Below are 72,089 nucleotides of genomic sequence, written 5' to 3'. Positions count from 1 at the left end.
GAAGAGGCGATAATGTGTTTCAGCCTGAGGCTGCCTCGTCATCGTTCAGGTTTTTCCCGGGTTCTGAGAGCCTATGGAAGCCGTAGGAAGTGTCACGTTACAGCTAAGATCCTTACTCTTCAATAAACAGAGGCAAGAAGAACGACTCCTTGTCAGACAGGCCACTTCCTGCATGAAACCTTGTCAGGTTTTTGCCTGCCATAGGAGTTCTGTTATACTCACAGACACCATTCAAACAGTTTTAGAAACTTTAGGGTGTTTTCTATCCAAAGCCAATAATTATATGCATATTCTAGTTACTGGGCAGGAGTAGTAACCAGATTAAATCGGGTACGTTTTTTATCCGGCCGTGTAAATACTGCCCCCTAGCCCTAACAGCTTAAAGTGGCGTTATTTAAAGTGGCTAGTGATACCTTTATTAAGTACATTTATTTAACCTCTCTTGGGTAGAGGGCAGTATTTTCACGGCCGGATGAAAAAATGGTCCACCACCCAAAGGACATCCAGCCAACTTGACACAACTGTGGGAAGCATTGAAGTCAACATGAGCCAGCATCCCTGTGGAATGCTTTCGACACCTTGTAGAGTCCATGATCTGATGAATTGAGGCTGTTCTGAGGGCAAAAGCGGGTGCATCTCAATGTTAGGAAGGTGTTCTTAATGTTTTGTACACTCAGTGTACATCAAGTAGACAGAAACTAAAGAAGTCATATTTCCCCACACATAAATATGCACGTTTTATCTCAGTTAGTCTCTTTCATAAAAACACTAAGGCAGGGTGCCAGCCTGGTTTGTGGTGGTGGCAGGGTACGGACAGAATAGGCTTTATTTGCGATTACAATTCAATTAATTTTAATCTCTTAATATGGAAATGCATTCCGATGCCCACAAGCGATGCAAAGCATCCACAAGTATTTATTGGAGCAAATTCACTCTGACTAGTCAGTGTGTGGTTGGTTTCCATGCTGTATAACAGGGTCTGAACCCAGATGACCTGCTCTTGGTAGCCCAGGGACTGCCAGCCAAACGATTAACACTGCACTTGTACCCCACAACGCGTCAGCAGAGAGTAACTCACCCTGCTGTCTGGACCCAGATCGAACACCAATGCCCCCAGGAGCCTCGACGTTCCACACACACACACACACACACACACACACACACACACACACACACACACACACACACACACACATCTAAGTGATGACGAGATCTCTCTGTTCTTGTTTTAAGTTTGTGACTGCGTGTACACAACATGGCAAGAGAGTAAAGAGCTCAACATTGGCTAATTTAGGCAGTCATTTAATTAGTTTGATTTAATTTGATTTCTTTCAATTGGCTGCTGCGCCCTTGGGCAGATAACTGCAGAAGTGAGAATTTGGAAGGTCAGCCAGCCAGTTCAGTTTATTATTCCACATTACTGTGCTGCATGTCCTGCAGCCTTGGGCTGGCTGTTTGCTGGTGGACAGTGGACTGTGTTGTTGCTAGAGCAGGCCTGACAGGACGAGAGGGGGAGACCAACAGGCAGACACCCCTAGCAATGGCAATGCAAACAAACCTTGGTGCAAGGAAATATGGTAACAGGCTAAATACGGACTAAGAATACTTTTAGGTTGTAAGTAACTGAAGAAAGGAAGTCAGATGAAAGAAAAGAGGGCTAGGGGAAAACAAGATAAGACACACCATATGTCATCGACGTCCTGTGGTTTGAAGTCTATTTCCCCCCTCTGTGTCTACAGATCTAAATGATATTAATGACCATGCATATGAACGCAAATGAATCCATGTGTGAAACATTATTTTTGACATATTTTACGCACTACTTACAAAGCCTCCAGGGCTATGATTTAACATTCAGTCTGTGCTTGGCTGAGAATCATCGAGTCCACATTTTCGGCAGTGCTGTTTAATCCATAGCTGATATTTCTCTAATGTTTATGCTCAAACAGTGAAATAGAGGGGGTATAGAGTACGATTCATCATCAGCCACCAGGGACACTGAGACAACCATTTGGTAACACTTTTGAGAAGATTTTTTAAGTATTGTTTTTGATTGAATATGTTTGATTTAAATACATACTTGGACTTTTGTTGTTGTATTATCATACCTACAGGTCACTGAACCTGCACAATTATCTGAGTTATTACCCATTACTGTTGGCTAAGCACCAACTAGGCGTTTAATAGAAAGCTGATGTCTATATGAGATACAAGCTTCTTTACGAGACCACACTGTATAATATCTCCAGAGTATTCTGACTATCCTCTAGAAAATAATAATAAAATAACATTTCCTTATGACGTGTGTACTCAGAATACCTCCCCATCCCTCAGTGGTATGGTTTGAGGAACAATAGGAGCATCTACAGTTCAGCATCTTGATTGGTCACTCTGTGATTACTCTGAGAGGCTGCCTCAGTATCAAAAGTGTGATGGACTGCAGCCCACTTTGGTGCAATCTCGGCTTGACATCAAAGGAGGCTGGTGAGGGGAGGACGGATCATAATAATGGACGGAATGGAGTGAATTGAATGGTATCAAACTCATGGAAAACCAGGTGTTTGATGTGTTTGATACCATCCCATTTATTCCGTTTCAGCCATTACCATGAGCCTGTCCTCCCCATTTAAAGTGCCACCAGCCACCACTGATTGATACACAAGGAACAGCTAACAGAACATCTGAATAGAGAACACATCCCACCATCGGTCACAGCCAGGAAGAGTAGGTCTTCATGTTTTACTTACGTGATAATGCCCGAGAAGCCGGTGTTTGGAAGATCTTTTGGCACGGGTGTTGTTAGGCCCAAACGTGCCAATATATCCTTCAAACACCAGCTTCGAGGGCGTTATCAATTTTATACAACGGGTTACCAACATATTCAAATAATGATTGACATATTTTCATTTAAAACGTTGTTTTGATTAATTTATTCATACTATTTCATCCTTCCACAAGATATAGTCCTGACACGTTCAGTCTTTTTGTTCTGTATCTATGGACGCGACCCAGTCATTTGTTCTAAATGTTCCATTGCCATACTGGCTGGCAACACTCTTATCCCTTGCTTACTAGCTAGCCAGCTATGACTAACTTACAGTGAATCAAACAATTCAGCCAGAATAACAGCAACGTTTCTGCATTTTCATTTGTTTAAGCTGTTTTCTAGTGACATTTATTGGATACATCCATAACAATGAGATAAATGGGGGCCTCCCGAGTGACGCAGCGGTCACCACAGACCCAGGTTTGATTCCAGACTGTGTTACAGCCGGCCGTGACCGGGAGACCCATTAGGCGGCGCACAACTGGCCCAGCATTGTCTGGGTTAGGGCAGGGTTTGGCCGGCTGGGATTTCCTTGTGCCATTGGGCTCTAGCGACTCCTTGTGGCGGGTCATGCGCCTGCAACCTGACTCTGGTGACCAGCTGGACGGCGTTTCCGCCGACACATTGGTGCAGCTGACTTCCGGGTTAAGCGAGCAGTGTGTCAAGAAGCAGTGCGGCTTGGCAGGATCGTGTTTCAGAGGACGCATGGCTCTCGACCTTTGCCTCTCCCAAGTCCGTAGGGGAGTTGCAGCGATGGGACAAGACTGTAACTACCAATTGGATATTGGCTGCTTTGAGGAGGGAGTCGAGAATGTGCCTTGTGCAGGCACAGACAATAGAGCCCATGTTAGTTTGAATCTTCAGTGTGAAAATTCTCTACATGAGAGGCCATTTCATTTGTGCATGTCATCATTGATTGCAGTCTGTTGTATTGACAGTGGAATATAACCGTTTATCAGTCGGTCCTGCATGTCCTAATACAGACTACCACTGAGACCACCACATTGTCTTTACAAATGCTCACCAGTAGATGGTTCTTGCCTATATGAACCTGACCTTAGCAATATGAGACCAACATTGCATCTGGGCTTGGCTTCAAATTGTCAGACTCGGCAAGTGTGGACTGCTTGGAGAGTCTGGGTTGCACAGTGCATCGGAAGGCATAGTTTTGGGAATGCATATAGGCTCCGGGGTAGTCTCCAAGTATAACATCTGACAGGGTAGAACTGCTTGGCTTAGTTTGATTTGTCACAAAATGAACTATTGTTTAAAAGGAAGCACAGTCAGGTAAACTGAGTGCCTAAACTGTGGTGTGCTGTCACAGTCTCATGTTCAGTAGGCTATTATACTTCTGGCCAGCCTGTATGTGTGTGTAAATACCATTAGTAACTATTAAAAAACAAACGATCCCCTACCATTGTAAGTTACTAAATTCATTAAAGCATGTTGGATGAATGATTAAATAATAAATAATGTAGATAGTATAACAAAAATGTACTTGTAAAAATGACTCACTACAAAAATGAACCTATGGAAAATAATTTAACCCGTCGATAAAGGCCACTTAAACAGGCAGCTGAATCAACCAATCAGCAGTGCCTGTAAAATGAATCCCTCACATTCTGTGCCTTACCAGAGTGGTTCCCAACTCCAGTCCTCATGTTGTCCCAACAGCACACATTTTTGTTATAGCCCTGGACAAAAAACACCTGATTCAACTCATTGGAGAGACTGGTGATTAGTTGACAAGTTGAATCAGGTGTGCTTGTCCGGGGCTACTGTAACGACTGCCATGAGTGAGAGTGGACCAAAGCGCAGCGGAGTTAGTGTTCGTCATATTTAATTGAGGAAGAACACTATACAAACAAAACAAGAAAAAAACCGACAGCCAAACAGTCCTGTCAGGTGAAACACAATGACAGAAACAATTACCCACAAAACCCCAACGGAAAAACATGCACTTATGTGTGACTCCCAATCAACCACAACGGACTTCAGCTGTGCCCGATTGGGAGCCACACACGGCCCAAAACAAAGAAATACAAAAACATAGACAAAGAACACCCAATGTAACACCCTGGCCTAACCAAAATAAAGAACAAAAAACCCCTCTCTATGGCCAGGGCGTCACAGTACCCCCCCCCCCCCCCCCCCCCAAGGTGCGGGACGTGGCTGGGTGGGCGTTCTTACGGCGGCGGCTCAGGTGCGGGACGTGGCCTCTGCCCCACCCTTGGCGTTGCCCTCTTAGGTGGCACACCTGGTCGGCAATGGCTGCGCCTGGCTGGCGGGCGCCGATGACTGTGCCCGGCTGGCTGACGACCCTTGCTGCGCCCGGCTGGCGGGCGGTGATGGCTGCGCCCGGCTGGCAGGCCACTCTGGCAGATCCGGCACGGCGGGCCACTCTGGCAGATCCGGCACGGCGGGCCACTTTGGCAGATCCGGCACGGCGGGCCACTCTGGCAGATCCGGCACGGCGGGACACTCTGGCAGCTCCAAACAGGCGGGCCACTCTGGCAGCTCCGAACAGGCGGGCCACTCTGGCAGCTCCGGACAGGCGGGCCGCTGTGGCAGCTCCTGACTGGCGGGCGGCTCTGGCAGCTCCTGACTGGCGGGCCGCTGTGGCAGCTCCTGACTGGCTGGCGGCTCTGGCAGCTCCTGACTGGCGGGCGGCTCTGGCAGCTCCTGACTGGCGGGCGGCTCTGGCAGCTCCTGACTGGCGGGCGGCTCTGGCAGCTCCTGACTGGCGGGCGGCTCTGGCGGCTCCGGACTGGCGATGTTAGGCTGACGCACTAGATGCCTGATGCGTGGGGCTGGTACAGGATGTGCCAGTCTGGGCACACGCACCTTAGGGCTAGTGCGGGGAGTGGGAACAGGCCGAGTCAGACTGGGCTGACGCACCTCAGGGCTAGTGCGGGTAGCTGGCCTGGGGCTCCATCCTCGCCCCGCCAAACTGCCCTTGTGCCCCCCCAAAAAAGATTCTTGGGGCTGCCTCTCGGGTTCCCTTACCAGCCGTGTTCCCCGGTCCTCGCCAGATATCCTCCGCTGCTTGGTCCTGGTATGGTGGGTAATTCTGTTACGACTGCCATGAGAGAGAGTGGACCAAATGCAGCGGAGTTAGTGTTCGTCATATTTAATTAAGGAAGAACACTATACAAACAAAACAAGAAAAAAACCGACAGCCAAACAGTCCTGTCAGGTGAAACACAATGACAGAAACAATTACCCACAAAACCCCAACGGAAAAACATGCACTTATGTGTGACCCCCAATCAACCACAACGAACTTCAGCTGTGCCTGATTGGGAGCCACACACGGCCCAAAACAAAGAAATACAAAAACATAGAAAAATAACATAGAACGCCCACCCAATGTAACACCCTGGCCTAACCAAAATAAAGAACAAAAAACCCCTCTCTATGGCCAGGGCGTTACAGCTACAATAAAAATGTGAACTGTTGGGGGTACTTGAGGACTGGAGTTTGGAACCAATGCCTTACCATTGCAGAGAGGAGATTCAGGAATATTTAGAGGACAAATGGAATTAAATAATAAAAAATATATATTGCAAAGAGTAGAACCACTGCCTTACCATGCCAAGCCTAACCCTCAGTAAAGGACAGTGCAGGGCTGGCTGGAGGACTTTCCCCGTGCAGGCAGGCAGCCGTGCAGGCAGGCAGCCGTGCAGGCAGGCAGCCGTGCAGGCAGACTGTCAACAGGGCAGCTGTCTCTGTCTCTTCACACTGGCCACAGGCAGAGGCGAGACTACTGGGATTAGATGCAAGTCGCCAGCCTGACACATAAAAACACACAGATGCTCTTCCAGACCCCTTACCCTCACTGCTGTTTACAGAATGCATTGCAGAGGGGGAGGGCGAGAGAGTAGATAGACATTATGAATCTGATATGTAGGGAATGAGACAGTGGGAGAGACAGGAAGAAGGGTTTCTTTTATAGGTAGGGCAAGAGTGTGTTTGTGTGTGCATGAGTATCAGGGTGTTTGTATGAGTGAGATAGGAGACTCAGAGTGTGAGTAAGTGTGGAACACAGTATATATATATATATATATATATATATATATATAGAGAGAGAGAGAGAGAGAGAGAGAGAGAGAGAGAGAGAGAGAGAGAGAGAGAGAGAGAGAGAGAGAGAGAGAGAGAGAGAGAGAGAGAGAGAGTAGAGACACAGATTCCCTGGAGCTGAATGGAAGGCCAAGTAAGCTGCGTGGGAGTAGGGGGTGTCACAGAGTGCTATTTAATTGCCCTCTCCAATTAAGACACCTCTATTAAAAGCAATAATGTGACCTGAAAAAGGAGAGCAGAGTGGTGACTCACAGCTGACTTTAGCTGTCTGTGCCAAGGCCAGAGCCAGCGTGACAGACAGGACAGTGAAACAGCCAATCAAGCTGAAATCCTCTCTGTGTTTACACAACCGTTTTTAGGTTTCATCAGTCTACTCAAATATTCCCCACAGAGGTTTATTCCACAGCCACCCTGACAGTATTTTTGCATTGTCTTTCGGTCAGAGAGTGAATGTGACTCAATGACAAGGCTACTCTTACCTCACACTAAGATATTCAGAGGTAATCGATTAGGGCTTTGTTCAAGAGCGCAATGATGATATCCTGCTTGCATAAGTAGTTTTGCAGAGTACCCACTGGGCACAGACATTTAGTTTTGATTTACATTTGGTTGAGTTGTCAACTAAAGTGAATTCAACGTGAAATCAACAAAACGTGTCACCATGTCATTGGATTTAGGTTAAAGGTTGGGTGAGAAAAGACAAAATTCCCTTATTTTGATAAATTTTTTCAAATCAGTTTTCCATGTAGATTTTTTGCAGAGTGGGTAGATGTTGTTCCTGAATGAACTCCAGTATGACCGCTAGAAAACTAAAGTTAATGATCTTGTTGCTTCATGTTATGATCTTTATTTCAAGCATCTGCCATATAGACCTCATAGAGATACATCCAAGTGACTGGAGTGAGCAGCTTGCCAATGATCTTGAATAATATTACAAACAGTTCAAAGTAAACTTCCTGTATGTTATGATATCAAATTGAGGTTAAATGTCAATGCAAGCTGGTTATGAGGACTCGTGCATTGCTCATCCCAGAGCTGGTTCTGTGGAAAGATAGTGCTGTATCTTGCTGTGGGAACTGGGTGTGTGCTTAGAATGCAGGCCTGGACCTCTTCTTCCCACCAAATACCACTGGAGCTACTTAATCACCAGGAACTCACACCCTAAACTGTAACAATAATTCATCTCACATCGATTGCTCGTCATCTGGCTCTCCAAGTTTTTACTGCCAAATGAATTATTGGGAACTGTTTATGCAAATACAGCTAAATGTTCTCACAGAATACCAATTAGACCCATAACCATAGAATTGTATTTTAACATAACGAACATGAAAAATTGAAGAGACTCCTTTTTTTACTGAACCGTGTGTAACAACAAACTCTGTGGGATTGTCTTTCCCTCTCTCTCTCTCTCTCTGTGTGTGTGTGTGTGTGTGTGTGTGTGTGTGTGTGTGTGTGTGTGTGTGTGTGTGTGTGTGTGTGTGTGTGGGTGGGTGTACATGTGCATGTGCATGTTTGTGTGTAGTAGGGCTTAAACATTTCATTCCTGGATCCAGGTAAATCCATGCACAGAATGACTGATGATCAATCGAGGTTAAACATAGAGTGCTATTCCCCAATCCCCCTGCCTGGCCCAGAGGGAGACAGGTGGGTCTGCTGGTTCTGATGCAGCTGGGTGCTCCAACTGGTTGTGATGTGGAACAGTGGCTGATTGAGAGTTAGCCAGTCTTACCTTGATTAATTTATGGAACACATACCTAAACAAAAGTGAGACAGCCTTGAATCCAAATAACTACTCAGGTGAATCGATTATGGACGAAGCTGCAAAGAAAAACATTAATCTCGGTAACAAGGATAAAGTGTGGAGACCTGAAAAACACTTTCCCTATGCCATTTTACAGATAAGGACAACCAAAGTCGTCAAAATGGCTGCACTATGGAAGCTATAAACCTCTAAACCTTATCAAACAACAGAGCGGGCCAGTGGACTTGTGTAAATGGTGTGAAATGGCTAGCTAGTTAGCAACGAGTGCTAATAGTGGTTGAATCAGTGATGTCACTCACTCTGAGACCTTTAAGTAGTTGTTTTCCTTGCTCTGCAAGGGCTGAGGCTTTTGCAGAGCAATAGGTAATGGTGCTTTATGGGAGGCAGTTGTTGATGTGTTCAGAGGGTCCCTGGTCAAACACAGGTTGGTGTGAGGAGAGGGACAGAAGCAACACCGTTACATTAATGCTATTGACCCAGATCATTCAGTTGGGCTCTGCCCAGCTGCTGGGGTTGCTGCGTAGAAGGAGGAGGTCAAAGGGGGGTGAGTGTAACCGGTGTGAATTGGTGACATCACTCGCTCTGAGAGCTTGAAGTAGTTGTTTCCCTTGCTCTGCAAGGGCTGTGGCTTTTGTGGAGCAATAGGTAATGATGCTTCATGAGAGGCAGTTGTTGATGTGTTCAGAGGGTCCCTGGTTCGAGCCCAGGTTTGGGCAAGGAGAGGGACGGAAGCAATACTGTTACACTTGTTCAACCCAGCCAGTGAATAGAATCGATGCATCCCTTGCTTAAAACAAAAGCATAAAGCCTAAACATTGTTACTGGACAATAGGAGACTAATTGTAAACCCCTCCGAGACAGGAATCATAAACCATACCACTCCATGCTGTACAGACAGGACCCACTCATTTCTGTTGGTGGGTGATCTGCTAGTGCAGTGAGGCAGTCAGTGGCGGACTTACCATTAGGGAACTAAGGGATGGATCGAAATTTACATAACGGGTACCTGTAGGAAAAACGCGAAGATGAGAAGGAGTCCTGGAGATCAACTTTGATTGCTTGCTACTACTATAATTGATTTGATGAAAAACAATATGTTTCTTGCCCATGATGTATTTATCAGCGTTATTGACCTCACAATAAGCCAGATTCGAGTAACTTACATTGTGGTGCTGAAACTTGAAGCAGCAGTTGCAGAGCAATCAATCCAAAATGGACAGCTCATGGTGCTGAAAGTAGGCAAATTCGAGAAGGCATAAATCCTTTTAACCATCTTCATTTTAATTAGATTTTACTAACAACAAGAAAGCTTTGTGTTGGAGCCTATTTCTTCCTATTTAAGAAATAAGAGGTAGGCCTACCTGTTTGACAGATGACATTAGGCTATAGGCAGCTTTTAGGTAAACACTTGTGACCTTCTGTCATTGTGTTAAGCCACGAAAGAAGAATAGTCAGCAGTTAAAGCTTAAAAGTTTCTGGGGTGGAAAGGTAGGCCTACTCTGTCTGGGGTGGAAAGGTAGGCCTAACTTTTGAAAGTATCATGCTCAGATTCCTTAATTATTTGCAAGCAGGGACAGTTTCTTTGCGAACAAGACAAACTCATTTGGCATTGGAGAAATATGATAAAATGAACACATGAACTCTCTGTCCATTCTTAGCCGTCATTTCTGTAATATGTGTGATATTACAAAATACGTAAAAGTATGTAGAAATACATGAAATCTATATAAAAGGCTATTTTTTCTCGGACCTGCAAATACAATTTTACTATAAAGGACATCTTTCCACCACATACAGTGTCACCAACAAAGCACACCCACACCTCCTCCTCCATGATTCATGGTGGGAATCACACATGCAGAGATAATCCGTTTACCTACCCGGCGTCTCACAAAGACACGCGGTTAGAACCAAAATCTCAAATTTGGACTCAAAAGGACAGATTTCCAACGGTCTAATGTCCATTGCTTGTGTTTCTTGGCCCAAGCAAGTCTCTTCTTCTTGTTGGTGTCCTTTAGTAATGGTTTCTTTGCATAAATTCGACCATGAAGGCCTGATTCACACAGTCTCCTCTGAACAGTTGATGTTGAGATGTGTCTGTTACTTGAACTCTTTGAAGCATTTTTTTGGGCTGCAATTTCTGAGGTTGGTAATTCTAATGAACTTATCCTTTGCAGCAGAGGTAACTCTGGGTCTTCCATTCCTGTGGCGGTCCTCATTGGAGCCAGTTTCATCATAGCGCTTGATGGTTTTTGCGACTGCACTGAAGAAACTTTCAAAGTTCTTGACATTTTCCATATTGACTGACCTTCATGTCTTAAAGTAATGATGGACTGTCGTTTCTCTTTGCTTATTTGAGCTGTTCTTGCCATAATATGGACTTGGTCTTTTACCAAATAGGGCCATCTTCTGTATACCCCCTTACCTTGTCACAACACAACTGATTTGCTCAAACTCATTAAGAAGGAAAGAAATTCCACAATTGAACTTTTAAGAAGGCACATCTGTTAATTGAAATGCATTCCAGGTGACTACCTCATGAAGCTGGTTGAGAGAATGCCAAGACCCACCACTGCGACCTGTACGCTCTCGTTGGCTGGCCCTCGCTTCATACTCGTCGCTAAACCCACTGGCTCCAGGTCATCTACAAGACCCTGCTAGGTAAAGTCCTCCCTTATCTCAGCTCGCTTGTCACCATAGCAGCACCCACCTGTAGCACGTGCTCCAGCAGGTATATCTCACTGGTCACCCCCAAAGCCAATTCCTCCTTTGGCCGCCTCTCCTTCCAGTTCTCTGCTGCCAATGACTGGAACGAACTTCAAAAATCTCTGAAACTGGAAACACTTATCTCCCTCACTAGCTTTAAGCACCAGCTGTCAGAGCAGCTCACAGATTACTGCACCTGTACATAGCCCATCTATAATTTAGCCCAAACAACTACCTCTTCCCCTACTGTATTTATTTATTTATTTTTCTCCTTTGCACCCCATTATTTCTATTTCTACTTTGCACTTTCTTCCACTGCAAATCTACCATTCCAGTGTTTTACTTGCTATATTGTATGTACTTCGCCACCATGGCATTTTTTACTCCATGTGTAACTCTGTGTTGTTGTATGTGTCAAACTGCTTTGCTTTATCTTGGCCAGGTCACAATTGTAAATGAGAACTTGTTCCCAACTTGCCTACCTGGTTAAATAAAGGTGAAAAAAAAGAAAAAAAAGGTGTCATCAAGGCAAAGGGTGGCTATTTGAAGAATCTCAAATCAAAAATATATTTTGATTTAACACTTTTTTTTGTTACTAGTAACCACTTTTTTTGGTTACTAAATTATTCCATATGTGTTATTTCATAGTTTTGATGTCTTCACTATTATTCTACAATGTAGAACATAGTTAAAAAAATAACAACAAAAACTTTTTTATATTTTTATATTAATACTTTTTTGATTGGGATTTTTCAGCTGTACTGCAGCACTCTCAGAACCCCTACTTCCTACAGCTATGTTGGTCAGAGCAAAGCTGTCTTCCCACATATTAAGGCTAAATGTGTTGCTATAACACATTTCCTATACAACTTGAAGTGCCATTAACATCGGATGACATTAGTTGCTTTGCATTTCATGAAAACACCTGGGTAGCTTTGATGTGTCGTCTACACTGTGCTGTGGCAACAGAAGTGGTATTGGTTTGTTTAATCTAACAATCAGCTGAGGTGACAATAACTTGATAATGCCGTCTATACGTGCGACTATAATGCGTGTTTTAGCTCTGAGTAGTGATTTGAGATAGTGCCGACGGCATTCCTATTGGTTTAATGGAAACGTGATGACATGTAAGATTTACTCGCGTAGTATAAAACCTCCCCTCTATAACGGAACCAAGGCATCGTGGACAGGACTTCGTACCAGTGACAACTGTACATCAACTGTATATCAAATACTGGAATCATCCTAGCTGCCACACTACAACACTTAGGAATCATGAGTGAGGTAGGTGTACCTGCTTTATTTCAATTAGCTCTATCATAATAGCGTAGGCTAATAAACGAATCTATGGATAGTCTGCTGCTGCTAATTTCAGTATTCAAACGGAGGGCAAACAAATCCTGTCAAAGTGGGATACAGCGTGAAATAAAATAAATTGTTTGTAGTTTCTGCTATGGCAACGATAGTAATCGTTTCGCTAGAATATAAGCAAGTGTCAATGAAGTCCAGCCGATCTAAAATGATTTATTATCCAACTCCCGGTAAACCAACCCAAAACGGTCCGCTCTGAACCACCACTGGTAATTTTTGTCCTTATGTGGAATTTTTTGTTCAGTTTGTTTATACAATGATGCATGCTTTGGAAATATAGCTTTGGAAATGTAGCCTGCGTGCTTATCTTTGTAGGGTAGACACCTTAAAGTAAACACAATTCCAGACCTGGTGTCATAGACTAGACGTAACATAGTAAACGTAAATCCAGGATGAGCAAAATAGTATGATACAGTATATCACATTTGTTACAGTTACCTAAGACAGAAGGTTACTTTTACCTCTTAAGGATCTGCCCCTTTTTTTCAATTTTTGCCTAAAATGACATACCCAAATCTAACTGCCTGTAGCTCAGGACCTGAAGCAAGGATATCCATATTCAAGGTACCATTTGAAAGGAAACACTTTGAAGTTTGTGGAAATGTGAAAGGAATGTAGGAGAATATAACACAAGGAATCTAGTAAAAGATAATACAAAGAAAAAAAACAACCGTTCTTTTGTATTTTTTTGTACCATTTTTGAAATGCAAGAGAAAGGCCATAATGTATTATTTTCAGACCAGGTGCAGTTTAGATTTTGGCCACTAGATAGCAGCAGTGTATGTGCAAAGTTTTTGACTGATCCAATGAACCATTGTATTTCTGTTCAAAATGTTGTATCAAGACTGCCCAAATGTGCCTAATTTGTTTTATTAATAACTTTTCATTTTCAAAATTGTGCACTCTCCTAAAACAATAGCATGGTATTCTTTCACTGTAATAGCTACTGTAAATTGGACAGTGCAGTTAGATTAATAAGAATTTAAGCCTTCTGCCAATATCAGATATGTTTATGTCCTCGGAAATTTTGTTGTTGCTTACAACCTCATGCTAATCGCATTAGCCTACGTTAGCTCAATCGTCCCGTGGAAAGGACACCGATCCTGAATAAGTTTTTAAGGCAAAAATTAAAGAAGTGTGGTTGGTCAAGGTGGACAGGTAGGCATATAACACAATTTATTTTTATATCATGTTGAAATCACATTAGTTGACAACTCAACCAAATGTAAATCAAATTATACATTGAACTGACGTCTGAGCCCAGTGGGATATCATACAAATTGTAATTCGTAACAAATAATACGAAATGGATGAGACATCCACAAATTAATGCATACCATACAAAACCTAACATAGCATACTAAATGGAGGGAAACAGATTTACTTTTTACTATGTTACGTCTACCCTTGAGTCCAGGTTGCAGCCCAGCAGCAGCAGCAGCTCCACATTTGTTTTCTGGTGCATTGTGATTTTAATGTATTGTTAGAAGAGAAAACCATAAATCATCTGACTAACTCTATACTTAAGTGAGGACATACTAGGATTATGAACTGTGTCAATTAGCCCAATGACAAGAGGAAACATGAATTTACGTGGTTACATAATAACTGAAGACTTTTGTTGAATGGTTACAGTTTCATATGGCCTCTAATCTGGCAGAAATCACAGAAGAACAAACCAGCATTCCGCTCCAGGCGTTCCACACGCAAAATACAAATATTCCGGGAAATCGGAAGCAGGTTGTCTAATGGCCGCTGTTGCTGTAAAGAGCCATATATAGTCATTTACATTTACGTCATTTAGCAGACGCTCTTATCCAGAGCGACTTGCAGATTGGTGCATTCACCTTATGATATCCAGTGGAACAACCACTTTACAATAGTACATCTATATCTTTAAAACATTTTTTTGGGGGGGGTTAGAAGGATTACTTTATCCTATCCCAGGTATTCCTTAAAGAGGTGGGGTTTCAGGTGTCTCCGGAAGGTGGTGATTGATTCCGCTGTCCTGGCGTCGTGAGGGAGCTTGTTGGGGTGCCAGAGCAGCGAACAGTTTTGACTGGGCTGAGCGGGAACTATGCTTCCGCAGAGGTAGGGGGGCTAGTCAAAATGTTTTATGCAGTCTTTATTTAACGGTTGTTGTCATACTGTAAAGGCCTACTCGATCATGTAGTCTTCTCATTTAATATTTGCATTTGAGGTATTCAGAACTACTTAGAGAGAGAGCGAGGCCTACATAAGGGAATATTCTACCTGTGTGAGAATCCTTTGATAAACAAGATTGTTGAGCTATGACATGGAAATGAATGCTTAATCCAGCATGAATAGTATATGTGTTAGTTGAAGCGGGAGTGATATTGACCTAGACACAAAGTCTGCCAATCAACCGAATGCATCAGTCAGTTCAGTTAAGCCATAAAAACCATGTCTATAACCATCATGTCTCAGCTGAAGGCAATTGGTCTCTGTGCTTATTACACTGCTAGAGAAAAACAGAACAAGCCATCCCAGAATCCAGTATATGCAAACACTGCACTGAGCGCTGGAAAAGAACACATCCTACAGTCACTGAATAATTCAAGGCATACCGCTGACCCATTGAAATAACACATTCTGTTCTGTCATTGCAGAGCAGGGGGAAATGGAAATAAGTGAGGCCCCAATCTGGGACCTTATCACTGTCTCGTTCCCTCAGAACAATGGGCCAATCTTAGAAACAATTGAGCTGCATTTTTTTGGGTCGCTTGCCCGGTGTATAGGCTAGTACAGTTGGCCTCGCGCAACACAATTGCTTTCTGTCAATGGAATCCAGCAGCAGTTGGCCGAGAGAGACAGAGAAGAAGAGACAGACAGAGAAGAAGAGACAGACAGAGAAGAAGAGACAGACAGGGAGAGAGAGACAGACAGGGAGAGAGAGACAGACAGGGAGAGAGAGAGACAGACAGACTGGCTGGCCGCGGCAGTGGCAGATGAGGCTAGTCTTCTTAGCTCTACAGCAGCCCCCCACCCCTCCCTCTCAACAGCTGCCCCCTCCTCTCTCTACAGCTGCCCCCTCTCTCTCCTGGTACACACTCTGCCTGGATAGGTGGTCCAATGGAGAGGCTCGGTCAGTGGCTGCCTCAGTGTGTGGGTGAGGGAAGCCTTCCCAGGCAACCCTACCCAGTGGGATCCCGAGTGGCGCTGCGGTCTAAGACACTGCATCTCAGTGCTCGAAGCATCACTACACTACCTTGGTTCCATCCCGGGCTGTATCACAACCAGCCTTGATTCGATGTCCCATAGGACGGTGCACAATTGGCCCAGCGTCGTCCGGGTTAGGGGAGGGTTTGGCCGGGGTAGGCCGTCATTGTAAAATAAGAATTAGTTCTTAACTGACTTGCCTAGTTAAATAAAAAAAATTGAAATAAAACACATTGAGTAAAAAACACATAACACACCTGGGTTTTGGATTGGCTTTCTAGTTGTGTTAGCTACCGGTCTTTAGTGCAACATTAAGTCGACATCAACCAAAATGTAATTGTGATGACAATTATGAAAGACATGAATTGCACTTTTGAATTCCGTAAAGTCAGTGTGGAAGAGGTGAAAAAAATGATTGTTGTCTATCAACAATGATAAGCCACTGGGGTCTGACAATCTGGATGGAAAATTACTGAGGATAATAGCAGACGATATTGCCACTCCTTTTTGCCACATCTTCATTTTAAGCCTACTAGAGAGCGTGTGTTCTCAGGACTGGATGGAAGCTAAAGTCATTCCGCTACCCAAGAATAGTAAAGCCCCCTTTACTGGCTCAAATAGCCAACCAATCAGCCTGTTACCAACCCTTAGTAAACTTCTGGAAAAAATGGTGTTTGACCATATACAATGCTATTTCACAGTAAACTAATTGACAACAGAATTTCAGTGTGCTTATAGGGAAGGACACTCAACAAGCACAGCACTTACACAAATGACTGATGATTGGCTGAGAGAAATTGATGATCAAGTGATTGTGGGGGCTGTCTTGTTAGACGTCAGTGCAACTTTTGACATTATCGATCATAGTCTGCTGCTGGAAAAACGTATGTGTTATGGCTTTACACCCCCTGCTATTTGATTTTATTTTATTTGGATCTCTTTTAGTCCCCATTTGGACTAATCTTCCAAGAGTCCTTAAATATTAAAATACAATTTATATACGAACACATTTTCACATATAACACACTATTACAAACATACATAATATACTAACGTAATAAAAATAAATAATCAATCTAAAAAATATGAATTCTTCATCTACTGTAATCCCACAACATTTCTGTGTATTATATTTAAATTGTTTTAAAATAATGTTTAAATGTATATATTGATATATTGCTATGATGTGGATAAAGAGTTACTTGTCTAACAGAACACAGAGGGTGTTATTTAATGGAAGCCTCTCAAATATAATCCAGTTATAATCAGGAATTCCTCAGGGTAGCTGTTTAGGCCCCTTGCTTTTTTCAATTTTTACTAACGACATGCCACTGACTTTGAGTAAAGCCAGAGTGTCTCTGTATGCGGATGACTCAACACTATACACGTCAGCTACTCCAGCGACTGAAATGACTGCAACACTCAACAAAGAGCTGCAGTTAGTTTCAGAGTGGGTAGCAAGGAATAAGTTAGCCTTAAATATTTCTAAAACTAAAAGCATTGTATTTGGAACAAAACACTCACTAAACCCTAAACCTCAACTAAATCTTGTTAAAAATAATGTGGAAATTGAGCAGGTTGAGATGACTAAACTGCTTGAAGTAACCCTAGATTGTAAACTGTCATGGTCAAAACATATTGATGCAGTAGTAGCTAAGATGGGGAGAAGTCTGTCTATAAGAAGGCAGAGCATCGCTTTATTAACAACACTATCAACAAGGCAGGTCCTACATACAGGCCCTAGATTTGTCGCACCTTGACTACTGTTCAGTCGTGTAGTCAGGTACCACAAAAAAGGACTCAGGAAAATTGCAATTGGCTCAGAACAGGGCAGCACGGCTGGCCCTTGGATGTACACAGAGAACTAATATTAATAATATGCATGTCAATCTCTCCTGGCTGAAAGTGGAGGAGAGATTGACGTCATCACTACTTTTATTTATGAGAGGTATTGACATGTTGAATGCACCGAGCTGTCTGTCTAAACTACTGGCACATAGCTCGGACACCTATGCATACCCCACAGGACATGCCACAAGTGGTCTCTTCACAGTCCCCAAGTCCAGAACAGACTATGGGAGGCACACAGTACTACATAGAGCCATGACTACATGGAACTCTATTCCACATCAAGTAACTGACGCAAGAAGTAAAATTAGATTTGTAAAACAGATTTTTTTAAACGCTTTATGCAACACGGGGACTGTGTATCAACACACATATTGGCACAGATACACACACACACACACACACACACACACACACACACACACAATAACATACGCACTATACATACACATGGATTTAGTACTGTAGATATGTGGTGGAGTAGGGACCTGAGGGCACACAGTGTGTTGTGAAATCTATGAATGTATTGTAATGTTTTAAAAATTGTATAAACTGCCTTAATTTTGTTGGACCCCAGAAAGAGTAGCTAATGGGGATCCATAATAAATACAAAATACACTGAGGTATGAGATCATACTGTACATCACAGAGCACACATCTGACAATGATTCTCCCTCCTCATGGTTTATATAGGTTTCTATGGTACTGCATGAACACAGGATCTTATAAATAAGATCACTCTACCCCTACCTATATGTACATATCTACCTCAATTATCTTGTACCCCTGCACATCGACTCAGTACTGGTACGCCGTGTATATAGCCAAGTTATTGTTACTCATTGTGTATTTGTTCCGTGTGTTATTATTGAAAAAATATATCTTTACATTGTTGGGAAGGGCCTGGAAGTAAGCATTTCAATGTTAGTCTACACCTGTTGTTTACGAAGCAAGTGACAAATAAAATGTGATTCAATAAGATATTACAAAGTGGGATCTTGCAGCACATAAGACATTTGCTAGCTTCCCATCTCCATGATGGATTTATATGCCCATAAAGAATCAAGGCCAAGGCTTTAGAGGGGCTCTGTGAATAAATAATTAAATGGAAATCAATGCCAATAATCCCCACTAGCTCACCTCCCACCCCACCACTCATTTACTTTCACACAAAGTTTCTACCTATGGGGCTATAAATAGGCCAAAATATACTCACCAGTTTGTGCCCAGTATGAAGACACTGGAATAGAATGACGATGTGTTCAAACAATGTGCAGGTAACCAGTCAAGATGGGGCCCAGTATTGGGTTACTACTGGGTTATATAATCAGACTATGCATGTGTAGAGCAGAAAAGAGGTGGTGCGCACAGTGTATGGGGGAGGGTGGGAGATAATCAGAGAAAGAATCACATGCAATCATAAACCAGCCACACACCCTGGTCCCAGTCTCAGCCAGAGCCTGAAGAATTGCTTGGTCTCAGTGTCTTTTAAACACATCGCAACCGTCCACGCTGCAGTCTCCTGGCTGGGGGCTTTAGGAGCCATCTGTGGTCTTGAAAAGCAGCTGGGTAATTTCTTAAGTATATGCCTGTGTATTATTTGTAACTGCATCTGTACATGCATTAAGGCCTTGTGTCAGGCCTCTGGCGATAGCATTAGAACCCGGGCCCTAAATCCACATTATCTCCACATTTAGAGACAAGCGACCGTCCCTCTGTCAACAGGCTAGATTGGAATGCTCTCCACAAATACTCAGATATTAAGCAGACTTGTTCAGTATTTTTTTGTTGCATGCAGGATTATGTAAATCCGCTCGGGTGGAGATTTGGTTCTGTCTGTGGTGCTGTGTATCTATCCCGTCCTGTCACATTCAGATTTAGACAGGTCAGGCTCATTCAACAGCCATGATATCTGTCGTGTTGATGAGACACTCACTTGTTTAATTTCACAGCCTCTTCGCAATGGAAACAAATCACAACACTGTTTGTTCTATTGCCTTCAAATTTATTTTGGGGTAAAAATAAGCATTTTAGTACGTTTTAGTACGAACGTGATGCTATGTCATTATGAATCACGATGTGATAAAACGCTGCCTCCACAGTGAAGGTGCAGTGTGGTTAAGAAAATGGGTAGATGATCCAGAATGTTCTATCCCTGTAGAGACTTGGGGGACCCAACCAACAGACACTTAACGTGCTGTAAATAAACCTTACCAATGTCTCTGAGTTAGTCGTCGATTGTGATCGGGCAGGCAGATAGATAAAGTAGATGAAGAGAGATGGGAAGGGAGGCAGATAGATTGGTAGATATATAGACAGAAAGAGCAGCACAGCTAGTGTCGCCTCCAGGCTTAAAAACAGGGTGCAGTCAGCCTTGTTTGATTAGCTTTGAGAGCATGGTCCAGTGGTTTGGTGTTTTCCATGTGAGTTGTCAGTGTAGGTTAAGATGACAAGTACTGAAGTATGCCATTCATATGGGTGTGTGTACAGTAGATGCAGAATAATGAAATGGTTCATTGATTTAAAAACCATCAATCATGCATGCTATGATCAACTAACAGTGGTATACATATAACTTGATTTTGACATATTTTATTACATTGCTATGATATAGAAACTTAAACAATTTCATACCATCCTCTATTTGAAAATAGTATTATTTAAATCTTAACCTACTGATGCTCTCTCTAAGTAATGGCAATGCATCAGACAAAGAGTCCAATATGGAACTGCATCCAACAATTTAACATCATGGAACTGCATGGTGGCTTTGGTGCCTACTTAGCAAAGCCCTCTGTTTCATCATCAGATGTGGACCACCAGGCCCTCTCTTCACTCTAGCCTTTCTACATCAATGGAAAAGGAGAATGAGAGAAGGTTGCTACCAATTAGTGTAAAAAGGTCAGTGTAGCAGAGGCAAGGGAGGTAGGGATGAGTAGTGTCTCTTTGTGTCCTTTTTATCCTTGTTTCTACTGATGAAAGTCAGAAAGGGTGAATTAAATTCAGCTCAGAAGTGCCTGTTCGACAGATTTAGACACCAATTCAGTCAATGGAAGTCTGAGGAAATTAGCCAAAGTACATTTTTTGTTGTTTTTGACCTGAAAAATATTTTTTTGTTAATCTGTTAGTGGAAATGTCATATTAATTGGTATAATCTCTTCTGAATGACAGTACATCGATATTTTTTGTTTTAATCATAGGTTTCCCTCAAATTGAAATTGGTCACAGTCCTCAGATCAGTCCAATATGTTGTCCTTATGTAATACTCCACAAAACATGCAACATTACGCAGTGCTCATTGTGAATCACGATGCCACACTCTGACCCTAATCGTCCCTCACAATGAGCAGAGATTATGCTAAAATGATCTGTAATCCAGCTAAATTGTCTGATCTAGGGTCTGATCCCTGTCTGCTGTGCACTCCCCATAACCTGGTCCACAACATAGGGCTAACATCAGAGGTGTGGGATGGGGACAGACACCAGGAGAAGGAGAGGAGGCAGATTTAATTTCTAGCAATTATTAAAGGTTACTTCAAGTTTCACTCCGTTGATCTATGTGCATGCATGCAGGTCGGTGGAGTGGGATTTTTGTAGTATAGAACACCTTTTGGTAAAATTATATCGTCGCCGGTCCAACACCCATTGTCAAGGAGGCAATAGCACACAGCCATTCAATCTCCATCGACAAACATTGGCAGTAGAATGGCCTCACTGAAGAGTTCAGTGACTTTCAACATGGCACCGTCATAGGGTGCCACCTTTCCAACAAGTCAGTTTGTCAAATGTCCATGGCCGAGCAGCTGCAAGCAAGATCAACATGTGCAATGCCAAGCGTTGACTGGAGTTGTGTAAAGCTCGCCGCCATTGGACTCTGGAGCAGTGGAAATGATGGACGAAATGGGTTTGGCAGATGTCAGGAGAATGCTACCTGCCTGAATGCATAGTGCCAACTGTAAAGTTTGGTGGAGGAGGAATTATGGTCTGGGGCTGTTTTTCATGGTTCGGGCTAGGCCCCTTACTTCCAGTGAAGGGAAATTTTAAGGCTACAGCATACAATGACTTTCTAGACAATTCTGTGCTTCCAACTTTATGGCAACAGTTTGGGGAAGGCCCTTTCCTGTTTCAGCATGACAATGCCCCCGTGCATAAAGCGAGGTCCATACAGAAATGGTTTGTAGAGATTGGTGTGGAAGAATTTGACTGGCCTACACAGAGCCCTGACCTCAACCCCATCAAACACCTTTGGGATGAATTGGAACACCGACTGCGAGCCAGGCCTAATCGCCCAACATCAGTGCCCGACCTCACTAATGCTCTTGTGGCTGAATGGAAGTAGCAATGTTCCAACTAGAGGTCGACCGATTAATCGGAATGGCCGATTAATTAGGGCCGATTTCACGTTTTCATAACAATCGGTAAACGGTATTTTTGGACACCGATATGCCGAATTATTATTATTATTATTATTTTTATTTTATTGATTTATATATATATATATATATTTTTTTTTACACCTTTATTTAACTAGGCAAGTCAGTTAAGAACACATTCTTATTTTCAATGACGGCCTAGGAACAGTGGGTTAAGTGCCTTGTTCAGGGGCAGAACGACAGATTTTTACCTTGTCAGCTCGGGGATTCAATCTTGCAATCTTACGGTTAACTAGTCCAACGCTCTAACCACCTGCTTTACATTGCACTCCACGAAGAGCCTGCCTGTTACGCGACTGCAGTAAGAAGCCAAGGTAAGTTGCTAGCTAGCATTAAACTTATCTTAGAAAAAACAATCAATCAATCAATCATAATCACTAGTTAACTACACATGGTTGATGATATTACTAGTTTATCTAGCCTGTCCTGCGTTGCATATAATCGATGCGGTGTGCATTCGCGAAAAAGGACTGTCATTGCTCCAACGTGTACCTAACCATAAACATCAATGTCTTTCTTAAAATCAATACACAAGTGTATATATTTTTAAACCTGCATATTTAGTTAATATTGCCTGCTAACATGGATTTCTTTTAACACGGGAAAATGTGTCACTTTTTGCAACAGAGTCAGGGTATATGCAGTTTGAAGACTATTTCTTCCTAACAAAGACAGCCAACTTCGCCAAACGAGGGATGATTTAACCTCTCTTGGGGAGGTGGGACGCTAGCGTTTTAAACATACACGTCTCCTTAACGTAACCACATTGTCCCATTTCAAAAAGGCTTTACGGCGAAAGCATAAAGTTAGATTATGTTAGGACAGTTCCAACACAAGATAAACCACACAGCCATTTTCATAGCAAGGACAGGCATCACAAAAAACAGAAAACCAGCTAAAATTATGCACTAACCTTTGACGATCTTCATCAGATGACACTCCTAGTACATCATGTTACACAATACATGCATTTTTTGTTCGATCAAGTTGATATTTATATCCAAAAACAGCATTTTACATTGGCCCCTGATGTTCAGAAAATATTTTGCCTCCAATACTGCCGGTGAATCAGCACTACAATTTACAAAATTACTCATCATAAACGTTGATAAAATGTTAAACTGTTATTCAAAGAATTATAGATGAACATCTCCTTTATGCAACCGCTGTGACAGATTTCAAAAAAGCTTCACGGGGAAAGCACACTTTGCAATAATCTGAGTACTGCGCTCAGAAAAAGACATCAAGCATTACAGATACACGCCATTTTGGAGTCATCTAAAATCATAACTAGCATTCGAAATATTCACTTACCTTTGATGATCTTCATCAGAAGGCACTTCCAGGTATCCCAGGTCCACAATACATTTTGTTTTGTTCGATAAAGTCCATCATTTATGTCCAAATACCTCCTTGTTGTTTGCGGGTTCAGTAAGCTACTCCAAGTGTAGGAAGCGCGGCCAAAATGTCACGACGTAAAGTCCAAAAAAGTTATATTTTCGTTCGTTCAAACATGTCAAACGTTGTATAGCATCAATCTTTAGGGCCTTTTTAACTTAGAACTTCAATAATATTCCAACCGGACGATTCCAATGTCTTGAAAAACGTTTTGGAACACAGCTACCCCTCATGTGAAAGTGCGCCAATGAACTCATGTGCTTTCCTGAGTCAGCAACTTCCAACTTCCTTTGTTCGCTCTCTGTTCACCATAGACACCTCAAACAACTTTCTAAAGACTGTTGACATCTAGTGGAAGCCTTAGGAAGTGCAAAATGAACCCTAAGTCACTGTGTGTTAGATAGGCAATGACTTGAAAAGACTACAAGAACCAGATTTCCCACTTCCTGGTTGGATTTTTCTCAGGTTTGTGCCTGCCATATGAGTTCTGTTATACTCACAGACATCATTCAAACAGTTTTAGAAACTTCCGAGTGTTTTCTATCCAAATCTACTAATAATATGCATATTCTAGTTCCTGGGCCCGAGTAGTAAGCCGTTTAATTTGGGTACGTTTTTCATCCGGCCGTGAAAATACTGCCCCCTACCCAAGAGAGGTTAACAAAAGCGCATTTGCGAAAAAAGCACAATCGTTGCACGACTGTACCTAACCATAACAATACACAGAAGTATATATTTTTAAACCTGCATATTTAGCTAACAGAAATCCAGGTTAGCAGGCAATATTAACCAGGTGAAATTGTGTCACTTCTCTTGCGTTCATTGCAAGCAGAGTCAGGGTATATGCAACAGTTTGGGCTGCCTGGCTCGTTGCGAACTAATTTGCCAGAATTTTACGTAATTATGACATAACATTGAAGGTTGTGCAATGTAACAGGAATATTTAGACTTAGGGATGCCACCCGTTAGATAAAATATGGAACGGTTCTGTATTTCACTGAAAGAAAAAACGTTTTGTTTTCGAGATGATAGTTTCCGGATTCGACCATATTAATGACCAAAGGCTCGTATTTCTGTGTGTTATTATGTTATAATTAAGTCTATGATTTGATAGAGCAGTCTGACTGAGTGGTGGTAGGCACCAGCAGGCTCGTAAGCATTCATTCAAACAGCACTTTAGTGCGTTTTGCCAGTTGCTCTTCGCAATGCTTCAAGCATTGCGCTGTTTATGACTTCAAGCCTACAACTCCCAAGATTAGGCTGGTGTAACCGATGTGAAATGGCTAGCTAGTTAACGGGGTGTGCGCTAATAGCGTTTCAAACGTCACTCGCTCTGAGACTTGGAGTAGTTGTTCCCCTTGCTCTGCATATGTTCTCATGTTCTGAGCAAGGCACTTAAACGTTAGCTTTCTTACATGGCACATATTGCACTTTTACTTTCTTCTCCAACACTTTGTTTTTGCATTATTTAAACCAAAATTCATTATTTATTTGAGGCTAAATTGATTTTATTGATGTATTATATTAAGTTAAAATAAGTGTTCATTCAGTATTGTTGTAATTGCCATTATTAAAAAACAATAATAATCGGCCGATTAATCGGCAACGGCTTTATTTGGTCCTCCAATAATCGGTATCGGCGTTGAAAAATCATAATCAGTCGACCTCTACTCAGGACATTTGTTTTAGTCTCATTCAGCATTAATCTCAATAAAGTAACATAAATACGACGCATGTATAACAACGCCTAAACATCTAATACCCCATTGTTTTTATGACGCTTTCGTAACACATTCCACGTGATGCCAAAGGATTACACTTACTGTATAATAACCAGCTACATATAGCCATGTCCTCGAGCTAGGACTGAGGGACAGGATTGACTGTATGGATCAACTTCTCATTATGATTACTCATCCGAATAGAAATAGAGTGTAGACAACAGCCGTCATGTCTTCTGGGCCTGTATTCATTAAACATCTTAGAGTAGGAGTGCTGATCCAGGATCAGGTCCATTCATTAGAATCTAAAAGGCAAAACTGATACAACTGTAAATCAGCGCTCCTACTCTGAGACGCTTGTATATACAGATGTGCTGCTGAAAGATGTCGTGCACTTTGTTGGATGTGTGCTGAGAGAGAGAGCCCTGGAGTCTGTCTAATGCATGTTAATGTTTTATGAGGAAACCATGCTGTTGTATCATTAGTTTTGCTCCGGTTATTCCAGCAGGGAGAAAAACTGCTACTTCCTGTCTGTCTGATAATGAGTACTGTAGTTAGTACAACACATAGAGGTCAGTGAGGGTAGGAAGGCTCTGTTAACACATCATGGAGTGGCAGCCAGGGCAGATTGGATGTCAATGGAAGTACCTGACTTGGAATGAGTGGCCCACTAGAAGCACAGCACTCACATGTCACTAGGTCCCTCTTCTATAATTAGAGATTCATGTCTTGCTGGATTGTCTGTCTCTACATAAAGATTTTCCGTCTTGCAATGTTTACCATGGCAACGCATGGATTGATAATTACCTTTTATACAAAGAAAGTAATACAGAATCTGAACTTTCCAGAAAGTATGGACGGAATGACAAACATAAAGAACTTACATTATACTCAGACAGTATCTGGAATTATGATGCTCATACCTAAGTCTGAAGCCTTGTTATTGTCATTGCAAAATTCCACTCTCCTTTGTTACATCAGTCAGTGTGCAGACTGAATGAACATAGGCAACATTCCCAGGTCTAAAGTGAAGAGCAGAGGCAGAATCTACTCAATTGACTTCTATGCTGATATTAACAAACAGCTAAATGCAATGCCGGAGAGAATGAACTAAAGTACAACAACTGTCACTTAACACTGTCACGAAGAGGAGGCCATCTCAAAATAGTCTTTCCCACGGTCACTCCTATCACCAAGGTCGTCCCCTAACTTTCCTTCTCAGGGGCACCGCTGACCTAGTCTGTATCTAATAATGACGATGTCAGCTTCAGATTCTGGATAGATGGATGAGTCAAGCCTGTGGCTCACTTGGTAGAGCATGGCACTTGCAACGCCAGTTTGGTTCCCAAGGGTGAACAGTGTGAAAATGTATGCACTCCCTTCTGTAAGTTGTTCTACATAAGAATGTGTGCTGAATGACTTAAATATGAAGTTGAACGCGTTAACTGTGCCCTCCAACACCAGAGCATTAACGCATGAGAGGAAGACCTTTACCATTATGCCATCCCATTCCAACATGGACATCCTCTATCCTCTAAACTGTGCGTCTGCTTAACGAGTAGGCATTCTAGCACTACCCTTCAAGGTAGATGGACACTTGACAGGATTCCAGCGATTATTAGGCTAAGTAATAATTTCTGTATGTGCATGCATTGAATTTTTGCCTATTTCCGTCCAACGTTGCCAAGTCCGGAGCTTTTAAGCTGGATATCGGGCTACAAGACAGAATTATGGTTAAGCCAGAGTTATCTAATGTGTTGGCAGCTGAGCTGAGGAGATCCCTTTCCTCCCATAGAGCCTGGAATAATGACAAAGACCATCTCCGCTTAAAGCTCTGCCTTGAAAGTATTCATTTAAAGGAGACTCTCTTCTTGTGTCAGGTCTTTTTGATTAGGGAACATTGGCGTACCGGTATGCTAATGAGTTTCGACACCTGGTAATGTGTGAAGAAGCGGTTATTCTTAGGTTAATACAGTGAGGGTTCCATTGGTCAGTGGTGAAAATGGTTAATTTGAATAGTTCACATTCACTCTAATCAGCTGGCTTATTGCTTGTCTTGTCCAATTTCAGTGTTCATTTCATTTACCAGACAACAATACAAATCACAGTAGGGCTTGTACATAGATAAGCTTAGGAGAGCGCCCAATGCTTAGGTGGATACAATTTCAGCGTCCATGTATAGTACCAAATCACAATGGGGGCTTTGCAGCAGAAAATCCACTAAGCTTGAGTGCACATTTTTGGTAACAGTTCTGGTGGCTATGAACCATAGCTGTCATAGTCCAGTGTCTGAGTCTGAATCACCCTGTCTCAGTAGCCGGCTCCATCCTACCTGAACCCTGCTTCACTTCAGCTCCCACCTCCCTCCTATCCCTCTGAGCCGTGGTAGCCAGTCTTCCACACTGTCACTCCGGCTCCCGAGTCCCATCCCCTGCACACCCCACAATGATAGGGCTGCTGAGGACTGTTGGTTGGGGCTGCGTCGTCGACATTGTCATCTGTGGCCTAGTTTGCCTAGCGTCTCCTCCTCCTTGTTGAATAGTTAATAGACACTGACTGCAGTGTGGAGAACCTCTGGAGAGACCAAGCTGCCAGAAACACCCAAAATAGCCCCAGAAACGTCAGCGAGGAGACATTTATTTATTTGACTAATTCAACCCCCAAACTGCCACACCACCCTTTTATCACATCATTGTGAGATGTGAGGGCGTGCTTTATTAAATAAATTATATCAATGGTTAAACATACATGCTTAACATCAAAGAGGAAGTGATGCTCCGATCTAGGTTTAAACTACAGCAGAAATTTACTTGAATATATTAACTAACAGCAGAAAGGGAATGTCTCTATCTGCCTACTGATGATATTTCATTTCACAACAACACATCGTTGTTAAGGTTACGTACTAGCTATGCAATAAAGGCAGCTCTATACCATATATCCAGACCATCAATGTGAGCTTGAGGCAATGCGGTTTGGCTCATATACAGTAACCCAGCTCCCATCTACCCCTAGTAAGGGGTTAAGGTGTACAGTGAGAGGAAGCGGTTTGGCGTGACTTTGGGTGGCTTTGCCAGGTAGACAGACAGGTTGAAGAGTCAAGCTGAAGGGCTGTGGAGTGCTGAGTGCAGACCTCTGGGTGGCACCAGGTTAAACGCACTGCGCTGTGGTGCGTGCCAAGCTCTGCATGCGAGTATAGGACCAGGCTGGGCTGGGCATGCCCTGGGGATTCACCGACTCACCCGTCAGCAATTTACCTCCTGTGGAAGGGACAGAGGATGGCATGGTCTTATGCTTGCTTACGTATTTTGTGTGTGTGTGTGTGTGTGTGTGTGTGTGTGTGTGTGTGTGTGTGTGTGTGTGTGTGTGTGTGTGTGTGTGTGTGTGTGTGTGTGTGTGTGTGTGTGTGTGTGTGTGTGTGTGTGTGTGTGTGTGTGTGTGTGTGTGTGAGAGAGAGAGCGTAAGAAGGAATCACAGCTCTGTGTTATCTACCAACACCTCCCAAAGCTCCGAGCTGTGTGCTCACTATACCTTATGACTCAACCATGTTAGGAAAAACCAGCCTTATGTGCTGGAAACATAATCATTATTATCATCACCCTCATCTCATTAGTTAAGCTTCCTCTCCGGCTTTGACATATGGGACTGGGAGCATGACGTGACAAGCAGCTCCTCAGTGCCTCAGTCCAAGCTGTGCCCATGATGCCTGTCTCAAATGGGAACTGACTGAACTGAACTGAATGAACACCATGGACTCGTTATCTCTGCAGTTCCTGCAGTAACTGTGCCCACTCAGTTTAACTGGCCATATTATGGCCTGCGTCTCAGTGAAACACTATGTAATAGACTGAGTGGACCATGACTGCTGTTGTTGTTCCTCTTTCTCAAATCTCCTACTCCTAATCAGTGGCATCTCTGGAAATGGCTGTGCTGCTTGGTGGCCCAACATGAGAATCTGTTTTTGTTTTTGCTTGTGTTTATGTTTGTGTATTTTATGCCTTTGCCTGCGTGCAGTGTTTAATGATGAATGGCAAGTTGGCGTGTTCAGTGTGAGTCTGACATAATGTTGTGACAGATGTCTCAATGTATCACCATGATGCTCCTGAATGACTGTCGGCACTACATGGTCGGGGAGAGTGACCAGCAACCACAGGCGTTCACCACAGACAGACCCAGCCACTGAGGTCAGGGGCCGATGCAATCTCTTAATCTCTGACCCAGACCCAGATATATGTGTGAAAAAATGGTAGATATAGCGTTTTGGATATAAGCTCTTAAATAAATGTTAAAAGAAAGATAAATAGGTAGAGATTTACATGTTTTACTGTATCTACATATGAAGTTTTTGTGAACGTTTAGCCTCTAAAAAGTGGTGCCTGTTGCATAAGCATGAGCTTGGTACTGTATATGTGGTTCTAAAAGTGTGTATATAAACCCAGCAAAAAAGAAACGTCCTCTCACTGTCAACTGCGTTTATTTTCAGCAAACTTAACATGTGTAAATAGTTGTATGAACATAACAAGATTCAACAACTGAGACATAAACTGAACAAGTTCCACAGACATGTGACTAACAGAAATGGAATAATGTGTTCCTGAACAAAGGCGGGGTCAAAATCAAAAGTAACAGTCAGTATCTGGTGTGGCCACCAGCTGCAGATTTGCCAGTTCTTGCTGTGAGATGTTACCCCACTCTTCCACCAAGGCACCTGCAAGTTCCCGGACATTTCTGGGGGAATGGCCCTAGCCCTCACCCTCCGATCCAACAGGTCCCAGACGTGCTCAATGGGATTGAGATCCGGGCTCTTCGCTGGCCATGGCAGAACACTGACATTCCCGTCTTGCAGGAAATCACGCACAGAACAAACAGTATGGCTGGTGGCATTGTCATGCTGGAGGGTCATGTCAGGATGAGCCTGCAGGAAGGGTACCACATGAGGGAGGAGGATGTCTTCCCTGTAAAGCACAGCGTTGAGATTGCCTGCAATGACTACAAGCTCAGTCCGATGATGCTGTGACACACCGCCCCAGACCATGACGGACCCTCCACCTCCAAATCGATCCTGCTCCAGAGTACAGGCCTCGGTGTAACACTCATTCCTTCGACGATAAATGCGAATCCGACCATCACCCATGTTGAGACAAAACTGCGACTCGTCAGAGAAGGGCACTTTTTGCCAGTCCTGTCTGGTCCAGCAGCGGTGGGTTTCTGCCCATAGGCGACATCGTTGCTGGTGATGTCTGGTGAAGACCTGCTTTACAACAGGCCTACAAGCCCTCAGTCCAGCCTCTCTCAGCCTATTGCAGACAGTCTGAGCACTGATGGAGGGATTGTGCATTCCTGGTGTAACTTGGGCAGCTGTTGTTGCCATCCTGTACCTGTCCCTCAGGTGTGATGTTCGGATATACCGATCCTGTGCAGGTGTTGTTACACGTGGTCTGCCACTGCGAGGACGATCAGCTGTCCGTCCTGTCTCCCTGTAGCGCTGTCTCAGGTGTCTCACAGTACGGACATTGCAATTTATTGCCCTGGCCACATCTGCAGTCCTCATGCCTCCTTGCAGCATGCCTAAGGCACATTCACGCAGATGAGCAGGGACCCTGGGCATCTTTCTTTTGATGTTTTTCAGAGTCAGTAGAAAGGCCTCTTTAGTGTCCTATGTTTTCATAACTGTAACCTTAATTGCCTACCGTCTGTAAGCTGTTAGTGTCTTAATGACCGTTCCACAGGTGCATGTTCATTAATTGTTTATGGTTCATTGGTTCAAGCATGGGAAACAGTGTTTAAACCCTTTACAATGAAGATCTGTGAAGTTATTTGGGTTATCTTTGAAAGACAGGGTCCTTTAAAAGGGACGTTTCTTTTGTTGGTGTGTGTGTGTGTGTGTGTGTGTGTGTGTGTGTGTGTGTGTGTGTGTGTGTGTGTGTGTGTGTGTGTGTGTGTGTGTGTGTGTGTGTGTGTGAAATTGGTGATTATAGCGTTTTGGAAATAAACTCATCAAATAAATGTGGGTTCCTTCGTGTGTGTGTAAAATATTACTGTTGTCATATTTTGAATTTGTAGCTTTTAGATGTGTATGAAAATGTTTTCGTTTTTTTGCTAAGCGCTATAGCAGGGGGTGGCAGGTAGCCTAGTTAGTGTTGTTCCAGTAACCGAAAGGTTGCTGGTTTGAATACCCAAGGTGGAATAAAATCTGTTAATGTGCTTTTGAGCAAGGCACTTAACCCTAATTCCCTCCAGAGGTGCTGTACTACTATGGCTGACCCTGTAAAATAACACATTTCACTGCACCTATCCAGTGTATGTGACAATAAAACATCATTCTTTCTGTGTGTGCAAAGAAAACAGGATTAACTGTCTCTCTAAAATGAAATCAAGTTTTTAAATAAGTACATGTCTGTCGTTGAACAACCCCAGGCCATGATTAGAAAAAGCACCAATCTTTTTCATAATTTCTTTAAACAATAAAAGCTAATTTACCAACATTTCTGAAAAATTATATATAGCGTTTTGGAATGGAATTTGAGTGTGCAAAAGTTAGGTTGTGTAAAAACTTTGTTAATCTGTCTCTCATTGCTGTGTTCCTATGCTTTTCACCACAGCACCATTCATTCATTACTCTTTGTGTGTCCTAGGCTCTCTTGTGTCAGGAACATCTCTATCAGTAAAGATGAGATGAGATGGAGACAAGGTCATCCTTCATGATAGGTCTGTGGGTTAATGAAATTAAGCCCAGTAGAGGAGAGGAGGAGAGCGAAGAAGAGGAGAGCAGATGGGAGAGGGAGGGGAGGAAAGGAGTGGAGGAGAGGCTCAGATGTATTGGGATGAGGTGTGATGGAACCGAGGCATGTCAGCGTGCAACAGACACACACTGGCGCACACACATACCCGTTCACACGCCACTAAGTATAAAGATTTGTACATACCCTCACACATCTGAGTTTCAGGTTTTATTTAGGTCTGGCATGAGTTGGATTCACGAGCACACAAACTCACACACCCACACATGCGCACACACACACCCACTCTCTTGCTCACTCGCGGGCCGAACCAAACAAGTATTCCTTCATTGGGAGCCATCTGTTTTGGCTTCTCTCAGTGGCCAACTTAATGTAGTGTTTTACATGGCTGTTGTGTAAGCTGCGCTGTCCATGGGCCCAACCAGGCTGAACTATGCTGAGCTGAAGCAGGACACACTGTAGTGCAGACTTCCTGGACTGAAGGCTGCTAGGAGACAGTACACATTACCCCCATCTCTAGTTTGGGATATTAGTTACACAATCAGAAATGAAGTGGAGGGTGGTGGACCATTCTTGATACCCACGGGAAACTGTTGAGCGTGAAAAACCCAGCAGTGTTGCAGTTCTTTACACAAACCAGTGCACCTGGCATCTACTACCATAACCCATTCAAAGGCACTTAAAACCTTTGTCTTGCCCATTCACCCTCTGAATGGCACACATACACAATCCATTTCTCAATTGTATCAAGGCTTAAAAATCCTTCTGAAACCTGTCTCCTCACCTTTATCTACACCAGTGGTCACCAACCTTTTCAGAGTCAAGATCACTTTCACGGTCAAAAGCAAGCCGGCATCTACCACTCAGATTTATTTTTAAACATGACTTAAAATGTTTTAACCTAATAAAAACAGTTCTGTAGGAATGAGGTTTGTGCAGTACACCTAATACATTATCACAGCATATGCCTGGCCTGCCAATATTGTTCTTCTCAGACCATATTATATTTCAAAACTTGAGCTTTGATAACAAAATAGATCAGTTGGTGTAGCACTTGCGAGGCACGGCTGAGCATAAATTGAAATACAACAGTTTTCAGCTGTGCTAACATAATTACAAAAGGGTTTTCTAATGATCAATTAGCCTTTTAAATGATAATCTTGGATTAGCTAACTCAACATACCATTGGAACACAGGAGTGATGGTTGCTGATAATGGTCCTCTGTACGCCTATGTACTGTAGATATTCCATAAAAAATCAGCCGTTTCCAGCTACAAAAGTAATTTACAACATTAACAATGTAAACACTTTCTGATCAATTTTATGTTATTTTAATGGACAAAAAATGTGTTTTTCTTTCAAAAACATGGACATTTCTAAGTGACCCTAAACTTTTGAACGGTAGTGTATATAATCTGAAATAAAGCAGTAGGTTCTGAAGAAGGTCCCTGCTCACAATCCACTGCAAAGATAGGGGATTTTCAGGAAGTGGAAGAGAGAGTTAGAGAGCATTTGTGTGAGTGTGTATGTGCGTGCGTGTGTGGATGCTGAGGTCTTCCAGAGACAGGGTTGCAGGTGCGTGACAAATCTGCTGGTCTCTCCTCAGTGCCAAACTGGCAGTGCACATTGTGTCCCTCATTCATTCAGACATACATATTAATTCAAGCCTTCTTTCACGAGACAAAATGCTAATAACTCTGTTTGTGCAGATCATGTCAATGTCTCCATGTATTGTGGTGGGACTCTTGCCAGTCACAAATTCTTTTGTGTGGGTATTTTTATCTTGGCTATAAAATGCAAAAACTGTTATTTTGCATTAGTTTCACCCAAAAAGACAACTAAGGCAGTTCACATCTCCCCAAACCCTGAAGCATCGACATCATTTACCAAATATTCATGATCCACTGCTTTATCTTCTCTTTTATGGAAGATGCTTTCTGCTTACACGGCAAGTTCAGTCTGTATCCACATGCTACTCTATTGGTGGACTAATGATGCCAACCCACAGAGTTACAACAAAGAAACAAAAGCAAAAGAGCCTAACGGACCACGTTGTCATGCTTATCAAGATCCTTTACCCTCAAATGTTGCTCCTCTGCATGCTTGAGAGAGAGAGATAGGCAGAGGGCGTGTGAGGATGTTATTGTTGTGCCCGCTCAATCCTCTACAGTATTCTAGTAAAGTGTCTCAGATAGGGACTGTGCTCCATGTGTAACCCTTTTAATTAACAGACTGATACAGCTTCATCACTTCATCTGACACTCAGCACAGACAACGGCCCACACTTTGTTGCGCCTAATGAAATGTTCAGTGTGGAAAGCCGCCACACCACACTGAGCATGTGACCCATAATTGTGTATAATATATAATACATAATAATGTTTTGAATGGTTTGTTGATGATGTTGCTGGCAGGACTTTGGCAATAGCTGCTAAACTGGCATGAGCGAGTGCGGGAACGATAAGCATCAAGGAGCCAAGCAGAAGTGAGAGTAGAGAGGGAACGTGAGAATCAGGCGGCCGTGACAAAAGTCTCATTTGGAATTCACTCATGGTTTCTAAAGCCTCATGCAAATGTATTATTTTTTGGGGGCAAATTTTATTAGGCGCTGTAAAACAAAGATAGAGCTGAAAAAGGGCGAGATAAAAGACTCATTGGAGAGAAAAAAGAGCAAAGTGGAGTAATGTGGAAAATGTGCCAGTGTGTTCAGAGTAATCTTCCTGAACGTTATGACCAGCCCGGTTATGTAAGCTCTAACCATATCCAGGCAGAGAGAAGGATCACAGAGGGAGGAGGAGGAAGAGAAGTGAGAGAGGGAGGAGTGTGTAGAGAGACTGGGGGTGCGTTCACAGAGCTGATGCGACCCTAAATCAGGGATTTAGCTCAAACTGATGAAGACTAGGAGAAACCATCCTTCATGTTGATGGTTTTCATCACAGCTGTTCCCTTTCACATCTCTTGGCCGTTGGTTGCGTGTCATTAAAGAGAAAACAACCATTAAACAATTACAGGGTCACCAATGACAGCGATCAACAACACAAAGATTAGAGCAGATTAAATAGCGATGACTGTTTCTTCATTAACCTCTGTAACCACTCTATATGTGCTGAGCTTCTCTACTTTATCACAGCAGCACCAGTGGAAAAGCAATAAAGGTATCCTCTCCTTTCCAGTTGGGAAATACCAACTCATAATGTAAACTTTTGATCTTGTCTGTGTATGTGTGTTGTTGTTTCACTGTAGTTGCCTGTATTACAGTATCTTGCGTGGCAGTCTTTGGAGGTGTTGTCCTATAGGATATCTTGTCCGTTGTCTTGTTTGTATACCTGTTCAGTGGATCCCTATGTTCCTACCTAGTGTTGCCTACGGTACTCCTTGACAGTGTTTCCCTACATAGAGGATAGACTGCAATGTGTAGTATCTTATGTGTGGCACTGCGCTGAAGTGCTGGTCTGGGCTGTAGAAGTTCATTTCATGGCTCTAATGTGGCCTGATATGGAGGAGTGTTATATTCCTTTGAACTTGGATTAGCTTCCCATCCCTCTGCTCCTTTCTCTCTCTCTCGCTCTCGCTCTCTTTCTCTCTTTCTTTCTCTCTCTGGGTCCGGAGCCATGGCCCCTATCTGCTCAGGCATTGTTTGTTAAGAGCTGCAGGGTGCAGGGAGAGAGGAAGAGAGAAGAAGAAGGTGGGGAAGAGGAAAAGAAAGGTAGAGATGGAGTGAGGGGGAGAGAAAATTAGATGGAGAGAGTAAGGGAGGGTGTTAGTAACCTCTGGTGAACCCCAGTATCAACCTCACCCCATGTGACAGAGTATAACACAGACAGATGAGACCTAACAAGGATGCCATCCCATCACCTCAGTGAATCCTTGGGATTTTGTCCACACTAACAGTGAGACAGATGGCAAAGATTTGAAATTAGTTCCCCTTCCATAGGAGAACTGAGGACACTGCCATTTTTTTGTTGTGATTTCCCTCCTCAGCCGCCTACCTGGCATCAAAGCTCACCTGCTGTGTTTAAATTTATTGAAAGCACTGTATTAATAACTCAGGTAGTGATGTACAGGATGGGGAGTGTGGGCTTCCTCCACGGAGCAGAAGTCTCAGCAGAAGTTCACACATGTACACATGTATGTACATAAACGGCCCGAGACCTTCTGGCTACTGGTCTACCTCTAAGTTTTGCCCCATATGTAAAGTATTGAATATTGGAATATTGATCCCTCTCTATCTCTTCCTTTGCAGAGACAAGGATCCAGAGCCATGAGTGGAAACAGCAAACCTGCTGGACAAGGTGTGTACAGGATTTATACAGGAAAAATATTACAAAATACACAACATACATCACGTAGGCCTGCTGTAACTAACTAATATCCTGCTTTTAAAAATCATCTTGTGAAATTCCAAAAACGCCATCCATGTTGGTTCATGTGACCACATTGCTTGAGAGTCATAGAACACATTGAGTGAGAGTCCACAGTCTGCAGTTCTACTCATGGAGAGCAGAATGTCCAAAAACAGCAAAAACAGAGAATCAGAGATGTCTCATAACTCAACAGATCATTTGTCTTGACTAACTCTCTTTTGTGTTTTTTTTTATGAAAGAAAATATGCCATTATAGAAATAAAGACAATCTACCTTGGGTACATTCATGCCTGAAATTCACAGAAAGACCTACTTTCCATACTGGGGCATGGCATTGTTGTCATGATAATGACATTCAAATCCTCAGAGTTAGAGACGTCAAACTTAGGCTTGCAATACTTTGGAGGATCCTTTGATATCTATAAATGATATTAAGTGTAGAATTCAGTCATTCACGTAAAGTGAATGTGACTGCAGGATACATTTAATTAAAAGTCCTACTTCAAATAGATTCTGGATCAAATAATTGACGATTCCACAAGACAGTTTTTTAAATATATTTTTCCCTGACTTTGGTATTTGATAGTCATATTGTACACTAGGAACCTCCTACTTCCTGTAGTCTATATGTATCGACAGAGCCAACAATTGATCCTATTAAGTTTTTAAACAATACACAATATAATAAATTGATGTAACATATACTATGTCCTTCCCCCCATCCCTGGAATCTCATCCTAAGACACAATGAAGCCGGCAGGTTAATGATAGCCAATCACTTTTAAAAGGGTTCATTTGGCCATTCTGCACATTAAGTTGATCCTTCCTTCAGCATAACAGTGTGGCCGTGAGCCTCCTCTCCATCCTTCTGGAGCCACTGATGACAGTATAAAGAGTGAGACCTGGTGTTCATATGGATTTTAGCCTCAACTGGTTGGATGATGAGTTGCATTGTCATTCAGTTTAATCCAAAGGTAAAAGCCACACAAATACCATACTCCTGTCAATTGAATTTGATTGAATGACGTTTATTTGACATTTGCCGATTTCCATTTGATTGTTTTCACCTTTTTTATTTTTGTTAGTAACCTAAGCAACTTGTATTGGTCCAGTCTGGTCATATTTTATTGCCTAACTTTAAGTTGATAGAATACATGTACCATAGGGACCTATAATAATGTAAAGACTGACAATTGCATCCCATGCCTGCTCTAGTAACATGAGTGAATGATCTATTACCACAATCTCACATTCAGTCCTATAGTTATTTTAAGGCTGACTATTTTCAGTACTATATTGACTATGCTTTATTCTAGACAAATTTGGTAAACTATATACTTGGTAGTGGGGATTTCATGTAGTTTGGATTCTAGCTATTTTAATACCCCTCCATAGGCTACTGAGTGCTCTCACCTAGATGTTCTGAGACTATACCTTCATCAATCATTGTCCCAGCGTCCCTGAGTAGCATACATCAGACAGTCACCAGCTCCAACATGACCTTTTACCATCTCCCCCAGAAATGAAGACATCATCAATTTGGGAGAATTTAGATATTCACACATGCACCTCCTCAAGTCTCAATTCATGGTTTAGGAAGACTGTGACCTTGTTGTGAAGTGTGCAATATGTATCGGGGGGGCACTCTGTCTGTTTACGAAGAACATAAGGTATGTACATGAGAAACATCCCTTTCCTCCAAAAACGATATTAAAAAACAATGCACCCACACTGGCGACACTGGCGACACTGGCGATAGACACTGACAATCAATTTAGATGGGTTAGGCCCACAGTGAAATGGGATGTCCCCACACTGTTCCATTACACAAGGAAAGATAGCTTGGAGAGTAATTGTATGGGCTCTGCAATCATGAAATGTACATTCCTCTCCATTGAAAACATTTTGTCTTCAAAGGATGCCAAGGTCGTGAAGAAAATCCATCTAAACCTAAACGTATGTTGTTCATTTTGCTGTATGTGTGCACATTTTATATATTAGTACACTCTTGGAAAAAAGGGTTCCGAAAGGGTTCTTCGGTTGTCCCTATAGAAGAACCCTTTTTGGTTCCAGGTTGAACACTTTTGGGTTCCATGTAAAATCCTCTGTGGAAAGGGTTCCACATGGAACCCAAAAAGGGTACTTCAAAGGGTTCTCCAATTGGGGACAGCCAAAGAACCCTTTTAGGTTCTACATAGCAATTTTTTTTCTAAGAGTGTACATTCACAACTAAAATGGATATGGCATGTGTGACATCTTGTAAAGGAAAGGATCTTTCTGTATTCAATACACATAGTAGATGCATGTGAATGGAGACTGACGTACACTTTCGCATCTCAATGCTGTTGGAATGAGACCTAGGAATTGAACCTGCATCACAGAAATTGGACCCAGTATTGCTTTTTTGGTCATTCACAGTCACTTCACGCATCCAATTCTGTATGTTCACTCCTCATATTTAAGCAATCAACCAAGGCTTAATATTCACAGAATGTTCACTCTTTAGTATCTAGCATGGGCACTGATCTGAACTCATTTAGTCTTTGCTGGCATTTTGGCTGTGATTATCTATGTATTAGGAAACGTTTAACCTTACATTTGTAAGTAAATAAAAAAAGAAATATATTCTGATGTATTACTGTGAATGTCTTTTGTCTTCTAGATTAAAGGGAGCAATGTATGACTAATGAAAGGGGAGTTAGAAAATGAAATCCTCCTGGATGAAGAGAGGACATGACAGCATGTATATGTATGGGAGATTAGAAAAGCTTGCCTTGCTTCATATTTCACAGTTTATCCCCTGATTTAAAGTCTTTGAAGTTGCAAAGCCCCCTGCCCTCTGTATACGCTCGAAAAAGGCTGCTTCTTTAAACATAATCTATTGAATTGAATTCAAATTAAACAAATTTCTATGAACTTTGAAACGTTCTATAGCTGTTAATGAAGGTTTTTCAGTCAATTCATGAATTGAAAACTGTCCCATTTTTAGGTGACCTTTTCCATTCATGATGGAGGGATGAAATAGTTACCCCAACTGTGGTAGAGTCACATACAGTACGACTCCCCAGTTTTCTATGCTGTCCCACTCTCTCTTCCAGTCTCTCACCGTCTTTATTGCCTCGCTACAGATGACTCTAAGAAGGCTGCTCCTGAGGAGGACTTTGCGGACATCGACATGAAGGCTCCGGAGACGGAGAAGGCTGCTGTGGCCATCCAATCACAGTTCCGGAAGTTCCAGAGCAAGAAGAAGCAGGAAGTAAAGTCCTAGAGTGGGAAGGACAGAGCCGGGCAGCTCTGTCTCCCATAGGCCGGGACTGCACCAGTTGGGGGTTTGGTCTTGCATGTCAATCAAACCACACCATTATGGACTCAACTGAGGGGGGGTAAAGGGGAAGAGGGAAGGCTGGAGGGAGGGGTCAGGGTTCAAGGATCAAGGGGTCACTGATATCTTTGAAATGATTATGAGTAACTTATTAATTGATTGCTGTGTCCATAAATGATGGTTAAGTTCTGGATATATCTTGATCTTTCCTATGATTTTGCTATTTTCGTTTTTTATTGATACTGTAATACTACTACACTCTATATTTTCCAGTTGCTGTAGCTGTCCAAACCCTTAGTAGTCCTCTCATGTCTCTCTCATGTCATGTACGCTGCAATATACCCATTTGAACAATAAAAAGCTGCTTGATAAGTAGGTTTCCTCGTAAAGCAATTAAGAAACTGGAACCAGGGTTTTATCAGGCTGAACATGTAGCCAAATGTATTGTGAAGATTGATCGTCAGATTTCAGCTGTGGCATCATAAATCTAAAGATTTTTTTTCCTAGTAGGTCCGTTATTAGGGGTGTTTCCCTCTTGTTGTGGGGAGTGTTTCCAGACATTCCAGCTTGTCTTGTTTGATCCATCCCAGTTAGCGCAGCGCCCAGTGGCTGATGCATTTAGAATTGAATCAATGGCTACAATTTGCTTTCCAATGTCTCCGGTGTCTCAACTTGCCAACTAAATCTAGGGCTTGTTCCATTATTTACGTGACAATTGTGGATTTCCTTTCTTCCCTTCAACGTCAATGGAAAGTGTTTTTATTTTATGTTTGTATGACTTTGTTTCGGCATTAATTGTTTTTTAATGGGTGTTTCTATTGAATCCCCATTGTTTCCTTTTGTTGTTCAAACCCAAATGAGTGGAATATACTGTACAATACCATCATCCTTCAGTAGAGACACGTTCAAAGAATACTTAATAAATATCCTAAAGAGGTAAACATTGAGTCAGAAGTTATTTTGTTGACATTGTGTTTGTTTATGGTCCCCACTAGCCCATTTGCCTGTCATCGATGCCTATTTTCTTTATTTATTTAATAAATCATTTTGACAGAAACCATCCAAAAGACATTCATAAACCTTTAAATGAATTTCCTTGGAAGCTAAGTGTTTGTTTCTGGTGCAATAAGTGGAGCTTACTCCGGTGTTCAAAAGCACATATCAGACCGAGAGCCCAATGCTTCTTAGGTAGTTCTTTATGAGTTTTAGTTTAGAAAATGATCTCGCCGCAGAAGCTAGAGTTACAGGGATGGTAAAAACAGCTTGATTGCCATAGCAACATCAGGGAAACTGGGCAGAAAGGAGTGGTGCTTCAAATACAGCAGTTCTGCAACATCTTTAATTGAGCCTCTCATTATCCTTCATTTCCGGCCTCAACACGTTATGGAAAGAGATTAACTGTATAGGAAGCTCTGGGGACAGGTCGACTGGATACTGGACAGCCAATAAATTGGCAGATGCAAACAGACCATCTTTTACGGACAAAAGCTTGAACAAAAAAGCGGCTTGCGATTTTGTTCATACTGGTGAACCAGCGTTTCAGTTGTGTTCTTTTTTTATTTTATTGCTTACTTCATTGCAAAAACACAGGTCCACACACAAAACATGAAATACACAGGCATGAAACACCTCTGAAAACAACATGCCAGCATGATTCAAACTAGTCATGAAGCAGTAGCAATCCGTGCCGCCCATGCCGTCAAAGTCCGTGTTTGCCCTGCAAATGGCCCTGCCCGCTTCCACCTGAAAAATCACATTTCCTCCATGACTATTCCTTCACAATATTACTGTCACGCAACACACCCAGGAGCTGGATTCAATCCGCATCGCAGAAGCATCGGGGGAATTCTACGTTACAGCTCAACCGAAATTGTTCCATGACACGGATTGAATCCAGCCCCCACCCTTTACATAGCCCCATTAAACCATGCCACTCCACTCCACACCAAATCAACACATGGCCCAAAATTATTTTCTTAGGGCTAGATTCTGTCAGATCTGCTATAGCCAACAACCACAAGCGAACAACCACAAGCGGCCCCGGCATTCTACCTAAAGCGGACATTGCCATTGGCTGCACGAAGACGCATTAAGAGAAATCCCTTGCGGCCTTGTTCACAAGCTTGAACACTTGAATGTGAGATGTAATCTATACCTCAATTAGACTGATAGAAATTCTCATTATTTTGTTGAATGATTTTCAATTTGAGGGTCATTATTTCTATATAGCCTACACTCTCTCTTTCTGAACTTCTATCGTGAGTGAGGTGGGTGTGGCTTCATGACAACAATCACAGAAGCAGCTGTTCACCGATTTAAAACACAGTAACACCTCTGACACCGCCAACTCAGACCTGCTGGTTAACGCTTAATCCGATTGAATCTAGGCCTTACTTTGACAATACTAAATCCATTTTATTTGTAAAATGTCATAACTCATATTTATCAATTTCATCACTAAGGAGGTTGAACAGGCTCTGAAAGCTAATACTGCTGATATCTTGGAGCTACAATATAATAACCTCCGGAATGTGTCTTAAGCACTTGAAACTATACTGACTTCCCGTGTACCCGTGAAGTTATCTTTTTTATCGATGGCAATCCTTTAAAATGTGGTGTTGAAAGATTGTAATCAGCACTTGTTTAAAGACTATGGATTGTCTTAGGAGTAATGTCATGAATAACCCATAAAAGGCAACATTGTAGTTCATGCATAAGTAGTAGTACATTCCTAGTGAGTAGTAGGACAAATGACCTGAGTTCATTGGTTCATCAGGGTACCTGATGTAAAGCTATGTGGGGACACTGTGCTTTGTAGCTGGCTGTTTGGTCATCTTTCTTTTGCTTTTTGTCATGAGTTTACATAAACTGAATTGAGACCTGAAATAAGTGTCAACATTCGGGGAAAAGTGGAGAATTGTATTCTAACTGTAGGACGTCCAAATAGGGTTTTCAATATAAACAGGCATGATATTTTTATTTAATTAAAAAGCTTATCCATGCTCTAATATTAGATAGCAACACAGAACAGCTAAATAAGTTGGTTAGATAAACATGTTCAAAATGCAAAACAAATACATGTACTGCCTTAAAATCCTCCTCACATATCCGTCTACGCCTTGCTTTGGCTTCATTTACAAACCATTAGCTAACTCAAGCAGAACGTACGACCAAAGACACAGGTAACCTTTCATCTGTGGTGGGACTGTTAGCTAGCAAGCTACTTACCAGCATGCCCACAAGAACACACTGTGTTGTGAATGGATGCCATAGCGTAAATTATACGTTGCACTATTTGCAGAAGAATGAAGACATCCGACAGTGGTTGCTGCTTTTCATTTTGGGTGGATAGGCTGCACCAAAAAGTACTATTATGTCACACGTGTGCAGTGCACATTCTGAGCGAAGTCGCTTTATCAATTGGGGAGAACATTCGATGGGTCTTTCCAGGAAGCTAATCCTGAAGACAAATGCTGTACCATTATTGACAGTGGACAGTGGATCTTGCAAGCACTGATCTAAATGTAAGTATCATGACTCTGACACGGGAGCCAACATGATAGTTTGTTGGTGATGTGGACACCAAGGAACTTGAAACTCTCGACCCGCTCCACTACAGCCCCGTCGATGTTACTGGGGGCCTGTTCGGCCCGCCTTTTCCTGTAGTCCACGATCAGCTCCTTTGTCTTGCTCACATTGAGGGAGAGGTTGTTGTCCTGGCACCACACTGCCAGGGCTCTGACCTCCTCCCTATAGGCTGTCTCATTGTTGTTGGTGATCAGGCCTACCACTGTTGTGTCGTCAGCAAACTTAATGATAGTGTTGGAGTCGTGTTTGGCCATGCAGTCGTGGGTGAACAGGGAGTACAGGAGGGGACTAAGTACACACCCCTGAGGGGTCCCAGTGTTGAGGATCAGCATGTCAGACGTGATGTTGCCTAACCTTACCACCTGGGGGCAGCCTGTCAGGAAGTCCAGGATCCAGTTGCAGAGAGAGGTGTTTAGTTCCAGGGTCCTAAGCTTAGTGATGAGCTTCGTGGACACTATGGTGTTGAACGCTGAGCTGTAGTCAATGAACAGCATTCTCACATAGGTGTTCCTTTTGTCCAGGTGGGAAAGGGCAGTGTGGAGTACGATTGAGATGCATCATCTGTGGCTATGTTGGGGCAATATGCGAATTGGAGTGGGTCTAGGGTATCCGGGAGGATGCTGTTTATGTGAGCCATGACCAGCCTTTCAAAGCACTTCATGGCTACCAACATGAGTGCTACGGGTGGTAATCATATAGGCAGGTTACCTTCGCTTCCTTGGGCACAGGGACTATGGTGGTTTGCTTGAAACATGTAGGTATTACAGACTCGGTCAGGGATAGGTTGAAAATGTCAGTGAAGACACTTGCCAGTTGGTCCACACATGCTTTGAGTACACGTCCTGGTAATCCGTCTAGCCCCGCGACTTTGTGAATGTTGACCTGTTTAAAGGTCTTGCTCACATCGGTTACCGAGAGCGTTATCACGGAATCATCCAGAACAGTTGGTGCTCTTGTGCATGCTTCAGTGTTAAAAGGCCTTTAGCTCGTCTGGTAGGCTCGCATCACTGGGCAGCTCGTGTCTGGGTTTCCCTTTGTAGTCCATAATAGTTTTCAAGCCCTGCCACATCAGACGAGCGTCAGAGCCTGTGTAGTAGGATTCAATCTTAATCCTGTATTGACGCTTTGCTTGTTTGATGGTTCGTCTGAGGGCATAGCGGGATTTCTTATAAATCATAGTTATCATTTCAAATCTGCATCAATTGAGCATTTCAGGCACACCAAAATTTGAAATACAATCATTGAAAAGTGCACAACCAAATATTGCATCACTTGCGGTACATTTTTGGAAACATAAGGAATGTATCTTTCATATCAGCGACGAATAATATTTTTTTTTAAAAAGGTTAAATTACTACACACCTTTATGGGGTTAGGGATAGTGTTCCCACACGGCCATTTCTCCATATTACAGTGCTTGTTTACGGAAGACAAAGGGAAGACATAATTGGCTATCTAGCATGCTCCGAACACCTGTGTGTAAGCGTAACTGAGGAGGAAGTGTAGTTCGTCAACTGGAGGCAGACACAGCTGTTGATCTGTAAAAAACTGCTACAGTAAGTGTATATTTTTTATTTGAAAGATTCTTTCTCTCTGATATGAAAGATACAGCCAGGTCGTTCAAGATTTACTTCAAAATTGGACATCTATCCATGTCCTGAGGAAGTCAGGAAATGAAGTCATGGGCGTAATCTGATGACTCTGGATCAGAAGGTTCTGTGTTTGATCCCAGTTATTGACACTGTTTTTTTATTCTTGGTTTTAGCTCTTACCTTAACCCTATCTCAAACCTTAACCCAATTCTTAACCATTTGGAATGAGTGCCTAGAATGAGCAACTTGAAAATTGGACATTTGGAGAACGTGGATGAACATCTAACTCTGCCCTGAGACTGAGCTTGTTGGAAAGATAAGGGGAATATCAGCGTCTTTCGGAAAACTATTTGAAAGCGATGATTATTGACGTTTCTAAACGTTAAAGCCTCAGAATTGTAGTTCAGAAGGAATAAAATGTGGACAAATGTAACTGATGAAACCCTTACATATGGAGAAGAAGGGTTTTTGAGACCTAGGTGGCCAGGTGCCTATATTAGGTAAGGTGTGTGCATTAACAATGAACCTTTTGAAGCGAAGCATCATTACACTGCTCTATTTATTATTTTTAATGTCACCATTGTTTCTCACCTTTATTTTTCATGAGTGTTTATGTTGATCAATATTTTGGCTATGCTGGCCTATTGTAAATGATCAAATAAATGTCTGATCAATACGTACAATTCTAAACATATTGTTATTTTTATTGCTAATACAGAGGCATCAATAAATTGTCCAGTACACTTATTGTATGCTGTTTTCATGTACATTCCCTTATGTTGAAGCTTCTAAGGTGACTCAGGTCTTACTAATTATTGTGAAGAAGTGTATCAGTGAACTAACTGTATTTTGTAAATTAGTTACAAAACAATAGAAATACAATTGTGTATTGCTTCAGTTTGTCTGATATTCAACAGTCCATGATCAGCTCAGAATGACATGTGGCCCATTGTTTACCTGGTGGTCATCAATGACATGTGACCCATTGTTTACCTTGTTACCTGGCAAAGACCACAAGGGTGTTTCAAAGAGCTGTCAGTCAAGACGAGCTCAACAATATAAGCTCACCGCCCACTGAACCTGTTATCAGTGGTGTAAAATACTTAAGTAAAAATACTTTAAAGTACTACTTAAGTAGTTTTTGGGGGTATCTGTACTTTACTATTTATATTTTTGACTACTTTTTACGCCAAACATTTTCCCTGACACCCAAAAGTACTAGTTACAATTTGAATGCTAGCAGTACAGGAAAAAGTTTAAATTCACACACGTATCAAGAGAACGTCCCTGGTCATCCCTACTGCCTCCGATCTGGTGGACTCACTAAACATAAATGCTTCCTTTGTAAATTATGTCTGAGTGTTGGAGTGTGCCCCTCCCTGGCTGTCAAAAAAAGTCATAAAAAAGGAAATCGTGCCGTCTGGTTTACTAAATAAAAGGAATTTGATGTATAGAATTGACTTTTACTTTGTACTTATTCTCAAGTGTGACAATTGAGTACTTTCCCCACCACTGTACTTAAGTACATTTAAAATCTGATACTTTTAGACTTTTACTCAAGTAGTATTTTATTGGGTTACTTTCACTTTTACTTGAGTCATTTTATATTAAGGTATCTTTACTTTTACTCAAGTACGACAATTGAGTACCTTTTCCACCTCTGCCTGTTATTTCATGCTTCCTAATAGTTAGAAATGAGAGAAAAGGTAAAATATATTAAATTCTGAGCATTTTAAGAGCGGAAAAATATTATGCATGATGTTTTGGTCATTCAAAGGCTATTTTTACTTGCAAAATAGGATGACTGTGCAGGACCTTTAAATGATGTACAGTTGAAGTTAGAAGTTTACATACACTTAGGTTGGAGTCATTAAAACTTGTTTTTCAACCACTCCCTAAATTTATTGTTAACAAACTATAGTTTTGGTAAGTCAGTTAGGACATCAACTTTGTGCATGACACAAGTAATTTTTCCAACAATTGTTTACAGACAGATTATTTCACTTATAACTCACTGTATCAGATTTCCAGTGGGTCAGAAGTTTACATACACTAAGTTGACTGTGCTGTTAAACAGGCTTGGCTTTAGAAGCTTCTGATAGGCTAATTAACATCATTTGAGTCAATTGGAGGTGTACCTGTGGATGTATTTCAAGGCCTACCTTCACACTCGCTTGCTTGACATCATGGGAAAATCAAAAGAAATAAGCCAAGACCTCAGAAAAAAGATTGTAGACCTCCACAAGTTGGTTCATCCTTGGGAGCAATTTCCAAACGCCTGAAGGTACCACGTTCATCTGTACAAACAATAGTATGCAAGTATAAACACCATGGGACCACGCAGCTGTGGTACCGCTCAGGAAGAAGACGCGTTCTGTCTCCTAGAGATGAAAGTACTTCTGTGCGAAATGTGCAAATCAATCCCAGAACAACAGCAAAGGACCCTGTGAAGATGCTGGAGGAAACAGGTACAAAGGTATCTATATCCAAACGAGTCCTATATCGACAGCAGAAAGGCCGCTCAGCAAGGAACAAGCCACTGCTCCAAAGCCGCCATAAAAAAGCCAGACTACGGTTTGCAACTGCACATGGGGACAAAGATCGTACTTTTTGGAGAAATGTCCTCTGGTCTGATGAAACAAAAATAGAACTGTTTGGCCATAATGGCCATCGATATGTTTGGAGGAAAAAGGGGGAGGCTTGCAAGCCGAAGAACACCATCACAACCGTGAAACACGGGGGTTGCAGCATCATGTTGTCAGGGTGCTTTGCTGCAGGAGGGACTGGTGCACTTCACAAAATAGATGGCATCATGAGGGAGGAAAATTATGTGGATATATTGAAGCAACATCTCAAGACATCAGTCAGGAAGTTAAAGCTTGGTCGCAAATGGGTCTTCCAAATGGACAATGACCCCAAGCATACTTCCAAAGTTGTGGCAAAATGGCTTAAGGACAACAAAGACAAGGTATTGGAGTGGCCATCACAAAGCCCTGACCTCAATCCTATAGAACATTTGTGGGCAGAACTGAAAAAGCATGTGAGAGCAAGGAAGCCTACAAACCTGACTCAGTTACACCAGCTCTGTCAGGAGGAATGGGACAAAATTCACCCAACTTATTGTGGGAAACTTGTGGAAGGCTACCCAAAACGTTTTACCCAAGTTAAACAATTTAAAGGCCATACTACCAAATACTAATTGAGTGTATGTTAACTTCTGACCCAATGGGAATGTGATGAAATAAATCTGAAATAAATAATTCTCTCTGCTATTATTCTGACATTTCACATTCTTAAAATAAAGCGGTGATCCTAACTGACCTAAGACAGGGAATTTTTGCTAGGATTAAATGTCAGGAATTGTGAAAAACTGAGTTTAAATGTATTTGGCTAAGGTGTATGTAAACTTCTGACTTCAACTGTAGGACCTCACATTATCAATTCAAATAACTTTTAAAGGTATCTTAAAAACAAAAGTATATCATATAGGACTTGAGGTTGGCAGAACGTGTTAAGTCAGCTTGATAGGTAAGGTGTTTGCATGAACCATGAACCTTTTGAAGCCAAGCATCATTACACTGTTTGACAGGCTTCTAGGCTTAACAGCTTTATCCTGAGCTTGCACTGAAATCTGAACTTGACTGCATTGATCGATCTAGGTGATTTACTATATGGCTTTAAAGCCAATAATGTTGCAGCAGTCAATTGAGACAATTGTTTAAAATCTTTTTGCACTGAAACCCTGCTGATCAAGTGCCTTTAAACATCCAATGGATACATAATGGATTCTCAAACTTTCCCATACACCTCAATTGCAAATGAGAACTTGTTCTCAACTTGCCTACCTGGTTAAATAAAGGTGAAATAAATAAAAGAAAAGAAAAAATATCCCTTACATATACAGTATGGTCTATATGTCAAACTTACACAAGTAACATGTTACCAATTACATTGGGTTTGTTTTCTGATCTGTGTTATATGTTGAGCCACGTGTGAATAGAATAGGAAGGAGTCCAGCTAGCACATTTGCTTTCTTGGATGTTGAGGGAACGTCCCTTTTTGGTTTCCAATTTGTTCTGGGAACAAAGCTGTACGTTTTATGATTGGTAAAACAGAATGTTTTTTAAACATTCTTGGAACGGAGGTGAACATTTTGTCTGTTCTGGGAACTTTATTTGTAGGTTGAGAGGAGGTTTTGAGAACATTTTCCTGGGAGGGTTTATTAAATTACATTTTTTAATTTATTTCACCTTTATTTAACCAGGTAGGCTAGTTGAGAACAGGTTCTCATTTACAACTGCGACCTGACCAAGATAAAGCAAAGCAGTTTGACACATACAACAACACAGAGTTACACATGGAATAAACAAACATACAGTCAATAATACAGTAGAAAAAGTCTATATACAGTGTTTGCAAATGAGGTAAGATAAGGGAGGTAAGGCAATAAATAGGCCATGGTGGCGAACTAATTACGATATAGCAATTAAACACTGGAATGGTAGATGTGCAGAAGATGAATGTGCAAGTAGAGATACTGGGGTGCAAAGGAGCAAGATAAATAAATAAATACAGTATGGGGATGAGGTAATTGGATGGGCTATTTACAGATGGGCTATGTACAGGTGCAGTGATCTGTGAGCTGCTCTGACAGCTGGTGCTTAAAGCTAGTGAGGGAGATATGTGTCTCCAGCTTGAGTGATTTTTGCAGTTCGTTCCAGTCATTGGCAGCAGAGAACTGGAAGGAAAGGCAGCCAAAGGAGGAATTGGCTTTGGGGGTGACCAGTGAGATATACCTGCTGGAGCGTGTGCTACGGGTGGGTGCTGCTATGGTGACCAGTGAGCTGAAATAAGGCGGGGCTTTACCTAGAAAAGACTTGTAGATGACCTGGAGCCAGTGGGTTTGGCGACGAGTTAACGACGTCCTTCAGCGATTTTTTTTACTTTAATGTTGAAATGCAGTATCCCAAGTGTAAATACAGTACACACACTAAATGGTAAAACATATATGTTAGGGCATTCAAGGAGTTGGTCTGCTGGGAATATGTGATTTCATCGGCCTCCCCCTTGCTTAAGGAACAACAGAGCCCCACAGTGGAAGTGTCATAATATCCATCCACCAATAATTTTCCCCATAGGGTATTTTCGAATCACTTAAAATAAGGGCTGTGTTTTGTGTAGGCTTACCCTGGCGTGAGATTTTGATAACCATGTAAATCTCTCTCGAACAAGGAAATCTGGAAATCTGTCCTTTAGTCTGATGAGTCCAAATTTTTGGTTCCAACTGCTTTCTCTTTGTAAGACGCAGAGTAGGTGAATGGATGGTCTCCGCATGTGTGGTTCCAACCGTGAAGCGTGGAGGAGGAGGTGTGATGGTGTGGGGGTGCTTTGCTGGTGACACTGTCAGGCACACTTAACCAGCATGGCTACCACAGCATTCTGCAGCGATACACCATCCCACCTGGTTTGCACTTAGTGGGACTATCATTTGTTTTTCAACAGAACAATGACTCCAGGCTGTGTAAGGACTATTTGACCTTGAAGGAAAGGAATGGAATGCTGCATCAGATGACCTGACTTTTTTGCTAAAAATATTGCTTGGTCTTTATGGAGTATTGTGTGGACATAGTTTTAGAATAAGGCTGTAACATAACAAAATGTGGAAAAAGGGTAGGGGTCTGAATACTTTCCAAATGCACTGTATACTTGTCTCTGTGAACGACTGCCACCCCACCACCACTGCCATATGGACTGGATTTCTTTAGATAAGAAAAGGCTGGAGAGGTAGTGTCATTTAGAGACCTATAATCCTCAGGTTTAAGCCAGGTTTCAGTAAGCATGAAAATATCAATGTCATTGGAAATAATTAAATCATTGTATATCGGTTTATTGCATTCTTACATTCAATACAAAGACACCGCCTGACTCATCGGCACCTTGGTTGTAAGAGGCACTCGAGACTGAGATACGATTTTCCTGGGTTGCCGCCTGTTCGGTTTTGCTGCAGCTGCACTAGCAACTGGAGAATCTCTTCCCGAAGCTGCTTGATGGTGATGCATGTAGGGCAGACCAACTCCTGTCCATTGAAAAATTGAAAATGTTCTCCCTCCTCTTGTGTGGAAATCATCTTGCACCTATCGCAGTTGTGTCCAGCCATGGATAAAAGCACCAGGTGGCTAGCACTACTAGCTTGATGGCTAGCAGCTAACCACTAAGCTATTAAGCGGGATCCCGGGACACAAACTTGTGGTCCCAGCAGATAAAAATACTATCACTGAAGTTGGGCAAGCCTTAAGTGTTGCTCTAATCCTACATACAGGAATCTATAACCTGGCTTTAGATACGGTAAAGAGGTCAAGGGAACGCAGACCGTGGGGGACTAAAGAAGGACACCGGATTGGTGCACATTTAACAAATATTAACTATCAGTGGATATTTGTCTAATCCGTCATGATTGATGTATTGTAACAGGCCCACGGTGTGTTTACTAAAGTCCAATTTGGATATATTTGTCTATCGCTGCATAACATTAGAAGTTTTCAGGTTTAGAAGAAGTGACTGCTAAATGCTAACTCCCGCTGATATAAACTGGTAGCAGAGCTAGCATACCGGTGGTGGTACTGTAGTCAAAGTCGTTTTTAACTGTAATGCAGTTGATTGGTGACGATGACATTAACATGTATTGGGGTTGACATCTACATGTGTTGTATGGATAGACTATTGATTTGCCACACCATAAGGTTTACTATGGTGGAACTATACAATCCTCTTCAGTCTATGTAGAATGTTTTTAGGGCTGACCCTAACCCAGGAATGTCCTATTCATGCTTTCTACTGACAGCTGCTGAAGCACTTGTGCTTTCAGGCACCAAGAGATCCAGCCTTATGACTCAGTGCTGGTGGTCAATGGAGGGTCTCTGTCAGAGGTGACAGACACTCAACGCTCTACTGTAAATACATTGTCCACGATCAATGACACTGTCTCTGTCATCGCATTTACACTTTCTCAAAATCTTGCTGTTATGTACTGTATGTAGTTTTTACAAAGGGCATTTGTACATTTTAAGTTTCTGAATGAAAATATACTGTGATGATCCTGTTGGTAAGCTAACTAACACCGCTGTTAAGTGGTTAAACATACAGTAGCAATTTGCCAAGGGGTTAGTGCACCCCAGAATCCATGCAGATGGAACTTCATATTTGCGACGTTGGTGTCAGTGAGATGTGCTGCCCGGCTATTTGAGGTATTCTTTGGACTGAGGCATAAGGAAACATTATGCAGAAATGTGAGGTGGTTTCTCTTCCTGAAAGATGCTGCAGCATTGTTTGATGTCAAAGCTGGCAGGAAGCCAGCATACAAACCAGGGTTCGGAGTAGGAGTTGAGATCAACCAGTATACTGAGTAGGATGGTGGTACATTGGATAAATACACTGACTTCAGAGTAAATTGGAGGTCCAAAACTCTGAGCAATCACACCCATGACATGGATTCTTGAACCCCAGAAGGATGTACGGTACAGCAACTGAACTGTAACACACACCCAGTTCAATAATGCTTATATCATCTCCATTGAGTCATGTGGTCGTAGTTTTAATGAACATCTGAAATGAGGACAGTGAAACGATTAATCTTCCTACTTCCCTGTCATCATGTACCCATATCCCAATATCTCATAAAGAAAACATTATGTTCCATATGTCACACCAGATGCCACACCAACTCCATACCCCCCCCTCCACACACAACACAGACACTTGGCTGACCATGTGATTGCATTTAACACGTCCTAATTAAAGCAAATCAAGCAGTGCTCCACGCCCATCTATAGATGCAATCAACATACCAGCCCGGCCCAGTGACAGACAGCTCCATATTTCTCCTTCATATCAGAGGCAAGAATTCAGTCCGGTCCGCGCCTTTTATTTATGACAGCAGTTAATAACGGCCAAGTGTGGCGGGCTGAGTAAATCTCTGTCACTACATTTAATTTGTTGTGTACTTCAGAAGAGGATGGCGAATAAAGTTGTCATGCTGAGTAATACTCCTTCCCATTAGCCCCCCAGTCTGTGATATAGGACAGTGGAAGCAATTTTCAAGCCGAGGCGTCGGTTGGGGAGCTCAGGCTGAATCTCCAGAGTGACAGTCTGGAAGGCTCCCAATCAATAGACCAATTTAGTAAGCGCCTCTTACTCAAAGTCACAGCTACTAGCCTAACACCACACCCACTCACTGGGGGATTGAAATGGAGCAGTTTCAGCACCTAGTGGGTTAAAATGCCAAGTTGTGCTGGCTAGTGACATATTAGAGAGTTTGTGTTTGAAGGGACTTAATTGTTAGGCCCTGAAATGTAGCCTTTGCATTCCAGCAGCAACTGAGTGTGTTTTTGTTTAGGTTTCTCTATTCAGAGAACACATCCAAAGCAGTGCCATGAGAGTTGAATGTAGTCTAATTTTCACTGTTTTTGTACACACACTTCTTTGCAGCAGGAACATAAGGATTGATTGGTTTGATCCATCCTGGCTATTGATCCTGCCAGGTCACATTTCCCCCCATAACTAAACCTTCTCCTAATAGTCTTGAAGAACACTACACATTGGATCAGTCGATAGGAATATACCGTCTCACATTCTTCACAATGCATTGAAGCATGCAGGATGGCAACCATTACCAACTTTACTAAAAGTTAGTGTTATAAACAGAAATATGAGACAGTAAGTGTGAAATTGATCTGATATGTTTTGAGGCTACCTAGAGATGATACATTAGATAAAGTGTGTTATTCAATGAAAATAGGCAGCTTAACTTTGCAACACTGCCACCTGCAGGCAAAGAGTTGTGCACAAGTTATTAATGAGCGCTGGTTAATATCTTTAGCACTGAAAAAACATTCAAGGTCATTGGTACAAACAATATTTTCATTTGGAGAATTTTTGTATTGTGAGACTCATGAGTGCTGTAATGAATGTGATGATCATCAATGACTGTTGTTTAAATTCATTTAAAGAGTGGCTGAACTCACCGATTCGCATGAATTTTTCTGCTCTTCATTAAGATAAATTAGATAAACTATTGGAACCAAGACTTAAAAATAAATGATGTTGTCACAAGATGGAGGGAATGTTGGAGCATAACTAATGAAATTACACTTACCCAAAAATGTACGCTTAATCCAGTATAAACTAATGTTTACAATTTATTATACAAGAGACAAAATTCACAAATTCCACAGCACAATGGCAGAGTCATGTCTTAAGTGTAAAACGAACAATGACTCAATCATTCATGCTTTCTGGGAATGCTATAAAGTCCAAAAGTTATGGGCAGAGCTAGAAAGTTGGCTGTCAGAAGTATTAGAATGTAAACTAACTTTTAATCCATCTGTCTGCATATTTCAAGACATGTCATATGGGGGTGCAGTGAGATACCCAATAGGCTGGATGATTCTCTTCCATCACTCATCTTTAAAAAACATATACTTAAAAACTTAGAAATCAATTAATCTGCCATCATCAACACCATGGAAAAATGTAATGATTAATTATTGAAATATTGAAATAGCATGGGCGACTAAGAAAAACAAATTGGTACAATTTGTGGCAAACAATAATGCAGGTACTAGGGATGGGGGGGGGGGTGAGCATGTGGGCCTGGGCAGATGAGATAGTCGTTGTTGGTGTGCGTCTGTAATTTGTTGTTTGTATGTGTATGTTTGTATCTGGTGTGGAGAAAAAAAATGTTAAAAAATATATATATTTAAAAAAAGATAAACGAGATTTGAGTCTTGGGGGTGTGGTTCGATGTGGGTGTGTTATGTTTGATTTATCGTACCCTGGCAGTTACTGTTATTTGTCCTTCTTAAGGCACAATAGCAACAACATAGAGATAAATCAAGAAATCTGTAATTTTCACATTTTTGCCGAGGTCTTAGTCGCACAATTTTACATTTAGCTAAGGTGTTTAGTGCAGTATTTCTCAAGTTATAACATGTGCATGAAAACTACTTTATTACCAGAGAGTGTGTCTGTCTGGCAGTGTTTCATAGCGAATCATCTTACGAAACAGGTCGCAGCGGGACACAAGACGCTCTAGAAAGGGTTTAGAATTTTGGAATATTGACAAGAGATGCAAGTCGGGATGCAAGTGCACATTGTCTCAATTCTCATTTTGACCAAAACAGTGGCAGACTTGAGTGATCACTATCAAACACATCAGCAAGTTGTTCACTCCATAAAGAGCTTAGGGGCCAAGTGTTCTTCCAACATAATATTGGTGACAAGTTGTTTTATGTAAATAAGTCAGAGTCCGGGGAGTTGCTTAATAGGCAGGTCTGTCTCGCTGTCTGGAGGTTCGCTGCTATGATTGGATAGAGTGCAATCAACGCATTCATTTCTCAGTGCATAACAATTCTCCCTTGGCGATACAATCCCATTTTAGTGGGCATGATTGTAATCCAAACCCAACCCTCATGTAAGTTGTGACGACCTCAGTTACACAAATCTCACAAAACTCTGTTTTGGAATGTACTGACTTTATGACCAAAGTTATTCTACTTAAACTTTTTTGTCAATTTTGGCACTGGAATAAATGTTTCTGACATAGGCCGTTTTCAACCAGAGAAATGGCTTTTTTCGTTCAGTTGCCCTTTAAGATGAGTTATCCAAAAATCCACCACTACCACCCCACTCACTCAACTCACTCACTCCCCCAGTGACCCACACAGGGAAACCTTCGGAGGCATCCTCCTCTATCAGTGCCTCTAAAAACACCCATCTCCAGTCATTCATGTCCAAATTTGCAGGATCATTTTGGGAACAGCCTTTTTATTAATCAAATTTGAACGGTGTGTTAATTTCTCTTTATTTCAGTGCCACCATGGTGAACACCATGTTAAAAATAAAAAGCGACATCTTGTTAAAAGGAATATGAAGACAATTAATTAAAACTAATAATAAAAACTGGCATTAATAACCTCACAGCATTCTTATCAAACTCTCCCTCCAGGACTTAAAGAAAGAAAGAAATGGGCCAGGGTAGACAACAACAAGACAGTTTTGTTATATCCACACTTTAGATAGATATTTCCCATAGACTTTAGGTTTGGTTTGAAGGGGGGATTCTGTTGGATTGTCTCATTGTTTTTTCCCTGTAGAGGAGCATCACTGCAATGCAGCAACAGTAAATCTACTGAAGAGGAGAGAGAGTCTTGAAGACTCTACCTAGTGCACTGAGAATAGGGGCTCTGTCTGGACACACTTTTTGGGTGTCATGAAGTGCAAACCGTTAAATCTCTAACCCTCCCTGTTCTAGCTAACTTCATCTACCACCCTGGCAAATTAGCAGTGGTAAACTACACCTGATACATCGCTGGGGTTTGTCCCGCCCTGTAAGTATACTCACAACATAGTCATTATCTTCATTATAGTACAGTATAGAGCAAATAGTATCCATATCATTTTCATAATCTTTTTTCATATTGCACCATCAGAGAATGGAATACAGAGAAAGATCAATAGTGACTCCATTTCCTAATCAAAATGAGATATGTGCAAACATGACTAAGGACTTTATTAACCAAATCAATTCTTCCCTGTAATATCCACAAATAAAAGTGATCTCTTTTTATATATATATTTATAGTAATAAGAATAATAAATCTTCACATTGGATCATTTCATAGTGTGACAAAATGCTCAACTGGGCTGTCCAGTTGTGATCATAATCCTTATAATAGTCTTTAATTGGTCAGTCCCCATGCATCCATAGGAAATAGATTTATTTTTTCTTCAAAAAGTAACAATTTGAGAGCAGCTGACAAGTTTGGACTGCTGTCGATTGCTTTCATTCCCAGATTTCAGATTTTCCTAAGTTTTATTCAGTGTTTAAAAGGAATTTTCCATAGAAAAAAAGTATGGGCTCCAAATTATCATCTCACACTCCGAAAAAAAGTTGTCCAGGTTCTTATTAAAACAGTGTAGTAATGGTAATAATTGATCATTTCTAATCAATAATTAATAATCATTAAAAGTTGACAACTAACAACAAATAATCCCTGATTAATAATTATTGATTAAAAATAATAATCAATAATAAATTATGTTCCCTCATAACGTAATTATTTTGGCAAGCTCCGCGTGGAGTCATTTCAGATGAGTGAAATTTCTCACAAGTTTAAAAAACAAAGAAAGCTCCAAAATAAATAAAAGGAGATTAGTAAAAGTTATCCCTCGTTTAAGAAGAAAGGGGACGTTATATACAGGACTGTGTGGTGAGAGTCAGTTTACTGCACTTGTAAGTGTAATAAGTCCAGTGTTAGTGTGAGTTTTAGTCCAGCCCCATGCCTCTGGTGTTATACCAGCGTATAGGACTTTGCGTAGGGGTTGTTGGTCTGTTTGAGGTGTCCTCGTGAGTCCAGTAGGGACTCCTGGGAGGTGCTAAGCTTGGCGGCCTGGGCCAGCTCTGAGCCCTCTCTGTGGGGCAGGGTGGCGGCTGAGCCGGGCTGCCATTGGGGCACTGGGTCCCTGCTGCTGGCCCTGCTGGTGGCCTGGGGGGCCTCTGTGGGTGTAGGGGGCGCCATACGCGACGGCCGCTTCAGGGAGCGACTCTTCTGGGGTTCCAGACAGGCCTGACCCATGGCCCCCTCCCCCCCAGCACCACCCCTCCCTCCAGTGCCCGTGCACGACATGCCACGGTTCAGCAGGAAGTCCATGCGCAGGTAAGGAGGCAGGTGCACAAGCTCGCCCCCTACAGGACAAAGTAGAGAGAGAGAGGGGAGTTAGTTTTTGGAAAACAACACCACTGAATTAAACATATAACATGGCCAAATTATGGAAAAATCTCAGTTCAAAATACTTCATTAGAGAAATTACTGCCCCTGGGGAAAGGGTTGGGTGGAAATAGAAATGTCTTTACCCCCTCAGATACAAGCTCATCACATCTGCCACTCCAACCAACAAAACTAGCTTATACAGTATGTGAAAGTAATTTACAACTTCTTCAGGCTAGGGTCTATTTTTCTCAATTTCCGCCTGACTGACGTGCCAAAAGTAAACTGCCTGATGCTCAGGCCCTGAAGCCAGGATATAATTGGTAACATTGGAAAGAAAACACAGTTTGTAGAAATGTTAAAATAATGTAGAAGACTATAACACATTAGATATGGTAGGAGAAAATCCAATGCTCTTCCAATGGAACATATAGGTAAATAATTAAATATAGCTCCCAGTATGCAATTCCCATTGCTTCCAATGGGTGTCAGTAGTCTTTGTTCAAGGTTTCAGGCTTGTTTCTTCCAAAATGAGGAAGAATAATGAGTTTTAGTACAGGGACACAGACTTGGAAATTCTTGTATGCGCGCGCGACGAAGAGGACACGCACCTGCTAATACCGTTTTCCTATTGAACATACATCTTTCCGTATTAAATATTACAGTTTAATTACATTTTAGGGTATCTGAGGATTAAATAGAAATGTATTTCGACTTGTTTTAACAAAGTTTAGCGGTAGCTTTTTGGATTCCTTTCTCTGCATGTTGAACAAGTGGATTACTCAAATCAATGGCGCCAACTAAACAGACTTTTGGGATACAAAGAAGGATTTTATCTAACAAAATGACACTACATGTTGTAGCTGGGACCCTTTGGATGACAAATCATAGGAAGATTTTCAAAAGTAAGTGAATATTTAATCGCTATTTGTGAATTTATAAAACCTGTGCCGGTGGAAAAATATTTTGATGTGTGGCGCCGTCCTCAAACAATCACATCGCACTCTTTCGCTATAAAGCTTACTGTAAATCGGACAGTGCAGTTAGTTTAATAATAATTTAAGCTTTTAACCAATATAAATGTATAATTTCCATAATCTTTATGATTATTTATTTGAATTGCACGCCCTCCAGTTTCACCGGAAGTTCTCCCGCTAGCGGGACGTCTAGCCTTAAGAAGATTTATGTATACAAACTTTGCCTAGTTATTGAGGTTATATGCCAACGAATACTTCAGTGATTAATTATTCTCATACCGCCATGCTGCAATCTGTCCTCATGGCCTTGATCAACATTAAATTAATGACAACATTTACAATGTCGTTTAAAGCCCTCCATATCTCATTATACACATTGGGGTAATGGATGAAGAAGGAGACTGTGGCTTTTCTATAACCTAAATAAGTAATGTTATAGATTTAAGACACTAGTGCAGTTTATTACACGCTTATCTGAGTAAAGTCTACAGTCTGAGTTTAATAAAATATACTCTACAATGAGCCAAAAATAGAATGAATAGAGATGATGACTTTAATAAAAAATAGACTGAATTTATAAGATGAAGTGACCTCATAGCAGATCACAGACTTGAGTGGTTCAATGTTAAAGATTGGCCTGCAATGGAATTTTGTCGCACTATCGTCAATAGAATAAGCTTAATTTATTAATACATTAACCTTAAAACATATTTAATTTATGCAAAGAACTGTCTGCAAAACTCCACATTTGTTGCATCAAGTAATAGTGGCATTACTACATCATTATCTTCGGCATATTCAACAGTTGAGTGAATACATCAGCAGTAAATATTTACAAACCCATAGCATTACAGGCCTGATGAAGGTTAGCGAAGGTTAGCAACAGGTTAGCAACAGAGCTCAGGACTCAAGAGTTAGCTATAGCAGAGTTAGCTATGTGTCTACGCGGCCTCACCCGGTCTGTGAGCCTTGGGCACGGCCATGTTCATGACTCGGCTGACGTCCTGAGGCTTGGGCGGGGAAGCGGTGAACCTACAGATGCCTGACTCGGAGGGTGTGCTGGATGTCAGGCTGTCTGTGTAGTCGTTGGTGCCTGCCGTCATCTGCTCCGACGACGTGTCCGAGATGAAGCATTCTGTGATGGTGAACTTGGCGTGGCGCAGCTGCTCCTCCATTTTGGCGTGCTCGTAGGCCCGCGCCAGCTCCTCATAGGTGGACGACGCGCTCTCTGTGGACACCATGCTGCTCCGCGCTCGGTCTACACCAGGGGTTAGGGTTAGAGGTCGTGCTAGTAAAGCAGTTAGGGGCTAATGCTAGCATTATACTTGTTATTAAGTGTTGGCATTGTTACAAGTTTTATAATATAATATATCTATTGTTAATACAGAGGTGAAAGTTTTGTTATAGACATGGTTAAGGGTGATGTTGCAGACATTCTTATATGGGGACTGTTACAGCTGTTGTTACAGACTTGTCTCGTCTTCAGGTGCATTGTTACCTGTGTCCTGAGATGGGCTGACACTGTAGCTGTCACTTTCCTTATCCACAGATCCGGTCACCCGTGGCGTGGGCAGCCTCCAGTCAGTGCTCAGGGTGTGGGCCGAGACTGGCGGGTGTGGTCGGTTCAGGGTCCACTGGCTAGCGTAGCGGTTGCGTGCGGCAGGGCCTGCTTTGGCAGTGCGGCGGGCTGTGGGGTCTGAGGAGGAAGGACACAGGATGTTACATCACAGTCACACACCAGGGTGTTATGTCACTTAGCAAGGGCTCATCTCGAGTACTGCAATGATCTGTTTTTTTAAGCTGACTGTGTTTTTAAAGGAGACTGTAAGTTTGTAGCTGGCTATAACAATGAGGCTGGACACTCTATCCTGACATAAACCAACAAAGACAAAACCGCCACCATCACAATATCTCTGCACATGGAGTTCATCTCGGGACTTCTTGTTTTCACACAAATACATAGAGCTTAAAATAGCAGTGAGAAAACGATCATGGTCAAAGAGAATGTTTGATTGGGTTGATTGCAGTCCTTTGCAAATAGGCTCATTTTTTGGTTGGATACCATACACATACAGTGCCTTCAGAAAGTATTCACACCCCTTGAATTTTTCCTCATTTTGTTGTGTTACAGCCTGAATTTAAAATTGATTAAATTTAGATTTTTTTTGTCACTGGCTACACACAATACCCCATAATGTCAAAGTGGAGTTATGTTTTTAGAAATGTTTACAAATTAATAAAAAATGAAAAGCTGAAATGTCTTGAGGCAATAAGTATTCAACCCCTTTGTTATGACAAGCCTAAATAAGTTCAGGAGTAAAAATGTGCTTAACAAGTCACATAATTTTCTCCCGAGTGGAGCAGCAGTCTAAGGCACTGCATCTCAGTGCAAGAGGCGTCACTACAGTCCCTGGTTCGAATCCAGGATGTATCACATCTGGCTGTGATTGGGAGTCCCATAGGGCAGCGCAAAATTGGCCCAGCGTCGTCTGGGTTTGGCCGGGGTAGGCCGTCATTGTAAATAAGAATTTTTTCTTAACTGACTTGCCGAGTCAAATAAAGGTTAAATAACAAAAATATTTCTAATAATAAGTTGCACTGACTCACTCTGTTTGCAATAATAGCGTTTAACATGATTTTTGAATTACAACCTCATCTTTGTACCCCACACATACAATCATCTGTAAGGTCCCTCAGTCGAGCAGTGAATTTCAAACACAGATTCAACCACAAAGACCAGGGAGGTTTTCCAATGCCTGGCAAAGAAGGGCACCTATTGGTAGATGGGTAAAAATAAAAAATGTAGACATTGAATATCCCTTTGAGCATGGTTATTATTTACACTTTGGATGGTGTATCAGTACACCCAGTCACTACAAAGATACATGCATCCTTCCTAAATCAGTTGCTGGAGAGGAAGGAACCACTCAGGGATTTCACTATGACGCCAATAGTGATTTTAAAACAGTTACAGTGTTACGATCGTCAAAAGGAGTGGACCAAAACGCAGCGTGTTGAGTGCTCATATTTATTACTATAATGAAACACTTAAACAAAGAAACAAAAACGAAAGCAAACAGTTCCGTCAGGCAACAGACAACTAAACGGAAAACAACTACCCACAAAAACCGCAGCCGCTGAAGACTCCGGGCTGTGGACCACCGCTGAAGACTCCGGGCTGCGGACCGTCGCTGGAGGCTCCGGACTGGGGAGCGTCGCTGGAGGCTCCGGACTGGGGAGCGTCGCTGGAGGCTCCGGACTGGGGAGCGTCGCTGGAGGCTCCGGACTGGAGAGCGTCGCTGGAGGCTCCGGACTGGAGAGCGTCGCTGGAGGCTCCGGACTGGAGAGCGTCTCTGTAGGTTCCGGACTGGGGACCGTCGCTGCAGGCTCCGTGCCATGGATCGTCACTACAGGTTCCGCGCCATGGATCATCACTGGAGGCTTTGTACCATGGATCATCACTGGAGGCTCCGGGCCATGGATTATCACTGGAGGCTTCGTGCCATGATTCATCCCTACAGGCTCCGGGCCATGGATCATCACTGGAGGCTTCGTGCCATGGATTATCACTGGAGGTTTCGGACCATTGATCATCACTGGCGGCTTCCTACATGGGGCTGGAACCGGACTGGGGAGACGCACAGGAGACTAGGTGCGCAGAGCAGGCACAGGGTATACTGGGCCGTGGAGGCGCACTGGAGGTCTGGAGCTTAGGGCTGGCACACCCCGTCCTGGCTGGATGGTTATTTTAGCCCAGCAAGGGCGGAGCGCTGGTACAGGACAAACTGGGCTGTGCTGGTGAACGGGGGGTACCGTGCGTAGAGCTGGTGCAGGATAACCTGGGCCGAAGAGACACTGGAGACCAGATACGCTGAGCCGGCACACTTCTTCCTGGCTGACGGCCAACTCTAGCACGGCAACGGTGAGGAGCTTGCACCGAGTGCACCGGGCTGTGAGTGTGCACTGGCGACACAGTGCGCATCACCGCATAACACGGTGCTTGCTCGGTCACTTGCTCCCCACGGTAAGCACGGGGAGTTGGCTCAGGTCTCAACCCCCGACTTCGCCAATCTCCCCGTGTGCCCCCCCCAAAAATGTTTTGGGGGCGCTGCCTCTCAGGCTTCCGTTGTTTCCTGGCCTGTTCCTCCCAGTATTGCCGTTCCACTTTCGCTGCCTCTATCTCCTCCTGCGGGCGGCGATACTCTCCAGGCCTTGTCCAGGGTCCTTGCCCATCCAGGATTTCCTCCCAGGTCCAGTCAATCGGCCCACGCTGCTTGGTCCTTTGGTGGTGGGTAGTTCTGTTACGATCGTCAAAAGGAGTGGACCAAAACGCAGCGTGTTGACTGCTCATATTTATTACTATAATGAAACACTCAAACAAAGAAACAAAAACGAAAGCAAAAAGTTCCGTCAGGCAACAGACAACTAAACGGAAAACAACTACTCACAAAAACCCAGGTGGGAAAAGGCTGCCTAAGTATGGCTCCCAATCAGAGACAACGATAGACAGCTGCCTCTGATTGGAAACCATACCCGGCCAAAACATAGAAATAAAACACATAGAATGCCCACCCCATATCACACCCAGACCTAACTAAACAGAGAAAAACGGCTCTCTCAGGTCAGGGCGTGACATACAGAGTTTAATGGCTGTGATAGGAGAAAACTGAGGATGGATCAACAACATTGTAGTTACTCCACAATACTAACCAAATTGACAGAGTGAAAATAAGGAAGCCTGTATAGAATAAAAATATTCCAAAACATGCATCCTGTTTGCAACAAGGAACTAAAGTAATACTGTGTCATGACGTTGGCCTCTTTGAGTACAGGGAGGACAGTTGACCCCCTCCCCCCTTGCACCATCCCCCAACCTACCTCCCTCCACCCAGGCCCTGTGTGAAGGGGTTGTAAAAACTCTAAGAGAAGAATCTCTGGCCACATGGCCCATAGAGAGACACAGGAAATTCTTCCAACTCACAGAATTGGGGAACCGAGTGACATTTGTGTTCTGGAGAAGGTATGGAAGATTGGTGAAGAATCCAGCTACGAACTGGTCCGCTTGGTACAATTTTGTGATACTCAGAAGAGACAATATAGCCATATTACCATAAAACTGTTTATATAATAGCCTCAGCAATGAGACTTGCATCCACATGGTTGTATAAAATGTATTAATAAGGATAAAGCTATTTGTAATACATTGAGATGCTATGTACTGATGTTAATGTGATAGAATTGTATTTCTGTACCAAGCTTAACTCAGTCATCGGCACACCCCCCAGGGACACAGACAGGACCAGGCGTCATTTGACAAGCCTGTTCTAGGGTCACCTATAAAACCCCCACCCTGATTTACTTTCTTGAGACCAGGCCTCCACTCTATTGCGTGTTGGCCAATAGGTTTGACCATCCAATCCATCTACTGAAAGTGAACCATACCATGTGGTTAACTTTTAGACTATTGATACCGACAGAATAAGAACAAGTCTTTGATATAATTTCTAGCTGCAGACTATTAATTAATATCATTGAACGCGAAAACCAACGAAATATCCATTCTATGACGACATTAATGAATGTCGCTTTGAAAGATCCATTCTAACCGAGAGAGAGAGAGAACTCTCCAACAGAACGACTCTTCAACAAGGATCCCGACGACACACTGAGCGTAAATATATATTGATTGTAATTGTTCCCAAATGAGTGAGCGTTCATGTGCAATTGATTAGCATGTCAATTGTTAATATTAATGAACTCTGTGTACCTCCTCAGCTGAACATTTTATGACCCATTGTTCTACAAGACACCAGCCATGCCTGTTAGCCACTAGGGCACATTACTCTATCAATTCTTTGTGATGATAATTACTGTTTGTATACTTTATGTGAATTACTTAGATTAGTAAATAAATTATTTTAAGACAATTGATGTATGGATGACTCTTAGTAAAGACTGGGTTCGTGCAGATACAACAATTTACGACGTTTGGAATGAGACTGGACGCGAGGTAAAATACACCATTTAAACCAGAAGATAATCGGCCTATACTATAATAGAATATAATATAATGTTATAATATAGGAAAGTTATATTAGGAAAATGATAACTTTGTAATCTGAATATTTTCCTTGGTGCCCCGATCTCCTAGTTAATTACAATTAAACGATAAATCAGTTTGATCGCGTGATAATAATTACAGGGAGTTAATTGATAAACATGTCTTCAGTTTAATGGTACCCCAAAGACACGACAACTGCAAAAAAAATGTGGGGGAAAAATCTTTATGTCCTGCATACAAAGTGTTCTGTTTGGGGAAAATCCATTACAACACATTACTGAGTTCCACTGTCCATATTTTCAAGCATAGTGGTGGCTGCATCATGTTATGGGTATGCTTGTAATCATTAAGGACTGGGGAGTTAAGCACAGGCAAATCATGAAGCACAGGCAAAATCCTAGAGGAAAACCTGGTTCAGTCTGCTTTCCCCCAGACACTGGGAGATTAATTCTCCTTCAGCAGGGCAATAACCTAAAACACAAGGCCAAAATCTACACTGGAGTTGCTTACCAAGAAGACAGTGAATGTTCCTGAGTGGCCGAGATACAGTTTTGACTTAAATATACTTGAGTATTTATGGCAAGACATGAAAATTGTTGTCTTAACAATAATCAACAACCAATTTGACAGAGCTTGAATAATTTTGAAAATAATAATGGGCAAATATTGTACAATCTAGGTGTGGAAAGCTCTTAGAGACTTACCCAGAAAGACTCACAGCTGAAATCGCTTATATAAATGAGATATTTCTGTATTTCATTTTCAATACATTTGCTACAGTTTCTAAAAACATATTTTCACTTTGTCATTATGAGGTACTGCAAGTAAATGGGTGAGAAAAAAAATATATTTAATCAATTTTGAATTCAGGCTGTAACACAACAAAATATGGAATAATTCAAGAGGTATGAATACTTTCTGAAGGCACTGTACATAATAATTCATGTTCAGAATATGCAAATAATATAACAGCAATAGCCATTGTGCTGAAAGGAATTGTTAATCTGTGTGAATAACATCAGTGGAGATGGTAGTGGCACTGATCATAATGCTAGTGATGACTCCCTGAGGACTAGAGCTGAATGAAGTCAGTCTGGTTGTATAGAATACATTCTAGCTGTATCAGTTTCAGCCGTATGAATGCAATCCTGATACCCCTTATTCATTCTAGTTTTACCTCTAGTAATGTACAGGATGTTCGTACTAGACTTACTGGTTCCTGGCCTAGCATCAGATACATCCACTAGAGGTCCGGTGGCCTGGGACAGGGACTGGTAGTGGACAGTGTGGGTAACCGTAGACGACTTCTGTTTCTGGGTCTCCCCAAAGTCATTGTCAGTCAGTAGCACTGTGGACCTGTCATCTGAAAGAGAAAGAGAGCTTTCACAAACATGGTCCCTACAGTACGATGACAATAGCCGCAGTAGGCACTACTAACACTTGGAAGGCCACAAATATGTAATATTCACACATTGTTATCCAATGTTACACACATTTCCCACTCGTATTTCCTAATTGGAAGCTCATTATGAGTTATGGCGTGTCTGGGAGCTTTCTGTAAGTTTAAGTCACAAGTTGCCGATAATTCCGAAAACACATGAAAGCAGCATAATGTATCAGTGTCCACTCACCGACTGTTTCCATGGTGTCTCTCTCCTCTATGAGCAGCTGGGCTCGGGGGATGTCGATGTGCATTCTCATGGTCTGCTGCTGCTTGTTGATGGTGTCTGCAGGTCGCGTGTTTTTACTGCACGGGGAACACAGGAAGCCATACACAAGTCAATGCAGATCTCATTACACACTGGATAAGATATTCAGATAATAGTGATTTTGATATGATTCCATAAAAACAGTATTTAATGTTTTCTTCTTCCAGTAATGCATTAAACAAAATATTAACTATCTTTTAAGTTATGTGTCAAACTGCTCATGCTTACCTCATCAGCATCTCGGCTAAACTTTTAGCATCTACAGAGCAAACAAGAACAAAAATCACATTACATACAGATGATTCTCTTAGTATACTTAAAAATAGTTTGACGATAGTTACAGAAATCTTTTACTGAAATCTAACCAATCATGTTGCTGCTGTGACCTCTCACCTCTAAGCCTCTTCAGTCTCTGTTCCCGCCTCCGCCTCCTGAGCACAAGTAGCAGGACGAAGACCAGCACGATGCCCACCAGAACACACGAGATGATGGTCACCATTTTCAGACCCTCGTTACTGGACGTACTGCCCGCACTCACTGTCGGGGCCTTCACCAGGGGAGCGATGGTGCCTGGGGACAGGTCATAGAAATGTAATTAACTGACAAACTGTTATGATATTTGTTATGACAAGACCATGTAAGTTTGTTGTACTTAACTACAGGATTGTCAAGTGTGCAAACCAGACGAGAAGATAATGACTGCAAAACACCAGCCAAATACAAATATACTCACAGTGAACAAAACATTTCCATGACATAGACTGACTGGTAGTCAAAGACTCCAGTCAGCCAAGTCATAAACTGTTCTCTCTGCTACCGCACGACAACTCAATATTAGGAAGGTGTTCCTATCATTTCATACACTCACTGTCAATTAAGTCTATACAGGGTCTGTCGATGAATACTAAATGACCTTTGTGTTAATGTTTAAAACATGCAGCAAGCGCCTGGCAAAAGGTAACAGTGCGTCTGCGGCTTACATCCCAATCGAAATGTCTTTCCCAGCAATCCCACTCAATCTGCTCCTACAAGCTGTTGTAGCACTGTGTTGCCTGCAATCAGCACCTGACCTTCTGACGAATTTCCAATAATGCCCAGTTAACTGAAGCACTACTTAAAAGAGGTGAACTCTTCCTGATTCACTGAATAGTCAGCTCTTTTTCCCTTTTACACTTCGTGGATGGATGGATGGATGGATGGATGGGGGCAGTGTGTGTGTGTGAGAGAGAGAGAGAGAGAGAGAGAGAGAGAGAGAGAGAGAGGAGTGTAAGGTTTAGGGTTGGGTAAGGCCATTGAATCGCTATGGGATTGGGAGGTGTTGGCACTGGCAGGTGATTGCTCATCTGTTGCCCCCCTCTAGCCCTTCTGCAGTCGGTAGATCACATAATTATTTAATTCATGCAGCGCAGAGCGCTCGATAGGGCAGTGATGGAGGTGTCATAAACAGCAGCAGCAGACACAACAACCACCACGGCCACTGGAGTCAGCAGAAAATCTATTGGAGGTACTTTACTGCCCCATTCATCAGTTGCATGAGACTTGCATGAGACAGCTTCTTTAATGGCAGCACCAGTAAATAGCAAAATATGAATTCATTTACTTCTGCTCTAAGGCAGGTATAGTACCTACGCCGTAAATTAACATCTTTGATGGAGACTCGATCAGTTGTGACAATTTAAGGGATGGGAAGGTAAATGCCTTTTAAACTACAGTTCTTCAATTTTCATTCAGTTATCCTGAATAAGTCAATCTAAGAGTGTATATCTTTCAACTTATAACTTGCTGCAGTATGTATAGCATCAGTGAAGAGACAAGTGAACTCACTGCCGTCGTAGCTGAGTGTGGCGAACTTGACCCTCTTCTCTGCTGAGCCAGCGCTGTTGAACACCTTCATCTGCAGTTCGTACCAGGTGGCCTCGGCCAGGTCATACAGGATGTAGCTCTTGATCAGAGAGGTGCGCTGGGCCGTGGTCCATGTGGGAGACACCACCGAACGGTACTCCAACGTGAAGGATGTGATTGGACAGCCGCCGTTGTTCCAGCCAATCAGGTTGAGCTTGACACGCGTGGCATTGATACTGGTGAAGAGCTCCTGTTCTTTAGAGTACTGGGGTTCTGTTGGGCAGAGAGGAGAGAGGAGTCAGACCACACACACACTTTAATGAGCGGTCCATTCATAAGTATCAGTTTTGTATTAATTGTGTAAAAGCAAAGTAGTCACTATTTCATAACATACGTAAAAGGATGTCACCATCTCTCTACCTTTCCCATGAGTCTTAGCTTCGATGATCTCACTGATTCGCCCTGGCCCCACAGCATTCTGTGCCGTCAGTGTAAATTTGTACCAGGTGCCACACTTCAGGTTCTCCAGGCGATAGGAACGCTCACTAGGGCTAATGGCAAAGTTGCCCCACTGCTCACTGTTGTCCTCTGAGTATTGCAGGATGTAGCCTGATGTGAGAGAGAGAGGTTAGGATGATACACTGTTGTCTGCTAAACAACCATCCTGGTGTTGCTCATAGGGGACACTATTTAATCAAGTCAGTAACCTGTTTTCCAAGGTAAAACAATAAAATCTCCTATAATAGTTAGTGTTGCTGCTTGCTGTGTTGGAGTCTGACCTCTGATGGAGCTGCCTCCGTTGTCTCCTGGTATCCAGGACAGAGTGATGGATGTGGTGGTTGTCTTGGTAACGGTTAGACGAGGCTGGTCTGGGGGAACTAGAAGTAAAAACATGGATTTTAATTAGGTCCTATCTCAAGGGGCATACAGTGCATTCGGAAAGTATTCAGACCCCTTACATTTTTCGACATTTTGTTACATTACAGCCAATATCCTAAAATGGATTAAAATATTTTTTTTCCTTCCTCAATCAACACAAAATAACCCATCATGACAAAGCGCAAACATGTTTTTAGAATTTTTTTCAAATGTATTACAAATAAAAAACAGAAATACCTGATTAACATCATTATTCAGACCCTTTGCTCTGAAAACTTAAAATTTAGCTCAGGTGCATCGTGTTTCCATTGATCATCCTTGAGATGTTTCTTCAATTGATTGTTCATGATTTGGAAAGGCACACACCTGTCTATAAGGTCCCACAGTTGACAGTACATGTCAGCATGTCATGTCAGTGCAAAAACCAAGCCATGAGGTCAAAGGAATTGTCCATAGAGTTCCGAGATAGGATTGTGTCAAGGCACGGATCTGGGGAAGGGTACCAAAAACTTTATGCAGCATTGAAGGTCCCCAAGAACACAGTAGTCTCCATCATTCTTAAATTAAAGAAGTTTGGAAGCACCAAGACTCTTCCTAGCGCTGGCAGCACGGCCAAACTGAGCAATCGGGGGAGAAGGGCCTTGGTCAGGGAGGTGACCAAGAGCCCGATTGTCACTCTGAAAGAGCTCCAGAGTTCCTGTGTGGAGATGAGAGAACCTTCCAGAAGGACAACCATCTCTGCAGCATTCCACCAATCAGGCCTTTATGGTAGAGTGGTCAGACGGAAGCCACTCCTCAGTTAAAGGCACATGACAGCACACTTGGAGTTTGCCAAAAGGCACCTAAAGGACTCTCAGACCATGAAAAACAATTCTCTGGTCTGATGAAACCGAGATTGAACTCTTTGGCCTGAATGCCAAGCGTCACCTCTGGAGGAAACCAGGCATCATCCCTACGGTGAAGCATGGTGGTGGTAGCATCATGCCGCGGGGATGTTTTTCAGCAGCAGGGACTGGGAGACTAGTCAGGATTGAGGGAAAGATGAACGGAGCAAAGTACAGAGAGATCCTTGATGAAAACCTGCTCCAGAGCGCTCAGGACCTCAGACTGGAGCAAAGGTTCACCTTCCAACAGGACAACGACACTAACAACACAGCTAAGACAACACAGGAGTGACTTCGTGAAAAATCTCAATGTCCTTGAGTGGCCCAGCCAGAGCCCGGACTTGAACCCGATCTAACATATCTGGAGAGGCTTGAAAATAGCTGTGCAGCGACGCTCCCCATCCAACCTGATAGAGCTTGAGAGGATCTGCAGAGAAGAATGGGAGAAACTTCCAACATACAGGTGTGTATTGTAGCTTGTAATGTAGCGTCATACCCAAGAAGACTCGAGGCTGTAATCGCTACCAAAGATGCTTTAACAAAGTACTGAGTAAAGGGTTTGAATACTTATGTCAACGTGCAAAAAAAATTATGAAAAACAGTTTTTGCTTTGTCATTATGGGGTATTGTGTGTAGATTTATGAGGGTGAAAAAAGATGTAATCATTTTTTGAATAAGGCTATAATGTAACAAAATGTGGAAAAAGTCAAGGGGTCTGAATACTTTCCGAATGCACTTCATTACATACCGTGAACACATTTCTGTTTTTATGACCATCAATAAAATGGAGAATTGGTTTGAATTGAGTGGTATACTGTACTGTTCCATCCCAGACTCCTTCTGGTTACCTTGAACCTGCAGGTTGAGGATGATTTTATCCGGCCCAAAACTGTTGCTAGCCACACAGGTGTAGTTCCCAGAATCCTCAGCTTTCACTGTGCGGATGACTAGGCTGCCATTACCCTGGATGATGCGTCTACTGTCGATCACAGCAGGGGCAGGGCTTCCGTTTCTGAATCACAAATGTACGAGAGACAGTTAGAAAATGAACTACGGTGAGATACGCAGCAGCAAAAATCATTTAAAAGTCTTGGATAATGTTACCCCTACTCTTTTGAGTGTAGGAACATGCTGTACATGTAAACAACTATGATTTTTTAACATTCTGCTGATGAGTGTGAAAGGATACTGTAAAAACAAAGAGACACAGTTTTTTCACTGGTATTTAGTTCAAGTGAAAAGCATTAAAAGTTACACAAAACACAGTCTGTACTAAGTGCTACTGTCTGTCCTACATGCAGCATGATGTGTTTCCCCAGCTGTGGGTCAGACTTTCCTGTACTCACGTCTCCTTGAGCCACTTGACCGCGGGGGCTGGGTCGCCCACCGCCTTACAGGGCAACACGATGTCCCTCATCCAGGGTGTGGTCACGGTGCCGTTGAACGTCAGAATCTGAGCAGGAGCTGCACACACACAAACACACCACAACTGGGTCAAATACTTTTAAATACTTAGGCTGACTTGATTTAGTTCGCTTGGTACAACAAAATGTATGGAATAGTCCCAAAAGTGGAAATCAATCCCAAATACTGTCAAGGGAAGCTCTAAAAAAGCAGTATACAATATTAGTTCTTTATACATCTTTATTGAATTCACCTCCTCTACACGCAGAGCCCATCTCTGTGCTTGGACAGATGTAAAGTAATCTGTTTGGAACCAGGCTGGTCGGGCAGCAGACGGATTTCTAAAACACATCTGTTCTGGAGCTCCAGAGTGGGGACTACATTTATCACCCCTGCCTCTAGCAGGATGAGAACACTACACTGGCTATCACTGCTCACCCTCAGCTTATCAGCTCTCACAAAGAAGCACAGTGCTGACAGGGTGGAATAGCAGGTCTATTTGCATTCAGTTTGATGCTAAATTCACATCCTGAGTTAGGGGACGGGGATAATATAGTCGCTCTCCTCTTTTCTTTTCTCACCTTATTTACTTCATAGGGAGAGTTTCTCAGGGTTGCGCCCCTGAAATGTTCT

At 42.4% G+C, this 72,089-nt stretch overlaps 2 protein-coding genes across 6 annotated transcripts in view; one reads left to right on the top strand and one right to left on the bottom strand.

Annotated features, from left to right (window-relative positions):
* Positions 1 to 12,536: 12,536 nt before the first annotated feature.
* LOC115148921 (calmodulin regulator protein PCP4) lies at positions 12,537 to 40,697 on the top strand. 2 transcript variants are annotated; one of them, XM_029691237.1, is made up of 4 exons: positions 12,537 to 12,662; positions 36,314 to 36,362; positions 38,352 to 38,390; positions 39,563 to 40,697. In XM_029691237.1, exons 1-4 carry the CDS (start codon positions 12,654 to 12,656, stop codon positions 39,700 to 39,702), a joined length of 237 nt encoding a protein of 78 aa, XP_029547097.1. In that variant the 5' UTR covers positions 12,537 to 12,653; the 3' UTR covers positions 39,703 to 40,697. The 2 variants fall into 2 exon arrangements, with proteins under 2 accessions (XP_029547097.1, XP_029547098.1); XM_029691238.1 differs by lacking the exon at positions 38,352 to 38,390.
* Positions 40,698 to 55,504: 14,807 nt separating this feature from the next.
* The window catches only part of LOC115148920 (Down syndrome cell adhesion molecule homolog), a 135,303-nt gene continuing 118,718 nt past the window's right edge, over positions 55,505 to 72,089 (bottom strand). For 3 of the 4 annotated variants that reach the window (XM_029691232.1, XM_029691233.1, XM_029691235.1), the window contains 12 exons: positions 71,399 to 71,516; positions 70,901 to 71,064; positions 69,069 to 69,167; positions 68,710 to 68,898; positions 68,272 to 68,562; positions 66,841 to 67,017; positions 66,676 to 66,706; positions 66,370 to 66,485; positions 65,952 to 66,101; positions 60,176 to 60,373; positions 59,633 to 59,935; positions 55,505 to 57,678 (listed from right to left, as the gene is read on the bottom strand). In XM_029691232.1, the coding sequence (XP_029547092.1) occupies positions 57,284 to 57,678; positions 59,633 to 59,935; positions 60,176 to 60,373; positions 65,952 to 66,101; positions 66,370 to 66,485; positions 66,676 to 66,706; positions 66,841 to 67,017; positions 68,272 to 68,562; positions 68,710 to 68,898; positions 69,069 to 69,167; positions 70,901 to 71,064; positions 71,399 to 71,516 (2,231 nt within the window). In that variant the 3' untranslated portion in view covers positions 55,505 to 57,283. The remainder of the gene's footprint in view (positions 57,679 to 59,632; positions 59,936 to 60,175; positions 60,374 to 65,951; positions 66,102 to 66,369; positions 66,486 to 66,675; positions 66,707 to 66,840; positions 67,018 to 68,271; positions 68,563 to 68,709; positions 68,899 to 69,068; positions 69,168 to 70,900; positions 71,065 to 71,398; positions 71,517 to 72,089) is intronic. The other variant, XM_029691234.1, reaches the window with a different exon arrangement.

Source organism: Salmo trutta, chromosome 15, assembly GCF_901001165.1.
Source record: "Salmo trutta chromosome 15, fSalTru1.1, whole genome shotgun sequence".
Lineage (NCBI taxonomy): Eukaryota > Metazoa > Chordata > Actinopteri > Salmoniformes > Salmonidae > Salmo > Salmo trutta.
Note: the sequence above shows the minus strand (reverse complement) of the source record. Positions and strands in the feature narration are given on the sequence as shown.

Coding starts and splice junctions, on each gene's coding strand:
- LOC115148921 (XM_029691237.1), top strand. Junction 36,363..38,351: donor CAGCAAACCTGCTGGACAAG/GTGTGTACAGGA, acceptor TTGTCTTCAAAG/GATGCCAAGGTCGTGAAGAA. Junction 38,391..39,562: donor AAATCCATCTAAACCTAAAC/GTATGTTGTTCA, acceptor GCCTCGCTACAG/ATGACTCTAAGAAGGCTGCT.